Source organism: Misgurnus anguillicaudatus, chromosome 24 (assembly GCF_027580225.2).
Source record: "Misgurnus anguillicaudatus chromosome 24, ASM2758022v2, whole genome shotgun sequence".
In the NCBI taxonomy this organism is placed as follows: domain Eukaryota; kingdom Metazoa; phylum Chordata; class Actinopteri; order Cypriniformes; family Cobitidae; genus Misgurnus; species Misgurnus anguillicaudatus.
The window spans coordinates 12,843,541-12,914,372 of record NC_073360.2 but is presented as its reverse complement, the minus strand read 5'-3'; the positions used below and the strand labels follow the sequence as shown (position 1 = coordinate 12,914,372).

Sequence of the window (70,832 nt, the reverse complement as noted above, 5' to 3'; positions counted from 1 at the left end):
CTTTGCGGGTAATCGATGCAAATTTGTAAAAAAAATATTACGACTTTTACAACTATTACAAAATGTAGAAATTGTAATGTATAAACTTGATTCGTTAACAACGCCTTCTTGGACATGCTATTCACATGAGTGTTTTAGCGTAGTGAACTTTAGCGTAGTGAACGTTCAGTGCCATGTGTACGTTGAGCAGTGACATTACCAGAAGCTAGTTATTATAGTTTTTAAAGTTAAAGATATGGATATTTTTCTTACATAATCGCATCGATTACCCGTAAAAGACCTTTATTAGCTCATTCCCTGCCAGCCTTTTTTTTAAGTTGCCCGCCAGCATTTTTTGTGATTTTCACAAAAGTTTCACAAAATGCAGCTTCTCCAGGCTACTAAGGATAGAACGAATAGATTCTTCACAGCTAGACGATCCCAAGATTTATTGCGTGCCTGTAACAACTGGATATAACGGCTGGATATTTTATAATAAACATTTCAAATCTTTATTAAATAAAACCGTGTATTTTGCATAGACTGTAAAAAAGATGGACGTAGTGTCTATGACGTCACCCATAGGTTTCTGAAGATCGTTTTTAAAGCTTAAAGAAGGCGGGCCTGCCATCGCCATCTTGCCCGCGCGTCACCGCGTATCACTCACGGATATCCGAAAATGGGTAAAGAGGCGGAAGTTGGGTGAAGCTGAGGTAGTTGGTTTCTAAAACCACGCCCCCTAGCTCGACTATAGTGACAGCATTGGCAGTTCACCTGTCACTCAAGTGACCACGGCCTTAATTATGCAGAACTTTAGGGCTTAATATAATTTAAACAGATATGAATGAAGGGCAAAATTAGCTATACAGACCAAAAACACTTTTTGTACCAGGCTGAAAACATATTATTTTCTACTGTAAAGGGCATTTTAACATGGAGGTCTATGGGAATTGGCTCACTTTGGAATCCAGCCTCTAGTGGCCAGTCGATGAATTGCAGTTTAAATCAGTTCCGTATTGGCTTCATCAGAGAGATCGGAAAGTTGCCCCTCGGTATTTTGCAGAGAAAGTTATTATGTTTTGTATTAATATTATTCTTTGTATGTTGCGTATATTTCTAAGAATTATTTATTTGATATACTGATGATTAGTTTCTACATTAGCACGTCATATTTTCTAAAATAAAAATAATATATTTCTGGTTTATTTTAACATATTTATGGGTGGGAACAACACGTGACGCAACTATTGATATGCCGCTGGCTAAACCATTGTCAGTTCAAAGTTATAGAGGGAAAAGGTATAGATTTTAGCTTTAATTCTTAACAGTACGCTAGCCTATTAGACTTCATCTATAGTTTTACGATTTTAAACCTAACAATCGATGTCACTTTAATAAATAGCATATACTACAAAGCTTTAAGCCAATATAGCTTTCTTTGAAACGTGGGTGAGCATATGCATACGTGAGACAAAAAAAATCCCCAGAGTTTCCTCTTCTGCCTTAGTTCCATGAAAGGAGAACTGATATTTCAGCCTTTACTGTCACTGAGGCATCAGAATCCAAAGGCCTTGACTTTATTCCTTTTTTTAATACTGAGACTTGCATTTCATACTTTTAGTTTTGATGAAACTAGTTTTATGTGACTCACCAGAACAGCGGGCATTTTACCAGGACGCTTCAGGAAGAAACAGACTGCCAACATGAAGACTGAGATGGGTCCAACTACACCGACAGTTACCATATAGATCACCATTGAAATATCTATTAAACAAGAGGATGCAATGGTTTAGATTTTGCTCACAAAGATATTATTTTTGTAATAGAAACATTCCTATTTTTAACAGGTTCTACACAGTGGTGGAAATTTCTAAGATTTACTTAGGGACTTTTGATGTATTTTGGGACATTTTTTAATTATATTTTTATTATGTATTACAAATTGAAGTCTATAATATTGATAAAAAGATAGCAGTACTCAGACAATACAATTTGAAAATAATGACCCCCCAAAATAGTAATGTGACACGACACGAAGCAGAAGTGCATTATGTAAGGAATAATTGACGACTGGCCGTCGAATTATTCAAAAATAATGCACACCCAAGTGCGTAATGTGGCACAATGTAAAGCGAACCAGTACTGTTACAACACGGCTTTGCATTATTTTGAAATAATTCAAAGGACCGGAGTCAATTATAACACTTCTACCATGGCTACCACCGACATTGCTCTTGTGGTTATTTTAAGAGAGGACATATGCTTCGTTCAACAGGTTGTTGAATGCTTTATTGTGATTGGTTGAGACATTTTGATAAACACACACCTAACCTGTCAAATAATAATAATAATGCGTTTTATTTATATTGCGCCTTTCCATGCCTCAAGGCCGCTTAACATTATCCATAATAAGTATTAAAGAGATACGTTTTAAGTTGGGTCTTGAAGGTAGACAAAGTTGGTATATTACCAAGTGAAAAGGGTAGCAAATTCCATAATTTAGGAACATTGACACTAAAGGACCTACCATTTACGGTGGACAGCCGAAAATGTCTTAAATTACCTACCAGAGTAATGTCTTAGCAATGTATGTGGTAACCGTGGTATAAGTGTAATAATTGACTCAGGTCCTTTAAATTATTTTAAATTATACCACGCGCCTGTTGAATGCTTTATTCTGATTGGCTGCGAAATCTTCCATGGGTGTTGATTATTTTTCTGTAAACTGCACATCTAACTTGTTTTAAATGTCTTAAAAATAGGCACTAGAGCCTATGCTTGTTGTAACCGTGGTATAAGTATGTGGTATTTGGTATATATCAAATCAACATATTTTTTGTTACTTTAACTTGAGTTAAACAAATTGAACTTCATTTAAGTTAAGTCAACTTATCACATGTCAATTCAAGCTATATCAGTAAAAACCAAGTTGTTTTAACTTCATGTTAAAAAAAATTCAGTGAAGAGATGAAAATAAATTTAAATATAAACTGTGTGTGTGTGTGCGTGCGTGCGTGCGTGTGTGTGTGTGCGTATATATATATATACCTTCAGATGGATATATGCAGCACTGTGATGAGGTGTTTCTACTATTGTCAGATTTCATCTCCACTGTCACGTTGATACAATACTCCTGAAATAACTGTAAGGAACCAAACTCCACCTCACCATCTTCATCATCATCTTTATTCTGGCTTATAATCTAAATCAGAGAAAACATAAATTTCATAGTGAAAATATACTCCTCATTCACATTGTGTTACTGATGAGCAGCTGTACGATCATGAAACTTAAATGCATTTGAGACATCTAATGACTTAACAGGAACCCTGCAAAATCTGTGTGTTCACCAGAAACCCTCTTAATTTTTTTTAATAGCAATATTTCAGAAACATATTTTTTGTTGTTGGCCAAGGGTAATAGTAAAATCCATTCCCAATCCAATAATGTTGCAAACCGATCAACCAAGAAGATGAAGTGACCAAGTTTCCTGTAAATTGTGACTATGAAAACCTACCTGATCATCTCCTTTCAGTCGCAGGGTGACGGTGTAAAGTGGGCCATAGGGGAATAGCTTTTTCGAGAACTGCTTCCTGAAGATCTTCACCTTCACTGTTTTCGGGGTGGAGAACAGGTGGAAATCTGGAGCTAACAATTTGCCTAAAACATGAAAAGTCCCATTAGAGCCACTTGTAATGTACACTACAACTGTAAAATGATGAAACTTAAACTACTTACTCTCTGATAAATGAACTCTTTTTACAAATGACCAAGCTAAGCTGACATTGCCTTGAAACAGTCCAACCTTTACTTTGATTGGATCTTGGTCTATAATGTTTCCAATATTACATGTTGTTTCTTTAATCATGTTACACTTTGGCACAACATGCCAATCATGTGTTCCATATCTAACAAAAAAATGAGAAGACAAATATATGAGCTTAAGTATCCAGACAACACATAAATTAATATAATCAAAATATGGATGTATTATATTGGGTGATATAAAAGGTTTTTTGCTTACATAGCCTGGCTGACTTGATAAAGGGCATTCAGAGGGGCTCCGTCAGGGGGACTCCAGAGCACAGTTACATTTCCCTCCCATATGTCAAACGTCATATTTATTTTCTTTCCTTCACCTGTTAGGAAGACAGTAGTGACAAGAATTATATTCAAACTTTCCCAGACTTTATATCAGCGCAGCTGTTATTTCAATAGAGCAATGGATTGTTACTTCTGTATTTACAGTTCTGTGAACCTGTCTGTAATAATAAAGAAATCAATCAATGATTTTACATTGATTTCAGTCTTTAACATGATCAATATTATATTTTCACAGAATGCTGTTTACATGATCATTTTAAGTCACAAAAAAGACCTTAGCTTAGGGGTTTTCACATGTTAAGGATGACTTTATCGGATTACTCTATTAAAGCTAACATTAAAGGGTTAAGTTGAAGCAGAAATAACATTAGCCACAGCAAGATAAACAACCTTGTGGTTTTTTTATACATACACTTACAGTCTATATTGTTAAGTCAAATTTGGGGTTGTATGATGACATAGGGGACCTCCGATGTGAAACATGGAATTTACATCAATTGCGTACAGTTGTAACAGAAACTGTGGGCTGTGATTACAACGAAACTCCCATTTACTTACTTCAATGAATTAAACACCTACTACTCTTATAATAAATTATAAAAATACTAAAATCTTTAAAAGTAAATCGTGTACCAACTGAAATGAATTCGGCTCTTCAAAAAGGCTCTGAGCGTCAATGTATGCTCGGCGCTTGTTGGCCTTTACGATAAATCCAAATGAGCCATTAAAGGGATATTTTTATTTTAACATTTATAATCATGTAAGGAACAACTTAAACAACACATTAAAAAACCTATTTTTAAGTGAGATTCATTTCACTAACAAATAAATGTGACACTGGACAACAAAACCAGTTATTAGGGAAAATATTTTTAAATTGAGATTTATACATCATCTGAATGCTTGACAATAGGACAATATTTGGCCGAGATACAACTACAGTATTTTAAAATCTGGAATTGGCAAAAAAATATATATATATATTGAAGAAACTTGTTTTTAAAGTTGTCCAAATGAAGTCCTTAGCAACACATATTACTTATTAATTATTATTATTACTTTACAAATACATATACATATACATATACATATACATATACACACACACACTAGAATGTATTGTTGGCCATTGCTACAAATATATCCATGCTACTTATGACTGATTTTGTGTTCCAGGGTCACAAAGAGACTGTTTAAAATCACATACAACTTTACAACAACAATCTTCTCTTACCTGCTACATAAAGCGGAGTGTGTATCAATAGGACCAGCGCAGACATCCATAAGGACCAATCCATTTTTATATCAATTTATGAACAGCATATCCCTCAACAAATCCAAAGTCCTCTTCGACACACATAAATGATCACCTGAATGTTCGTTGTAACACAGTCTTTAGTTACTCTGTTAATATGTCAGCCTGCCTCTCTCTCTCTCTCTCTCGCTCTCTCGCTCTCGCTCTCTCGGTCTCTTGTGTGAATGTGAGGTTAAGTCTTTGACTCACTCTATGTATTTGCACAGTAACTTCCCCTTTTATTCTTCATGTCCTCGTCATGGCAGATATCTCCCCCTCTCACAGATAGCGATGTTGTTTTTTTTCTTTTGCGGTTATATACGTACCATCAAAGCATGCAGACCGGCTGTGTGCGCGTAGAGAGTGTAAACATAGATCATAGTAGAAAAATCTGCCACGTAAAAGCATAAACCCATTATCATGATTGATTCATTCTGAGTATAGCTGGAAATTATTAAATGCACATATTAATAAGAAAAAGTACCACGATAAACATATAGTATTGCTATAACATAATCACAATAAAATAGCTTATACATGATAAAAGAGCTCACATACTGTGTATGATATTTAAATTACTACTCAATACTGTACTGCAGGTGGCATATTTGCATATCTGTGTGCAGATGTCCAGTATGACTTCTCAGTGTTAACTAAGAATGTGCTAATTTATTCAAAACTTTGATCTGATAAACTTCACACTTGACTCCAAAAGGTTTATCTTCAACGCATATATAGTTGTCTAATTTCCCCAAACAGAAAAACCAGCGGTGTAAATATGCGATTCTTAGAATAACCGAGAACACGATACTAAAATACTTTACAGGGTTTTTTTTTTGATAGCTTAAATACTAGAATTATAAATACCTCACAGTTAATGAAACCTGATACTCAATAAGCAAAACCTCAGCCCAGATCTGCACATCTATAAGCGCATTCTTAACCTCACAGAAACTTATCTACTTTGAACACAAATCTAACATGATGCCACTTCTTTGTCATTTCTGCTTTCCAAGAATATTACACATATGAACCAACTGATGGCACAGGCAAATGTATGATGCTTAAAGGGATAGTTCACCCACTAATGAAAAATCAGTCATTGTTGTGTAATGTGTAGTCTAATAGAAGAGCTAAGGAGAGGGATCTGAAAGCAGATAACTTTAATAGAAACAATAATTGAAACATGAATGCACGATACGAAACATGACAATAACTGAAAAATGGCAAACACAAGTGCTACGTCTGAAACCGCCTACTTCCATACTATAGGCGAAAAGCAGTAGGCGAGGCGAGTAGTATGTCCGAATACGTAGTATTCCAAAAACAGTATGCGAAAAGTACTCGGATGACCTACTACTTCCGGTTAGATTTCGAAGCGTGCATACGATGGACACTTCGTTATCCCATGATGATGCCCCAGGAGCAGAGTTATGCAACGAAGAAGAAAGGAGAAAGCAGCGATGTGGCCATTTTCACGCCGGTATGACATGACGTGATGATGACGTATGTATCAACATGGCGGATGTAGTATGTCCGAATCGCATTCATACTACTAGGATTCATACTATATTGTACATACTGTTTTAACAGTCAGTAAGTACTTCATCTCATTCAGTAGTATGCAGTTTGGGACGCAGCCAAGGGTATTTATACACACTCCAATCAAAGGTAACAAGGAACACCTGGAGACAATTATGACGAGATATGTGACAAGACTACAATGATCATGACTAAGAACTACAAAAAAAAAAAAAATCACAAGACAGATACATGACAAAACCCTTACACACAATCTGGGTTATTTTTAAGCCATATTGGGTAAATATTGGACAGAACACACAGCTGGGTTAAAATTGACCTAATGCTGGGTTGTTTAACCCAACTGCTGGGTTAAAGGCGAGGTGCATGATCTCTGAAAGCCAATGTTGGCATTTGAAATCAGCTAAACCAATACACCCCAATAGACCATTTTACTGTCCAAGTTATCAAATAGCCGGCGCGCGCATTTTGGCAATGCAACTTCCCAGGGCCTTTAATTTTTCCCCCCAGATTCACAAACTTTCAAGGACCCGTGGGAACCCTGTATGTTGCTTCACTGCTGATTCTTGCCATACTTCTGTTGCCAAACTGCGCGCGCATACGTTGCCACGTCATCATTGTGTACAAACAGTAAAAGGGTCTATAGAATCCAGACCTTCTTTTGATAGACCCGTCCCACACATACGCAACCCAGGCAATGATATCGGTTTGTAGACAAGTCCCTTACTGCTAAATGTCTAATTGTCTTTTCCAAAGCGTTTTTCAAAAATCATGCACCCTGCCTTTAACCCATGCTTGCATGATAACAACCCAACATCGGGTCATTTTAACTCGTGTGTTCTGTCCAACAGCATTATGGGTTAAAAATAACCCAGACATTTTACAGTGAACTTTGTTCTTACCATCATTTACTATACCATCAAATACTTAAAGGAATATTCCATTTTCTTAAAAGAAAAATCCAGATAATTTACTCACCACCATGTCATCCAAAATGTTGATGTCTTTCTTTGTTCAGTCGAGAAGAAGTTGTGTTTTTTGGGGGGAACATTGAGGGATTTTTCTCATTTTAATGGACTTTAATAGAGCCCAACAATTAACACTTAACTCAACACGTAACAGTTTTTTTCAACTGAGTATCAAAGGACTATAAACAATCCCAAATGAGGCATAAGGGTCTTATCTAGCAAAACGATTGTCATTTTTGACAATAAAAATAACAAATATACACTTTTAAAGCACAACTTTTCGTCAAGGTCCAGTACAGCGCGACCTAACGTAAATGCGTAGTGACGTAAGGAGGTCACGTGTTACATATATAAAACGCACATTTGCGGACCATTGTAAACAATAAACTGACACAAAGACATTAATTAGTATCAGTTAACATACAACAACGTAGGAACGGTCCTCGTTCTCAACACTTGTAAACACTGGGGCGGAGTTTTGCGTTCGTCCTCTGTGACCTCTTGACGTCATGACGTATTGCGTGGGGTCACGTTTGCGCATCACGACCGGATTTAAACGAGAAGTTGTGCTTTAAAAGTGTATATTTGTTATTTTTATTGTCAAAAATGACAATCGTTTTGCTAGATAAGACCCTTATGCCTCGTTTGGGATCGTTTATAGTCTTTTGAAACTCCGTTGAAAAAAAATGTTACGTGTTGAGTTAAGTGTTAATTGTTGGGCTCTATTAAAGTATATTAAAATGAGAAAAATCCTGCAATGTTTTCCTCAAAAAGCATAATTTCTTCTCGACTGAACAAAGAAAGACATCAACATTTTGGATGACATGGTGGTGAGTAAATTATCTGGATTTTTCTTTTAAGAAAATGGAATATTCCTTTAATTTTGTGTTGCAGTAAACTGTATAAAGTAACTCAGGTTTACTCAGTAACTAATACAACTAAAATAAAAAATCTGTAATAATCTTTTTATTTATTAAGACCAAATGTACGTTTATTGTATTCATCACCAAGAGACCAAAATCAACAGCATTAACTTTTATTCATATATGTTTGCGTGCGTTTCAAACGCGTACGTTTTTGGTAAAGAGGATGTGATTGTAAAAGAAAACTGAAAAGTGGTTGACATTTAATGCACTCTGTGTGCATGTGACTGTTTATGTCTGCATTTCTCACTTTCCCATTTGCTGAAGAACCGAAAGTTTTTTTTCCAACTCATAATGGCAGGCATAAGCAGACCTAGAAACCCAATTGTAGTAAAACGTATGCCAGGATCAGTTCCCCACGACCACATAAACCTGTTTATCACTTTATAAAAGGCGAATGTTTGTCCTAGATTAGCAGCCTTACAAAAATTTCAAACACCTGGGCTGATGTCACACAAATGTTTGACTCTTAATGAAACTCATGAAACTCTCAGTGCCTCTGCCTTTCGTACTGCGTGGGAAAGTTAGAAGTATGACGCTTTCTGTAGTTTCCTGAAGCTTTCCTACAGCACTTATAGAGCAATGGTTTGACTCTCAAAGGCAATCATTTAAATTCAATGCAATGTGCTTTAAATTAAAATGTAAATAATATGACCTAAAAGGTGCAAAATGATACATAGCCTACTGTATAAATTACTTTTTAGTGACAACTTTAGTACCTTTTTCTGAGATCAAAATGCTTTTTTCTTTGACTTGCAAATTCAGATGTATTGATGATCAGTGATGAGTATATACGAGAGTGCATGTGGTTGTATGTGAGAAGTATGTTATTTTCGACAAAGAGACGACTATGACGACAGAGGGGGAGTAGCTGTAATAACTCTCGCATGCTCAGCCTCCTCTATCAAACCACATTCATGCGTGCATTCAACTGTTTTTGCAGCTATGTTTCTGTGCAAGGATATGCAAATCGCTAACACTTGTGAGTGAGCTTTATATTGACACTAAGTTCAGCATTGGAAAACTAAACAAAACAAACCATCAAAAGTTATAGACTGCTTTAATGTGACCTGAGAACGTAAATAGGGCAAACATCTTAAGATGAATCATACAGTTCAGTAAACTGCAGATAAACATCAAAGTAAATATATGTAGGGCAAGGGTATTTTTAGACGCAAAATGCATACAATACAGCTACAGTACAGCTCGAACTGAGATCATTACCTTGCTTGTCCCTGCGATAACCAAGGAAGCAGTGCCAAAAAATATTTAATCTGTTTGCTTAGGGAGCTTAACTGCTGGACTTTGACTCAACCAGTGGTTTAATTTTCGGACAAAAGAAAGTGTTTATCTGACCAATGGTTGAGAGACGTAGAGCAATACTTTAGGTGGTGTAGTTGTACATGTAAGCTGTATTTTAACATTACCTACCTAATAATTGATTAAAGAAGTGCAAATGTGTATGAAAGTGCAAAGTTTTTTTTCTAAATTACCAAGTAAATGTTAAAGTAGTACAACCATGTTTGTACTTATTGGGATTTATATGTCATGATGTCAAAATAAGTTTTGATTTTCCAATATTGTGCTGAACAAGCAAGTCTGGGGCTTTCATGGTTTCATTCTGATTGTTTTCTGTAGTTTCGGGGGCTTTTTGTTTCACTGATAATATGTAACAGTTTGTCTTACCATATTTGAGCTGCCGGCTCAATGCAGTTTAATGGGGCCGCAATATACAGAAGAGGCTTTCTCTTTCCGAGTTGGCTGAAGTGCAATTTATACTTTTTGCATTACATGTTACAGTACCGAGGCAAAAAGCTGAAGAAGAAGTGGATTGTGCACGTTTTGGAAAAGCATCAGCAGTTAGAGAGCTCCGCAACTTGCGACATCATTGTTTTTAAAGGATTGTTTTTGAGGAAATGCGACAAAAGGCTGTGCCATACAATCAACACAGAAGTATAAAACCAACTTAATTCGGATGCATGAAGTGAATCATACAAAAACATAGAATTTTGATTTAAAAAAATAACGATACCCCCATCATCACGGGGCAAAAGCAAATCATACAAAAACGTGGTTGTAGAAATTAATATGAATACGTACAAATTGCTATTAAATAGCATTGGCTTTCAACAACAGAAAACATTTTAAACCAATTTTTGCAACTTTTACCTTACTAGACATCTCAGCTTTTTAGATTTTAATGAAACTGAAAATTTAAATCCACTTTTTTACATTTTTCTATCCCTTGAGGCCATGAGAGTTCAGCACTCATGAAATTCCAAAAGAAAAAAATAAAACCAGTATCCAGGGGCGGGGACATTCTTTAAATATTAAGTGATATTGGTATCAAAAATGTTAAATTATACAACACCTGAGCACATTTTTTCCGCCATTGTTGTCATTATAGATGTCTTTTGTGGTCCGCATTTGTTACAGGCTTTACAAGCTAAATGGGGTTTAGACTAACTACAAACAGTGGCGGCCCGTGACTTCTTTTTTTTTAGGGCGCTCGATGCGAAGTTCGTCACAGCATGTATGTAGCCCGTCATGTTTGTGGTTCCTTATTTCAAAATATGTGTTCTGCGCATTAAGAGATCCTACTGTATGTGCGTAGCGTGTCTTGTCGAAATAGGTGCCTGCTGCAGATGCATCTAAAGGGTTTATGTTGAAAGAGACGCTCGCGTTTGCCAGATACTCACATAATCTCATGCGTAATCAAAGTTTACTGTTAAGTGAGTTTCTTGTCTGTATTTTATGAACGTGGGCGTCTCTTTTATCATCAACCGTTTTGACGCGTGTGCAGCAGGCACCTATTTTGACAAAACACGTGATGCGCATGGTTAACATAACGCAACAAACACATATTTTGAAAATGCGAGCAACACACATGACACTCCCAACACTTGTTTTGAATTTGCGCCCCTCGGATGAGCAGTCACGAGCCGCCACTGTTTACAAACGTTTTCACAATTCATTATATCATATCAAAATAATCATGAATCATGGCATATGGAGATACCACAGTGACCTTAATCTTGGTTGCAGTGGACTTTTTCTTCTGAAATGGCATGGGTCCACAGAACTTGGTGGTTGTAGACTATGGAGTGGCTTCCCGCACAGGGATTAGCTTAAGCCAGTACTAGGCCTTAGTTTAATTAGGAAATATAACTAGTTTTAACAAACATGCCTAACTAAAAACATTACTGGTGTGCATTTTGATGCAAAACAAAGGGCACTGATGTATTTTAAATTGACACTCTACTTTTTTTTGAAAATATGCACTTTTAGCATAGCTTAGCATAAACCATTGAATCTGATTAGACCATTAGCATTGCGCTTAAAATAACCAAAGAGTAACGATATTTTTCCTCTTCTGTAGTTACATCGTGTACTAAGACCGATGTAAAATTAAAAGTTATAATTTTCTAGGCAGATTTGGCTAGGAACTATACTCTCATTCTGGCGCAATAATCAAGGACTTTGCTGCCGTAACATGGCTGCAGCAGGCGTAGTGATATTACACAGTGCCCGAAAATATAGTCCCCTGCTATTGTAAGTTACCAAGGGGACTATTTTCGGTTGCTGTATAATATCATTTCACCTGCTGCAGCCATCTTACTGCAGCAAAGTCGTTGATTATTGCGCCATTATGATGGAATGAGAGTATAGTTCCTAGTCATATCTGCCCAGAAAATCGCAACTTTCTGTCGGTCTTAGTACACGATGTAACTACAGAAGAGTAAAGTTTAAATAGGAAAAAAATTGAAAGTCATTGGTTATTTTTAGCGCAATGCTAATGGTCTAATCAGATTCAATGGATTATGCTAAGCTATGCTAAAAGTGCTAGCGACAGACCCGGAGAACGGCTAAATGGATTCCAAAACGGTAAATGTTTAACTCTAGGGGAGCGGGAAAATTAGTATATTTTCAAAAAAAAGTGGAGTGTCTCTTTAAGATATGTCCGTGCAAGTTGTTTGAACAGCTCTCTTTATTTTTGTCTAGGACTAGTTTAATCCCTGTCCGGGAAACCACCCCTAGATGTTGTTAGACTGTGACACCAACTGGTCAAAAGAAATGTTAATTTCAAAACATTGCTCTGTAAAATGTGCTCATTTATTAGATTACTGTATATTATCTAATAATTGTCTTAATAAAACATATAGGTAAGTCTGGACCATAAAACCAATCATAAGTTGCAAGGATTAATTTGTATCAATAGCCAACAATGCATTGTAATTTCAACAGTTGTCTGTCTCTCTCTCTCTCTCTCGTATCTGTTTGTTAAGCAAGAGTTATTTTATGTGATGCTGCATCCACACTGTAGGTGTCAGTACAATACCACTATATCAGTCAGCACAACATTAAATGACTCATCTTTATGATGACACTTGTTACGCTGTGTTTTGCCGATATTAGCTTTTAAGCATGTAGTGTCACATAATAATAAGTAATAAGTAAAACAAAGTAACCGCTTCTGTCCTCAAAACCCTTTCTGCTTGTCTTCTCTGTGAATGTTTGTAAATTGTGACATGGTGTAGTGATGTTGTATTTCAAAGTAATGGTTGTATAATGGTTAATAAAACACATGTCAGATTGTGATAAAGAGGACATAAAAGTGTAGAGGATAAATTTGCTGGTGAGTGTTATTGACAGAGAAGTCCGCAATAAAAGAGCGTTACAGTGATGCTGCCTGGATGAATTGCAGTGACCCCAGGGATGTGGGTGATAAAAAGACGAGTCCCAATAACATAGTATGGCCATTCTGTGCCAAGAAGGTTTTAAGTTAAGGTTAATATAGTATTTTTAAGTCCCATGTGGCTCAAATTTTGTATAAGGTAGCTGAAATTATTCAAATACAACTACTTCCCAAAAAGTGGGAGTATCTTATACATTAAAGGGTCTGTAATAGGGTCTTCACTATGCAACCCAGTCTCACGAGTTATACGAAAATTTTGATTATTCGTGTTTGGGGGATTCTCACGAAACCATTGAAACACCACGGCACTAATGATTTTAGCTATAAAATGTGTAATATAGTAATATTAAAAAGCATCAGAATTAACACAATACTGTGTTCTACCTTTCACAATGTGTGATTTCAACATAAGAATTTGTAATTTGTCAATTTAATCTCATTTTCTGCTGAAATTCTCATTACCGCAATGTGTCCGGCTGTGTTTGAACATGCGTTATGTTGTAATTTAATCAAATTAACACAAAAATATTTAGGAAAAAATAAATGGATGTTTTGCTAGACTACTTTAGATGACAGAAAAAATATTTACTGAATATTCATGTATAATAATAATGAAGAAAAATTAGGAAAATGATGTGTCCATGCCTGATGTTCTCATCCTCCGCAACACTTTTTGAGAACAGTTTAAGCACACATACAGAATTTTAATAAAGTTTGATTTTGAGTGACCAAGCACATGGACCAGTTACTTCAAGATGGCTACCAGGTAAGATCATTTTTTTACAGTTAATTTGAAATATTGTCTTGTCAGTATGCTTACACGACATTTTGATTATCATTACCGCAACAGATGCTTATTAAATGTTAATTTAATTAATAGAAGCATAATACTTTGATTTTAAATGCATGTGCAGAATCTCCAAATTATGTTCTTTCAGGTTTGTCATGTCATTTTGAAAATATGTCAGTGTTGATGTTTTCTGACTGTTGCGGTAATGAGATTTTTAAGGACTCATTTTTTAAATTATGTTACAAAAAGTGTTAAATGATAAGTACGAGTTTTTAAATTAATGTTCCCATTTACTCCAGACTTTGTTTTTCAATGTCTGGTGGGAAAAAAAGTAAATTTAAGCAATTTTTACATTTTCATGCTTGACATTTTTAAAAGTTTTCGTGAGAATCACCCATTTGCTGGCAAAGGTTTTCGCTGTTTTTCGGGTCTCTGGAGACGGGTGTCTTTTTCCTCCTTCCCAGCACAAATTTCTATCGGTGGCTTTTCGTGTCTGTGCCATGACTTTCTTTGTCGTGTCATTTTGTATTTTTATTTTGTCTTCTCATCGTTGTTTTCTATTTTTTGACCGTTGTCGCTTGGGGTTCAGGTTAGAATCACTTTCTGCAACTTCCTAACCCAACCCCAACTCTAACCCCAACTAGGAGAGAATAGTTTTAAAAGCCCCTGCTGAAAAAAACAGCATCAAACCAGCATGGGAATTATGCTGGTTTGACCAGCATGGGATGCTGGTTCTTATGCTGGTTTAGCTGGTGCTAATGCTGGTGTTCACTAACAAATCAGCACCAAAACACAACATATGCTGGTCTTGCGGGTATGCTGGTTTTTTCAGCAGGGGCGGACTAAAAACATGAAGAAACCAATGCAGAAAATGACATCCCATCGCAAACCCCGTATCTAACCTTAACCCCAATCGACAATGATTTAAAAATAGGAAAGAACGATGAGAAAAAATATAAAATGACACGAAAATGAAGAAACTCATGGCACAGATACGCAAAGCCATAAATATAAATTTGTGCTGGGAACGACGAAAAATACATTCGTCTCCAGAGACACGAAAAACAGCAGAAATTCGTGTCAGCAAATAATAAATGAAAAATGTAATCAAATTTTCGTTACTATAACACGACTTGCCGTGAGACTGGGTTGCACTGTAAGGCATTGTTTCATATAACAAATACCTGTAATATATGCACATGAATGATTAATGTGTAATTAGTTCAATGGAATATTTATTTTGTTAATTCCTCACAAAAAGAGGGGTTGAGGGGCAAATAAACAACAAACAAAAAAATTATAAATTACAAAAATAATAAAATGTAAATTAAAATACAATAAAGGATAAATCACGAAAAAGAATAAACGATACACTGTAAAAAATCAATACAGAGTAATAAAAAGCAGTATGCAATTAAAAAAAACTAACAAAAAGAACTGTAACATGCATATTGGGACATTCAACATGTGATGTCACTCATTAATAACAGTAAATATCTTATGTAATGATTACAGCAACAAACTGTAAATGGTAAGTACTGTAACTGTAAATAATGGACACAATTGTTTCTGAGAACCGTGTGAGTTTCTATGAACACTACATGATTCTTTAATGCTTGAAGGTGAATGATAAGATAAACATTGACTGGAGGTCAGGGTGTTGGTTAAAGTAAAATCTTCATTCTGTACTGTTTGTTAGATGTAGCTAATAAATGTCTAATTGACTTCTGTCCTGACTGACAAAAAATAGCAAGTTAATAGCAACTACTGAGTAATATTGTGTTTCGTTTTAGTTGCTGGTCACATGCCTTTATGACAACACATTGTGTCATCTGTGTGTAGCCCTAGTATCAACTAGTGTTGCATGTATATACAAGTTGGTGTGACAGAGTCAAATTTTCCATTGATGTCATGTGAATCTATTTTTAGGTTTGTTTTTGTTACTTTTTTTGTTACTTTTGTTGTTTAAATTAAAACACTGCTCTAGTCAATTAAGTCAAGACTATACCATCCCAGACCCAAACAACGCACAGGCGCCCATGCCAACCCTTTACTGTTTTAACTTTACTGTTGTGTATTTTAGAGTCCCAGCAACCCCAAGAATGTGTAAAAAGTGGTAATCTTACTAGAGTTATCTTACTAGAATTTTCTTTTTCCAGTACATTATGCATAAATTATTAAAGCTATATCTCTCCTTGAACACAAAATACAGCATGATCTCACGGCAAGTCATGTTATAGTCACGGACAATTTGATTAATTTATCCGTGTCCATTGCACGAAATTCAGCTTTTTTCGTGCCTTGAGCACGAATGTCTTTTTCGTGTCACTCAGAACAAATTTCTATAAATAGTTTTTCGTGTCCATGTCACAACTTTCTTTTTCGTGTCATTTTATGTAATGTTTTCTAATTTTTTCCCCTATTTTTAAATCATTGTCGCTTGGGGTTAAGGTTAGATTTGGGGTTTGGGTTAGGACGTACTTTTACGTATTGATTTATACATGGGGTTTTTTTCCCGCTTTTAAAACTATTCTCACCTGGAGTTGGGGTTAGAGTTGGGTTAGGATGTCTAAAAATGTAACAGAAAGTGATTCTAACCCCAACCCCAAGTGACAATGGTAAGAAAATAGGAAAAAAACTATGCGTAAACAATACATAAAATTAAAGGAAAAAGAAAGTCATGCCACGGACACAAAAAACTATTTTTAGAAATTCGTAAAAAATTTTGAGTGACACGAAAAAGACATTCATGCTCAAGGCATGAAAAAAGCTGAATTTCAAGCCATGGACACAAATAATTTAATCAAATTTTTTGTGACTATAACACGACTTTCTGTGAGACCAGTCTGACAAAATAAGTATGCACTTTCAAGAAATGTGATCGGTATCTTTTTTACAATCTCGGAAATAAAGGTACAAAAGCTGTCATTGAGGTTGGAAACTTTCAAAAAGTATACCTTTTACCTAAAAAGGTGCATATCAGTACAGTGTATTGGTACCAAATGTATACTTACTGTATCTATACCTAAATGGTACTTATTGGGACCTTAAAGGGGGTCGCACACCGTGCGTGCAGGTCAGCCCCGCGCAGCACTGTGCCGCTCAAAAAAATAAAAAAAATTGAACACATTGTTTTCTATGAGTATACGCACACCGCCGCCGCCAGGTGGCGCCTGTCCGCGACCCCCAGCTACGACTCAGAAAGTTGCTCAAATCCCTGTCGCACCACAAAGCACCACTTGCATAGTTTAACATTAAATAACATCATATTTGTCCCAAATCATTACTGATTAACATTGGCTGCTAACGTATTATTATTTTGAAGTAGACGCTATCTGACGAAGCTCACGCAATTTAATGTGCACTTCCCGTTTACAATACCTGCGAGTTGTCCTAGACACGACTTGACGCGGCCTGGCGCTGAGCTGCGCGTCCGGTGTGCGACTCCTTTAAGGGTACCGTCCCAGTGACAGCTTACCTTTATTTCTGAGAGTGTACTACTTTTTACAGTCAGTTTAAATTTAGAAAGTGTATGCCATAAGCTCATTAAATTTTTTTCATTTTTTATATCTGGTGTCTCTGAACAACCCATATACATGGTAACATGCTAATTAAAGACTTTAACCAAACATTCAGCGTGTAAATACGACTGTATAGCCTCATGCTCAGTTAAAATAATTAAAGAAACTATTAACCTGTTATTTTAAATTGTATTGATTTTTAAGCCTGTAGTTGAGATGTTTTTTATGAAAGAAAAAAATACAGTTCCCATGTACTTTCTTTGACATGAGATTTGCTTTCTTTGTCTAGGAGCTATGTGACATTCAATAGTTTAATAGTGCTAGCTCATGTCAGGTTAGTACTACATTGTCTGCCTTGTCATCTTCTCTTTGTAAATGGTCAGCAAAGCATCTCAATCAGCTGCATTGGCGTCATACAGCTATCACTTCCTTGATGGCTGTGTTGTGTAACCATCAATGATGGGACTTTAAGATAACCTGCTCTCCTGTTTGGAGCATTCTGCACAGAGGGCCAGACGTCTTACTTTTAACTTTAGTAAATCATGTTTTAACTTTAATTTACTTACCTTAAAGCAGTGGTCTCAAACTCACGGCCCGCGGGCCATTTGTGGCCCGCCCTCCCCTTCTCTGCGGCCCGCGTCAACTTTCAAAAATATAAAATAATCTGGCCCGCAGAAAGATTTTTATTCACTTTTTTTATTTTCGTTTGATTTTTGATTTAAACGTTCAAGTGTTCGTTCACATGTCGCGTCTAACAACGCATTAGAATGAGTCAAAGCATTACTTTCCAACGTGCTCGAGAACGGAAGTTGCGTCAATCATACCATTGTCACCATGCAATCAGTTAATCTGGTCGGGACTTGGTAATGTTTGTCTAGAGAAGATTTGTTACTTCCGGGTGGATATCAGCTGTTACTCAGAGAAGATCGAGCTGCGGTGGGCTTAGTTCACCTCACGTCACAGCATCTAATGGAAACACCGCATATGGAGGCAGAGCGGTAGATGTAATGCAACACATTTTAAACTAGAGATAAGAAAAGAGCCATCAAAGTGCCCAGGTTAAGAAAAGAGAAAAGACGAGGAGAAATGTAAAGAAGATAAAAGTATGTCTACTGCTATATATAATGAAGTATAATATATTATTATGTAGCTTATTCAATTACACATAGAGCAGTACTATTATTTTTTCTGTCCAAAATATCTTATATAACATGGACTACTTCAAAAGTTATGGGATCACTTTCAATTATTAATATTTTCCCACATATAATAGAAAATTTATGAAAACTGAAATAATAAAGAACATAATGAAGTCAATACTATGACTGAAAACAATCCAAAATAAATCAACAGAAACACTTACTGGTGGTAATTTTTTTTATAATAGTTTATAAATGTATACAGGAATTAAATTTGTTAATTTAGTGCAAGGTTTTAATTGGTCTTAGTTAAGATAAGATTAAGAAAAGATTTACTTAGGCTACTTTTATAAAATAATGTATATTAAAAAGATAAAACCAATGCTTATATATTTTCAAGTATTATTATACATTAAATAATAGAAACTAAACATGACATTTACAGAAGCATTGTACTTTTTTGAACGTTAAATAGCTCTGCGGAACTGTCTGTTTAAACATGGCCCCAAGCCAGTTTGAGTTTGAGACCCCTGCCTTAAAGTCTTTGCTGCAAAAATGTACAATATGTGTACTTGAGTACTGAAGTTTAAAATACTATTCACATTACATCATGTAGTCCAAACTAGACTTTAAATGTCACTCAAAATTGTTGTAAAATGTATATTTAAAACAATATTTTGTTGTATATATTTTTGGATAGTTTTTTCACAGCAAGAATCTTAAATAATGCTTCCGGTTAAATATATGGGACCATTAAAAAAATTGTTATACAATAATTGTTGCCAATTACTGATTTTCTGTGTTTAAATAATAAAAAAATACACATATGTGACATACTATTCAATGTTTGGTAGGGTACACAGAAATACGGCCCTTGTAAATGCATACGTATATATGCATTTATAAAATTCAGTTGTTTTATGCAACATTCAGGGAAGTCTATTTTCAGCTCATGTTTTTATGTAAGCCTGAGAGGAGATGAGGGTGAAGCACGCAGTCCCTTAGTCATGTGAAACTGGTCTGACAGGTAAATATGACACTGGCATTCTTCAAGAACGTAACAAATGGTTAGAGCTAGAAGGATGAAAGGCAGTCCTAAAGGTCTCTTGTGGTAAGGAACAGACTCAGTTTCCCTTTGGGACAGTTGAGACAGGTCGAATCCCACCCACTAATACATATTTTGGATTTAACCGTGGTCCTTACTTTTGTGTCTAATGGCAGACAATGACACGGTAAGTCCTTTAATAACAAAATCTTTGCTCCAAATTATGCTTTATTATTATTTTTTATTTTGTTGCAACTATATGTGCTTGTGTATGGATGTTGAGTGATGTTTCTGGTATACATTTTCGCATTTGGCAGACATTTTTTTTTTCAAAGGAAATTGAATCTATGCATTTACAAGTTCAAACCATGCATGGCACTTGCTTCGCAAACTGATTAATAAAGTCTACCAATTTACTACAGTCAAGAACCTGATACTTTTATTTATGTTTTAAAGATGTTAAAGATTTCATAGGCTTTATTTTAGGATTCTTTACATCAGTGGTCTGTTTAAAGGTACAGTGTGTTGCACATGAATGGTTTGGATGTACTGGTGTGCTGCACATCAGAGGTTCCCAACCAGATCTACTTGTTACCAAATTTGAGTTTTGTATAGGGACAAAGTAAAAACAGTAAAAAAAAACTCATATATTGTGATATACAACTAGAGTTTTACAGAAGTACACTTTACGAAATGATACCAAAACCAAAGTTTACTGAATATTGTATGTGGAGGAAGTTGGGAAACATTTGGGTCTCTGTCTTACACACGGCGCAATGCAACGCAATGCTGCGCAATGCGCGACACAAGTGTCTTTTGCTAGTTTCCACCCTGTGCAATTATAATTTTCACGTTTAGCGCTGCGTTGTTTAAATAGCAAATGCATTTGCGCCCCCTTTTGTGCCCATGGGCGTTCTGGTCTGAAAACGAGGTGTGTTCAGACGCATTGTTGGCACGTTGCTATTTTGAGGCAACTAAAATAGACTACGCCATTGACCAACAAAAACCTGGTCTAAAGTCTAAAGTCAATGGCGCAATATGTTTTTTTGTTATTTAAAGAGCGCATTAGTAATAAGCGCCTAAACGGGACGACAACGCGGGTTTGCTTAACACATACATGAATGCGCAGCAGCACAAAAACGCTTTTAAATATTTTAAGTAATGCTTTAAAAAATCTTGTGACGCTGTCCATGTTCTGAAAGGAGAGCCGTTTGTAAATTCTTTATCTCCTGTTTGATACAACTAAAGTATTTTTACAGTACAAACCTTTTCTTACATACTTGTAAATTATTTTTTGATGATATTGGATAGCCATACATTTAAAGCAACTAAAAGCCTGCTTTTTTACTTCCATGACCAAAAGAAACGGGTTTTAAAGGTTTTAATCCAAAAAATAACAATTTCAATACAAGTTAAAACAACACAATTATTTAACATTAATCTTAAAAACGGGGGATCTTCTTCCTCCGCTTAGTTTTTCAGTTTACAAAGTCCGTCATCTAAATAGGGATTAGACATAGCACCAGCGCAACAGGCTTTTAAAGGGGATGAGAGCTGAGACTCTCATTGGTTTATTGCGCCCGAAATACTCCCATTTCTCATTTAAAAAATTGTACCAACCTTTTTCGACCATGCGCTCGGCGCACAAACAATTTTTCCCGTCGTTAAATTAGCAAAAGTGGATTCGGACACACCCATTTAGACGTTGTGCTGTGCGCTTTAGACAATGCGCTTAGATCGTTAAAATAGGGCCCTTGGACTGCACAAGGCTCTTTTGTCCTCCAACATTGCCCAAGTTTGAAACTTTTAGGCTTGCAGTATCATCAGTATTGAAGCAATATTTACTAAGCTACAGTATGAATTGGAGATAAAGTTTTGTCCACTTCAGCTACACTTTCCAAAAAAAGGTACAAAAGTAGTTTTTTTAACAGGTGCCTTATAGAAAGGTCCTAATATGTACCATTAAGGTATATCTTAGAGGTACCAATATGTACTTTTTAAAAAGGTACAGGCCCGGTGACAACTTTATGTACCTATTTTTTTTTAAAAGAGGGTGACAGGTTTAACAAACCAGTTTGCCCATATGATGAAACTAAATAATTTGCATTCTTTCTCAGCACTTGTGACCAAATGAAAAGTGAGCTCTTTACAGCTCAACATATAAACAGCGTCTCCATTATCAGCTTCGGGAAACTCAGAGGGTCATTGTTTAAGAATTAGCATGAAAGACAAGCTTTTTATTTACTATCAGAGGCTTTCTCACTTACCCAAGGCTTAGAAAGAGAATCTGGTTCATTGAATAACACTATAATTACACAACATGTCAAACAGAAACCCACTGTTCATTTGTGTTTAACTACTAGAAGTGAGTACTTGTAGAAACAGGAACAGGATGAAAACAGAAATGTAGAAACTTTAATAATAGAATTTACTAGTATGCAATAATGCTATATATACATATACTTTATATATACCAAGGGCCTGTTGAATGCTTTACTCTGATTGGTTGAGAAATGTTTCACGGGAATGCATTATTTTTCTTAATGAGCAATGCCAGTGGTAACCATGATATAAGCTGAATAATTGGCTCCGGTCCTTCAAATTATTTGAAAATAATGCACACTCGCGGTGAAATGTAATGCATTACCACCTTAGGTGTGCATTATTTTTGAATAATTCAACAGCCCGTTATCAATTATTCCTGACATATATAAACAGTAAACACTACAATTGACCAATCAAAATCACGTGTTTTAGAATTACATATACTCTCTGAAATGAAGAAGAGGAACAACTTCTAAAAATAAAACAAAGAAGGAATTCAATAAGATATGTTTTAGGTAAACTGTGGCCTACACAATACAATACATGACATGACAGAGGACAAAGCATCTGGTTCAACTGCATAGTTTCCAGAGGTACATTGAAAAGAAATAAATACCGCTCTTTACTTGAGCCTTTGCCGTCATACTCAAGGAAGGATAAATATAGCACCTGTCCCATCAAATGAGACAATTAAAATAAAAAAGTTCCTGTAATGATAGACATTGAATAGCTCGACAAAGGTAATCTTTTCTTCAAAGTTTGGTGACATGGATCAAATGGACTGTTTCCTTCTGATCAAAACAGATCAGCATGTCACATATGACACATCTTTGCTTCGTTTTATTTCTCAGAAGACAGATTTGCACACTACGGGTAACTCCTGTGGTTCATCCTTCTTTATCAAGGATGAATTAAATTGGGTAGCTTGGACCAAAAAAATTATTGTGAAAATGAGACACGGAAATAGACTAAACATCCCACATGAACACAACCAAGCAACACAGTTTGCTACAAATGGCCTTCCAAACAAATGGTTAAATATGGCCTAGGCCCTAGATTGGGGGTCTCCAACCGTTTTGTGAGCAGGGGCTACCACAATGGATAAAACAATCTGGAGGGCTACTTTTTTATATTTTCTACTCAAAACCTTGTTGATTTTATTTTATTTTACTTGTTTTATCATTGTTTAAAATGTTAACATAAAAGAAGCCAAGCTAATGTTAGTAATTAATAAATATTACAATTAAAGCTATTAGTATAGTGTGGCGGGGAACTCACAGATTCCTTGCGGCCAATTGTTGGAGAGACCACTGCCCTAGATTATCTGCTTATGGGTTATACTATGGAAGTTTAGTTTTTTTCCGCTAATTTTAAATAAATTAATGATAAAAATGAAAACCAGATTTGCCATTAGATTATGGAAAACTGTACGCAAAATATGTCCCAAAATTAAAGGAAATTATTCAGGGTGATAATAGGTTAAAAAGGAAAAGTGTAAAAATATAAGAATAAAAGAAACTGCAAATACATTTTTAAAGGTTTTTCGTTAATCCTCACGCAATAATAGTGACTAAAATCTACTTAAATTGTACAGTTCACTTATGTTCTCTTTAATTAAAAGTCAAGTCAACTTGTTTGCAAATTCCATGTTAATCAGTGGGTGGGGATTAATTGCTCACATAATGGAAAGTGAAAGGCAGTGTTGCCACCGTCATTGCTAGATTTAGTGACTTTTAGACGCCTTAATTGAGCTTTTCACGAAAAATAGCGACTAACGTCAAATTTAGCAACTAGTTTGGATGAATCTTCACAACTGTACACATTCTGGTTCCTGGTAAAACGTCTCTCGCAATGTCAGTTCCCAGAAGCTAATTGTTTCACGCTTTAATTGCATTACTTCAATGCACGACTGTATTTTTGCATCTCATTTGAGGTTGATCATTTATTTTATTTAATAGCAAACATAGGTAAAGTAGACATAGATATGATATTTTAGGATATTTATTCTGCATTAATATATTTAAAATATCTATTTTTCTAGAGTTTGCTTAACCTCCTAAGATCCAAGCTTTGGTTTGGTTTGCATTTTTGTATAGCAATAAATATAATAATAAAAAATTGAACATGATTCAGTGTAATTGTCCATGTTTGTGTACAACAGGTTTCAGTTACACAAAATGAAGTATTATGGTGCAAGCAACAAAAAAATGTGATGTCCACGTACACGGACACACCAGGTCTTATTAAACATAAAAGGGTTGTTTCCCGGACGAGATTAGCTTAAGCCAGGACTAGGCCTTAGTTTAATTAGAAAATACAACTAGTTTTAACAAACATGCCTTACTAAAAACAAAGGGCACTGATGTATTTTAAGATATGTCAGTGCAAATTGGTTCAGTTTGGACAGCTCTTACATTTATTTTAGTTTAGGACTAGTCTAATCCCTGTTCGGGAAACTGCCCCAAAAACATTTAATAAAACACTGTCTTATCTATAACAAATGAAAAGTTGTTCTTAACCATGCTTGAAAAAATGTAGACTAGAAATACTGGTATACTGACATGGCTGTTGTCTGTATGGTTTTCTGCATTTGAATGGAACCTAAAATGCCTGTAATTCTTTTTCAGAGTATTTGAAATACTTTAATCAAGTGACACAACCTACTCTCGCTAAAACCCGTGTTGTTTAACTTTATTTTAGAAAGACCCCCCTCCTCCATACAGCTCTCTGGAACCACAGCCCCCTCTTATGACCTACGAACAGGTGATTCATGACATCAACAATGACGTCACCCATAAAACTGTGCCATACTATGTTGAAAAGGAGCCTGTGAAACTAGAAGCCATCATTGTTACGCAGCACACTGTGTGTAAGTATTGAATCTCTTTGGTTAATATGAATCTGGTGAAACTTTCACATACTATATACTGTATATATATAATATATTGTATACAGTCCATCCATGTTTATTTTTAACTCTTTTTTTTAAGATACAAACAGGAAATATGTACACAACATTAAAAACAAAACAGTTTTCAGAACTAAATGTCTTCTTCAGGCATCAGTCAGTATTTAGTGTGACCTCTCTTGGCTTGAAACGCATCTTGAGCTTTTTTGAGGAGACTGAAGTCTTGAAGTCATTCGATTTGAATTAGAAATTAGGATTTAATTTCATTTAGGTTTAAGAGATCCTGCAGCTGCCTGCTACTGCTCAAGTGGAAGTGTAGTTTAACCTAAATGCTTGACACTTCAGCTTATACTTTTATACTGTTTTAATACTACATACAAATTTCCCGTATTTTCTGGTTGTATTGTAATAAAGAGACTGAGACATAATTATATATGACCACTATACTATTACAAAAACAACAAATCCAATGGTAGCATGGAGCCCTAAGACTTTTGCACAGTATTGAATATATATATAGGGATTAACCCAGAAAAATGTTGATGTATGGGGTGAAAGCAGTGGCAAGACCAGGAATGTTCAAGTGGGTGGGCCTTTACTGTATAAAACTGGGTGGGCAAAGCATAGAATGTACATAAACTGTACGTCAAGTTATGTTGATGCCATGCAGCACAATGTTTCAAAAAGGGAAAATGATAAGACAACTTATAAATAACCAGCTGTCTACAGTATATGGGTAGGTGGGGCACTGGCCCACCCGGGCCCACCTGTAGCTTCGCCACTGGTTTAAAGTATAGTCTCAGCCTCAGATGTCACGCCCAAGGCCCGAGACGTCTGTGTCACATTTTTTAACTGTCCGCTTGGAAACAACACAAGGCCATCTGATCAAAGAAGATAGCAGTCATGTTTACATAGGTGGCAATGCTTCATAAATAGTACAGATTTGGACCCCCTTATGTCTTCAGAACTACCTTGATTCTTTGTGGCAGAGAATCAACCAGGTGTTGGAAACATCCCTCAGAGATTTGGTCCATATTGACAGCATCAAGCAGTTGCTGCAGATTTGTCAGCTGTACGTCAATGCAAGTCTCTCGTTTCACCGTATCCCAAAGGTGCTCTTTTGGATTGAGATCTGGTGACCGTGGAGGCCATTAGAGTACAATGAACTCATTGTCATGTTTAAAAAATCAATTAGAGATTATTTGAGCTTTGTGACACGGTGCCTTATTGTGCTGGAAGTAGACATCAGAAGATGGGTACACTGTGGTCATAAAGGGATGGGCATGGTCATATAACGATGCCCAATTGGTACTTAGGGGCCAGTTATTGCAAGGCATGATGGATCAATACTTTCATGTTGTTTACACCAAATTCTGTCACTACTATCTGAATGTCACAGCTGAAATCGAGACTCATCAGACCAGGCAACATTTTTCCAATCTTCTATTGTCCAAGTAATCTCCTCCATGTCTAGATGCTGAAATGCATTAATTGTTGCCATGTGATTTGCATTAACGTCATTGCCTTAATGAAGTACATTTATATTTTTCCATCAGTGCAAGGCAAGAACAAGAGTCAGGGGGGCTGCAGCCAGAAAACCAAGTGTTTAGTTGGATGGTTAGTTGCACTTTTGTTGCTTTTTGGCATTGGATTGGCCATTGGGCTTGGAGGTAAGACAACAAACCTTCTGTGATTTCACAACCGCTGTATGGCAGTACAAACCACAAATGACCTGTTCGTAATCCCCACCCTCTCTCACTCTTAGTGCATTATGGATCCAAACAGAACTCAGGCCATCAAAGTGAATGCAATGGAAACGATTGCTCTAATGGCAATTATAACGATCAAAATAATGGTGCCGATGACAACTATGGTGACAATCACAGTGGTGACAGCAATCAAAACGATGACGACGATCATGAAGACAAGAATCATATTCCTGATATCTGCTCTAACTCCAATCTGAAATGTGACGGCATCAAAAACTGCCAACAGCCCAGTGATGAGACCGACTGTGGTGAGCATTCACACATCAAAGACACAGGCTGAAATATATATGGAAAATGATGACTAATTTATAGACCTTTTTGGCTTTTTTATTGATTTTTTATTTTATTTTGGTTGCTTTAAAGTGCAACAGTAAGTTTAATGTCTTAATAGAGAAACTGGATTAAAATTAACCATAAACAGTTTGTGATAGGCATTTACACAGTATTATGTTAAAAAAAAAAAAATTGCCATGTTTGATTGTTTAATTTATTCTGTGTTCTCAGTAAGATTTGGTGAAGGGGGAGTTCTGCAGGTCAAAACTGCTCAGGAAGGACAATTCCTCCCTGTGTGTTATCAGGGTTTGGATAAAAGTTACGCTGATCAGATCTGTGCCCAGCTGGGTTTCAGAAGGTGAACAGCTTTATCTGTGACTTAAAGGGGATAGTTCACCCAAAAACAAATATTCTGCACCTTTTCTCTTCAGGCAAGGTCAAAATATTACATTTTCTTTTGATGAATGAAGACAAGGCAAAAAGCAAGTGGCTGTGATGCTTCAATATATAAATAAATAAACAAACAAATACTGAGTTATAAAGGAACTTGCACTGCACTGCACCATATATCCCAAATCCTCTGAGTTTTTAACAATACTTCACAAGAATGAGTATATTATGGGAATGTTTTCATTTTTGGGTGGATTTTCAGTCTTATATAGCTTTAATTTGTGTCTTTTTGTGGTAAAACATCTGTACTTGTTATCGAGCAACTACAGAAAAAGTCAAATGGCTCTATCTTACACCCGACGCAATGCAGCGCAATGCGCGACGCAAGTGTCTTTTGCTAGTTTCCACCCTGCGTAATTATAATTTTCACGTTTAGCGCCGCGTTTAAATAGCAAATGCATTTGCGCCCCCTTTTGCGCTCATGGCCGTTCTGGTCTGAAAACGAGGTGTGTTCAGGCGCATTGTTGGCGCGTTGCTATTATGAGGCAACTAAAATAGACTACGCCATTAACCAACAAAAACCTGGTCTAAAGTCTAAAGAGCAATGGCGCAATATGTTTTTTGTTATTTAAAGAGCGCATTAGTAATATGCGCCTTAAACGGGAGGACAATGCGGGTTTGCTTATCACACACATGAATGCGCAGCAGCACAAAAACGTTATTAAATATGAAAGATTAAAGGATTGAATGTAAAAGATTATTATTGAGTCTCTTGGACATAAATGAGGACTAATTATGAGACTATCTATTTTTAAATTTTTTTAAATGGTACCTCACGGATTTATTGTATATGATGACTCTGTACCTGTGGAGATGAGAAACATTTTTACTTCCATGACTAAAAGAAAACGGGTTTTAAAGGTTTTAATGAAAAAATAAAAATTTCAATACAAGTGAAAAACAGCACAATCATTTAACATTTAACATTAATCTTAAACTGGGGATCTTCTTCCTCCGCTTAGTTTTTCAGTTTACAAAGTCCGTCATCTAAATAGGGATTAGACATAGCGCCAGCGCAACTTGCTTTTAAAGGGGATGAGAGCTGAGACTCTCATTGGTTTATTGCACGTTACGCCCAAAAATACTCAAATTAATCATTAAAAAAATAGAACCAACCCTTTTTGCACAAACCATTTTTCCCGTCGTTAAATTAGCAAAAGTGGATTCGGACACACCCATTTAGATGTTGCGCTGTGCGCTTTAGATAATGCGCTTAGATCGTTAAAATAGGGCCCAAAGTGTTCAAAACTGTGTCTCCTGACCTTAATCGTATTCTTAGTGGTTCAGTAGGCTTTTAATAATGATTTGAACTGTCAACATTTGACTCCAACCATTAAAAATAATAATAGTTCTGCAAGTAACTTTATGTAACTGAATGTTCAAATCTGGGCCACGACTATAAATAAATAGCCAAATGAAGAAATGCATATGCTTACATAATAATTTGAATAAATAATGATTGCTGTTACCATTAACTATTACAATTTATCTAAAATGCAATTGTAGACAAGCTGTCAAATTAATGAAATATCTCAGTTAAAATGTGAAATATAAGTTGAATAATGAAAATGTCTCAGTTTAAAAACAAATTCATACTTCGAATAAGTTATTGGCACCTGTGAAAATCCTTTCTCTTTGCAGAACAAACATTAAATTCCACGTAAAATCTAATAATAAATGTTGTCTCAGTTTGTGACACCACAGAAAAATGTGATATTAACCACCTAGCCAAATTTGATGACAAATAAGTTTTCAAAATTTTGGAAAATTGGATGCTCATCGAGCTACCGTTTTAGCCTCGCATAAAAAAACCTGAATATATTTATGAACATTTATGCAGTGTTTAGAAAAAAACTTTACACAACTTTACATTTTTTAGACAATGAATATTTTAACATTTCATGCCTTGTGTTTCTATTTCCTTAGCTCCTATTCATCCAGTCCAGTGCAAGGTTACACTTCTGCAGGTCTAACTTTAGAACCAATAGCAGACAAGCTTATACAGGGTCTGGTCAATGTCAGGTAAGAAAACAAAGGATCATAGCAGAGCAATAATGAAGATTGCTAACAACGATAACAACTTTATCTACAGCTCAAGTTTTATTTACATCCTTGCTATTGTTTGTGTTGTTTAGCTCAAGCTGTCCGGATGAGAAAGCTGTCTCGCTCCAGTGCACCGGTAGGCATTTACATTTATCTTTTTATCCTACTTTTATCCAAAGCAACTTACAAAGATTAGGAAAGAATAAAGGCGTAATGATAAACCATTGATTCATTTCTGGTCTCAGTTTATTTGATTAAAATGATTAGTCAAATATGAGCAGTGTGAAATAACCAAGGATTACATTTAGATGGAAGTGGGTTTTAATATCTGAATGGCAAGTTACTATTCATAATTTTTAATGAGTGACATTTTGTATGGATATTTAATTGACGAGCAATTGTATATCAAGTTGGAATTGTGCAAGTAAATGTGACTTTTTCCTTCAGATTGTGGCAAGCAGCAGATTGCCTCCAGGATTATAGGGGGCAGTATCTCTAATCCTGGCCAGTGGCCTTGGCAGGTCAGCCTGCATTTCGAAGGTCAACATGTTTGTGGTGGAACCCTCATCTCTCCAGACTTTGTGGTGTCAGCTGCCCATTGCTTCAAAGGGTTCGTATTAAGGCAACATTACATTTTAAGCTATTTTTGTTGTTGCACCTTGATGAAAAAGCAAATGAAAACTAGTGATGAAGTTATGATGTTTAATTTGTTTAATTATAGCGCAATGAAAAATGCTGTAAGCTGGCTTGTATATCCCGGAGCTATTTCCCAGCTTAACCTTCCGACCGCCTACCTGGTGAAGACGATTACAGTGCATGAGAGTTACAATAGTGATACTAATGACTATGATATTGCATTACTGAAACTCACCAGGCCTGTGGACTTCTCCAGTGAGTCTAAGAGAATAATTCATTGTCTATATGTGTGCATTTATCGTGTATATGCTTGTGCAGTGTGTATACATTTGTTAATCAGAGTTTTCATTTTCTCCACTACTGTGCAGCCAATTTGTCTTCCTACATTTGACCAGATCTTTTCTGGAAATCAAGAGTGCTGGACATCTGGCTTTGGCACAACAACACAAGGGGCAGGTACATGAGAATAAATGGGTTCAAAGAAATATTATTCCAGAAAGTTGAGATGATTGAAAGTTTTTGAAAATGTGTATGTTGTTATATAATTATAATTATAATTATAATTATAATTATAATTATAATTATAATTATAATTATAATTATTATTATTATTATTATTATTATTATTATTATTATTATTATTGATTATTATTATTATTATTTATTAATATTTATTATTATTATTATTATTATTATTTATACAACAATAATCAACAACAATAATCAATAATAATAATCAATAATAATAATAATAATAATAATAATAATAATAACAATAATACTTATTATTATTATTATTATTATTATTATTATTATTATTGTTATTATTATTATTAAGTATTATTATTATTATTATTATTTGTTGTTGTTTCTTTGGAGATATATTTTACCAATATATTTTATGGTTTGAAAACTGACTTATAAGCTGACCAGGACCTCTGACTGTTTTTTCCCCATCAGATCATGCCTCTTCAAGTCTCATGGGTGTGAAGGTGAATATCATTGACACGAATTTGTGCAACAGCACCAAAGTCTATGGAGGGGCCATCTCCAACAACATGATATGTGCTGGTGATCTGAATGGGGGTCGGGACTCCTGTCAGGTGAGACGGCCTCAGCATATCATTGTGTCTGTCCACCAAGTGTCCTTATACAAGCTACATTATTCACTAGTCAGGCCTTCCCCAATGTGTCTTTGTCTATATATTCTGGGGTCTAGGCAAGCATTGTATTTTATAGCCTACAGTACATGCTGTTTGGCAATATGTTACTGGTAAATATACCTATCCTCACACCTCTCTGTGGGGATGATCAAATCTCCCAATGATGCCCTGCGAAGTGGACTTCACTTGGAATTTGGCCATATTTAGTGAGACTACAAATGAGGAAGGACATATGCTCACACTCAAAAAAATGGCTGGGTTATTTTAAACACATAATGGATAAATATTGGACAGAACACTCAGCTGGGTTAAAATTGATGGCTGGGTCACTATAACCCATGGTTGCATAACAACAACCCAACATTGGGTCATTTATAACCCAACGTGTGTTCGGTTCAATATTTAACCAGCATTGGGTTTAAAATAACCCAGCAGAATTTAAAGTGCAATTATTGACATTAATATCAATTTTAGTTAATGCAACTTTTTTACATTTATATTAATATTTGAAATGTCTTTGATACAATAATCTCACCTTCCATTTTTTTATTGTTGTTGTCTCTGGTTTTAGGGGGACAGTGGAGGTCCATTGGTGTGCAAGGCACAAAATCAGCAATGGTATCTGTCAGGGATTACGAGTTGGGGAGCAGGCTGTGGAGAAAAGAATAGACCAGGAGTATATAGCAGATTGACCAGCCTTCAATCCTGGATCTATAGCACCATGCAGGTGAGCTTGATATAGGAATAGTGCATCTTGATTTAAACCTAATCTACTGAAGTGTATGCCTTCATAATGTAGTTGTTCACATCTCACTTAACCTTTCTTTGAATATTTTTTTATTAGGAAGAGAAACCCTAATGCCTCTCTTGTGCATCATGCGTCCTCTTTGAGCCTTTGAAAAATGGGAGTGGACACACAGAATTACAACTTTTAAGCTACACGGTGGATTGAAGAATATACTAATGCACTTTGACTTGGGACAGTAGTGCAATACTGTAGCCATAATCGATGCCAACAATTGTCGTAAAAATGTTGAAAAACAAGTAACCTGAGATGTCAAAGCTGCAGGCGAAGATAGACCTGTGGCTATTTCTTTCCATAAACTACCTTTTCTTTGTATTTATATGGCAAATTTACTATGCATACAGTCGAATCTGAGCCTTCACTCTTTAAATGAACAGGATACTTGCACTGATTTTTTTTACAACATGTGTTTATTGGGGTGCTTTCCCGGGCATGGACTAGCTTAAGCCAGGACTAGGCCTTAGATTAATTAGGAAATCGAACTAGTTTTAACAAACATGCCTTAGCCATTTTGAGGCAAGACAACGGTCACTGATGTATTTTAAGATATGCCAGTTCAAAATGTTTTCAGTTTGGACAGCTCTTACATTTATTTTAGTCTAGGACTAGTCTAATCCCTGTCCGGGAAACCGCCCCAAAAAAGTATTGTTTCTGAATCTAATGCACTCTTCTACAAATCTGTATTTAATAACCGAAGGGGTGTTCATTTTATTTGTAAACTGGTGTCTATAAACTACAATGAAATGTAAATGAATTTATGTGAAGAATCTTAAAGGGATAGTTCACCAAAAAAAAGAAAAGAAAAAATGTCATTATTTACTCACATTCATGTAATTTGAACCCCAAATATATTTCTTTGTTATTCATAACAAATTCTGTTTAGTAAAACATGTTTCCACTCTTTGTAAACCCTACTGAAAAATCCAGCTAAGACCAGCATACGCTGGTAACTGGTTTTAGCTGGTTTAATGTGGTTTACGCTGGTCCTCCCATTCCAACCTGACAAAGCTGGTCATGCTGGTGGGCCAGCTGGTCTTCCAGCCTGACCAGCTTACCAGCTTAAAAAGTGACCAAAACACAGCTAGACCAGCTTGCTACACCGGCAAAACCAGCTTCCTACACCAGCAAAACCATGCTGGAGATCAGCTAAAACCAGCTCACCAGCTTATGCTGGTCTCAGCTGGATTTTTCAGTAGGGAATAATTTTTTGGGTGAACTATACCTTAACTTTAGTACAGTAAATACCTCCATCTTTGTATATCTTTTCATATTATAAATAATGCGACAAGCACATACAAGTTGATTTTTTATGTTTTGTATGTTTTTAAACTGTTTAAAAATACGAATTACATGTATATATTAAAATGTTTAGTAAACAAGTAAACGAAATACTTTATCACACTGGCTAGGTAAAAATATGATTTTTTTTCTTTGTATTTTTGCCAGCTAAATTGAGAAATCAATTCATCTTAAAGTATGAAATTTAAACCTCATGTCAGCTATATTGAAAACCTGTGAATGTTTTTCCACCAACAGCTTAATAAATCAAATAATCTTTACTTGTAAAAAATTTATATCTATACTTTTAAGCATACTAGACTTCTGCTAAATCTACTGAATTATGCCCATACCGTTATAAAGATAAACACGCGCAATATTGTCTCATTGTGCGCGTGGCGGGGCGGGGACCGACAGAGCGCCTGAAGAAACACGAGCGCGTGCGATGAGAGAAGGGGAGGATACTGGGACAAGCCAACAGTCAATATTTTTATAGCGAAAAAGAGGAGGTGAACCTTACAACATTAAACGTTTCATGCTCGAATTGTAACTTTTCATTACCTGTACGCCAAACAAATAACCCATTTAACAGAGAAAAGGGTGAGGAGCTCACAGTCGTGTGGATTTTGACAGCCTGTGCCCCACTTTTGCATCTACTTGTTTTACAACTAAACCCAAGGAGACGAGACAAGGTAACGTATGAAGTCACTTCTGTTTAAAGTGTTAAGTAACTAGCAGTAAGCTGTTAGTCTTTGTCACATAAACCGTTGTTTCATAAGTGCATACATTTGACGTGCATCCAATGACATCATCATTTATCATTTCACAAAGCGAGTCTAAGTAATGCAAATAAATATATGGGCTAACCTATGTAAATTATACCAAAATATATAAATATATACAATATATTTTACATTGTTGATACAATTTACGCATAGTCAAGGTTGTGAGTGCGGAATTCGTTAAATAACCAATTGTATAAATATGTAATGGTGTATAAAAAAAGATACATTGATGTTTTCGTTTCAGGAGGGTGTGTCTGAATTGCTCTGTGTGGTCGTGAAAGTGCATTATAGTGTCTTAATAAAGCATTGGCACCACATACATGACCCATATACCATCATGTATGTTATTATCTATGTAAGCAGTGTAATGAAATGGTGGCGTCCGTCCGTGTATAAGAGAGTATATTACCTTAATAATAACGAAAAACGTGAATATGTCTGAGATGCGCAAAATTATGGCGCGTGCGGATGGAGTTCAGCTTCTGAGTGCGTAAAGAAAAGTGTGGGAAAATGGGATTTTAGTATGCATGCTCAAGGAAGTCCACGGGTTGGGAGGGGTCTTGTGATGACCACCATGCACAACAGGTAGCTCCTAATCTTCTGCAGCCTATTATGTATCTAAATGCAGTGCGTATGCATGTTTCTAACTATCATAAACAATGACAGCCGTCCATTCATTTCATTTTTTCATGCTACCGTCATTATTATCTCGTACAAAACTACAGCCAGCTTTCATCACCTAACGGCAACGGTTGCCATAGCAATATTTTTGCAGCCTGGTAGAGGCGCGTCTGGCAGCGCGCCAATGAAAGCTTTGTTGTCATGGATGCAATTTACCCTCGTTGAGGTTGTGATGAACGGCTTAAGGGTCTCACTCCGGGTCTCGATGACCTATTACTCACAGTCAGATATTGTTCAATGATATTACTAGGTCTGTCATGGAAAAAAGGGAATGTTTTCCACTGAAATAGGGCAGGGAGGAGTTTGGATAACTCACATACAGCAGCTGGTGTAAACAAAAGGCAGATATTCAATACACCTACATTATTATATTATACAACATAAGTCGTATGTATGCTTTCATTTCTGTCACCAACACCCCCTCTTATATTTCAGCATCACTTTGATGCCTACATCTCTTTTTATAAATGAAAGCTCATCAGAATGAAATCAGATATTTTGTATATGTTGTAACATTTCTTGCAATTGAATGCATTTGGCAGATGCTATCATTCAGAGCACCTTACCAGGCATTTAAGCCATATAGGATCAAACCAATGAACCTTGAATTGCTAACAATGCTCTACTACATGACCACCACATATTTAAGATATTACATATATTATAAAATTAAAGAAAATATATTTTTTTCAAATATGCTTAGTATATAAGCTGCAGCACATTACGTGCTTAAAATAAAGTCAAAAAGTAAGAAATGCAGTGCTCCACTGAACATATTTTTCAAAGCAACACTTCATGGTAATGTTTAAATAGGCCAAAAAGTGTGCGATAAAGAGAGATAATTAGATGGAGAGAGAGACACTGTATAATTCTGTCAGAATGAGCCAATGTAAACACTTAAGTGCTTCTCTTACACCTAGTCACAAGAGCTCTCAGACAGTGCCAGGATCTGTTGATGATAATATTCGCTTTCATTCATACTGTAAAGCGAATCATCAATGAGGTCATGTTTTCTCAGCTTCACACATATGGTCTAGGATAAACTCCGTATGCTCATCCTCTTATCCTCCGGGAAGCACAGGAAATATCTGTTTCTGACAAGTCACAATTGACTTTTCGGGCAAATTACACGGGTCAGCAAATGGCTAGGGAGACTTTTACATGGAAGGAGAAATTAATTGGCTGTGTCTAACAGCGACTCTCTCCCGATATGTCTGCTGAGATCACAGAGGCTGTGTTTGATAATTAAAGACATGCAAGAGTTGTCCCCAGGCATCCGTGAGTTCACAAAGTGATCGGTCACTAAAATGTATAGACCATTACCAGGTGCTTGATAACTTTAACATAAACTTCTTTATATTCTATGCACAACAGGGAAGCATTTCTGAATGATTTTTCAAGTATGACCAATTATAAACATCTGCACTGGAACAACATACGTTTTAAAAATAGTCCTTTTAAAATAGCCCTACGCCCTACGTTTAACCCTTACCTTCCCATGAATTCAAGGTGAAGCCATAACCGATCTCACCATAGCCATTAAATCTGATTTTGAAAATGGCAAACAAAGGTGTTCTTGGAAAAATAATGTGAATTTTAGACTTCAAGTGAAAGAAATTAAGGACGTCATTTTAGATTTACATCCTGTGCCTTTAGTGTAATTATACACTGTCAAAAAGGTCCAAAAATGGTCAGAACCAGTGGCGGCTCGTGACTGCTCTTCCGAGGTTCGCAAATTCACAACATGTGTTCGGAGTGTCATGTGTGTTGCTTGTGTCTTCAAAATATGTGCTTGTTGCGTCATGTGAACCATGTGCATCACGTGTCTCGTCAAAATAGGAGCTACCTGTTGTGCACGCGTCAAAACGATAATGATAAAATAAGATTTATGATAAAAGAGACCCTCAAGTTCACAATATACACGCAAGACACTCCCCTAACAGTAAACTCTGATTACGCATGAGATTATCCGAGTATCTGGCAAACGTGAGGGGCTCTTTTATCATAAATCCTTATATATATATAATATTATAATACAATGTTTTAAATTATAAATTATATATATATACATATATATTATATATGTGGGTAGGTTCACATGGGTAGTCCCGTAAGATCACACAAGACATGCAACTGTACTCATGCACTTGGTGCATTTATCAAGTCATTTTTCTTGCCTTGTTCACACAGGACATGTTAATGTAATGTTTCGGCTATGTAAAGGTCCCCATTCCGGGAGCAATCCCAGAAACAATTCCAGGACATGCTTGCGTTCACACAGAAGGCACCTTTATGGCAATTTTCTGGGATTGACACACTATAGGCCTTTGTAAAACAGATCATGGAAAAATTGCTTGATTTTTGGAATCGTTTAAATCGCTCGAGAAACAACGCACGTGCATTTTAGTTTATATGACAAGCTCATAAGGAGCATGTTATGTGGTGTTTTGTTATGCTGGTAAATGATCTCAGATTCAGCGCGGATAGTGACAAGCTCCCTGTTCTCTGCTTCAGTCCCGTTTGCTGACATTTCTCATCATTAATATTGATCTGCGTTTAAATCACTGTGTCAAATAACTGAACCATAATTTCTGGTTGCGATGACATGTGCGTCCTCACTACGGCATGCCCCCTAACGGCATTGTTTCTGCATCTTGTTCACACAGAATGCTTTCTTTGAATGCTACGGCAATGTTACTTATGGGAGCGATCCCAGAGCATTTATGGGATGTGTTTGTGTCACAGACGCCTCTGAATTTCTAGTACCAAAGTGCTGTATGAATGGGGAAAATGGTGAAAGTGGTACTTTAGAAGAAATCATAACAACGTCACAAACTGAGCACAGATTTGACAAGTCTACAATCAAATTATTGAACATTTCTTACCAAATTGATCCAAATCCAGATTTTAACATTCTACATTTTAAAGGGGCGGTGAATTTGTCGATTTTATTGTTTTATACTGTTGTCTGATGTCTACTTATGATGCGTGGTACATTCAAAAACATCAAAAGCAATAAGTAATAGGCTATTTTGTAACATGGATTAGTGGCTGTCTGGAGAAATGGTTCGTTTGAAGGGGCGGACCGCACTGAAGAACTGGACGTAAACGCCTACTGCTATGATTGGACAGCTTCATTCCCCGTCATTACATGTGGGCAAATGTTTTAAAAACATTAATGTGTAAAAATAGCAATCGAACACATATGTGTTTGAGTCACAAGGGGTTCTGGGTGCTAGAGATGATACACAAAAATGACAATGCATATGGTGAAGTAGCAACAAATCTTTAAACCCGAAGTGACAAAATTACCGTATACAACACAGTAAGCGCGCATCAGAATCTAAACTGCGGCTAATAAATCCTTATCAATAACTTTGTATATTTGTATTGTGCTTGTGAGGTTGCTTTGACATACACGTAACATTACATACCACAGTTATATGATAAAAAGCTTTGTTGGGTGTTGGACCTTTCAAGCGCAACTCGCCTAAATTACCGTATACAACACAGTAAGCGGGCATCAGAATCTAAACTGCGGCTGATAAATCCTTCTTTATCAATAACTTTGTATATTTCTACCGTTAAATTACAGTCGTGTTGTTAAGTGTTGTACCTTTATTAATCGTTTAATGTTTTTAGTACATTAAAACAGTCAAACATACGTGTTTCGACACGGATGTTACAACAGACATATCAAGCGATCTCTTCTAACAAAGCAATAGTGAAATGCAGTAACTTAACTTACTGTGCATACTGCTGTGTCAATTTTTGTCAGATCCAATATTAGTGGTGTTTTTAATCACAGTCTCTCTGCAAATCCAGCATCGACTTCTTTACAAATTAATCCGTGTACACAAAGTAAACAAACGCGAGCTGGAACTTCTTCAAAAGCAAACTTTATCCACGCATTCCTAATGTTGAGCCTCCGTTATCCAGCGTCTGTGTTCTTCCCATAGACCGTTCTTCCACAACCAAAAATGCGTTTCCATGGTTACTTCAGATCACTGTGTCAAAATAAAAGTCTCTCAGAAAAAATGTATTTAAAAGTAATTTTGGTTACATTTGGCAATCTTTAAAGACATGTTTACTTATTGTTGAGACACACATGTGTCACGCGAAGCTGTGGGAGGGGCTACAAAAGTGGTCCTTGTATTTGGCTATGGGGATTCTACTTTGACATCATATTTTTTCGAATTCCACACTCGGTTGTAATACTGGCTTGGTGCCAAAAACTGTTATATTTCAGTAGCACGGACGTTTTCAGTTCTGAAATTTGCAGGATGTTCATTTAAGTATGATGACCTCTTATATAACAAATTATCAAGTTAAAATTGAGTATTTGATTCACCGCTCCTTTAAAGCTTCATACTCATAATTCATTTTAACAATTGTTTCTTTGTTTCTATTTTCATTTCTCCTAAGCATTTTTTGGAGAAACATTTGCGACTAAGTTGATACTTAAATAAAAATCACAACTGAGAACTCCATCAAATCTCCTGAGCTATGAAAGAGCAATCAAATGTTTTGGGGGGATCTATGTTACCTCCCATTGGCCTGGTCCTCATTCCATATAGTCTTGCTTCTCCTTTATTTCCCCTCCATTAAGTTGTTATGTGTATTAGCAGCACAGCAGTGACTTTAAGATGGGCAACACGTTGATAAGCCTGAAGCTCCGTACCTAGATAAGAGAGGTATTCGCCAAGATAAACCATGTTAACATTATCTCAAACAAGCTTGTCGTAGCTAAAGCAATGTGGCTGTCCTGATAGGGGCTGAGTGTAATGGGAGAAAACACATGAGGTTATCCAAGCCGATGCTTTGTCCCAAGGCTGACTGGAGTCAGAGCTATTACAGGAAGACGTGATAAGATTTCCTAGATTTATCTAATTTCCTTTTGTGCATATCCTTAGATACTGTAACCATAGAAGTTGTGCTAATAGCAGAACACTGGAATGGCATTCAAATTTATAAGAATTATTTTGACTGTAAAAATGGCATGATATTTTAATTTGAACTAAGGGTGTTTTCACATATACACTGTTTAGGTCGGCCCAAATGACGTGTCGCTCCGAGTACGGTGCGTTTGGGTCAGTGTGAACACAACAGCCGCACTCGGGTGCGCACTAAACGGCCGCTCCGAGACCGCTCTAAACAGGTGGTCTCGGAGCGGCTGTTGCCGAACTCTGGGGCGACCCACCTGTGGTGTGAACACTGCCGGACCTCGGGCCGAACCAAATACAGGAAGTTCTCCACATGTTTGAGCCTCTGGGCTTCCGTTGTGACGTGAGCCGGGTGTTATATTGTGGGTTAACAACAAACAAGCCAATCCTGGTCAGTTGCATAGAGATTCACTGTCTCCTTTACGTTTGAGCTGATGATTTTATAAATGCATAGCTGTCCTCCACACACAAATAGTGACATTAGGGGCTTTTTAGCAAACGGCTCCGTGAGAAAGGCTTTAATAGAACAGCTACGCAATTTCGCGTTAAAGCAAAGAAACTTCGCAAAGACGTGCATCGTTTATCTCCACATCTTGATAGCTGCGCTCTACCTGTCAGGCTGGTTGTCGTGGAAACGTGGGGGTGGTCATGAGACGGTAAGAGCTGTCAAAGACCAATGACAGCACTGACAGTTGTCACATGGTGTACGGTGCGGCATTTCGAGTACAGCAAAAAAATATATATGTGAACACGGACCGCACTAACTGAAAAATGATACAATGTATATTGGTGCGGTCCGAGGCCGCACCACGGAGCGCACCAACATATGTGAAAACAGCCTAAAAGAATAAAATTTACGTGGATAAGGCATAAAATGTGCCGTTTGTGATAGGGATGTCCCGATCCGATCACGTGGTCGGAAATCGGCCCCGATCACGTGTTTTCAGACTCGATCGGAATCGGACGTTACCTCCCGATCAGGACTCGGATACATATGCAGGATTTAAAATCCATTAAGGTCTCGCTCTGCTCCGCGCCAGTGTACGCGCTGCGCTGGTGCGTGTGAACTGATGAGAAGAGAATAGGCTTGCTCGACTTCACGCAGCGCCGCAACAACCGGCAGCCGGATGACGTCCAAGCTCCGCGAGAGCGATTTAAAAGCAAACTCCTCCGTATGATTTCGCGGATCACTCTCGCGGTAGTTTGACGCCACCCGGCTGTCGATTGTTGCGGCGCCGCATGAAGTCGAACAAGCCTATTGACGTGCTTTCAAATTTATTCATAGGCTTCACACTCATGCGTGCAAGAAACCCACGACAAAACCGGGTTTTTACCGCTCATTTAAACGACGCGTTGATCGTTTTTGTCACCATGTGCTCAGACGCAGCTCCGCGTCTCACTCAGAACCTCAAGAACACGCATTCGCGCAGGATAATTTGACATTACTGGAGAGATGAGAGATAGAGAGGTAAGAATGGTGCCCACGTCGAGAAAACTTAATAGATGTCTAGAAACAAAGTATTAAAGTATGTCTAGCCATGTCACTCATCTCATTACAATATGTTAACTAGATAACTGGATACAACTGATTGTATAGTTTAATAAAATAATATATTTTGATTATACAGATTAATTACGACCTAACTATAGGTATTTTATAACTAACTGCTGACCATCTTAGGGAATCTCTATGGCCAGGCTAATTTATAAGATATATTGCTGAATCAGTATGTTGTTTTTCTTGTTAATTGAGTCTTTTTGGGTAGCCTATCTTATGCCTAGAATTAGTCAAGGAGGTTGATTCTTATAACTTCCTTCAAAGTTTGATCAATTGTGCATAATGACATGTGCAACAAATGCATATAGGGTGTCAGACTCATAGATTTGCATAATTTAAAGTTCAGGTTTTAAAGTTTGGGTCAACATGTGGCACAGCTTTATACTGAAACTTATAAAATCCTATCAGAGGTCCAAAATGTCATTGAAACACACCAGTGGCTTTGCTGTCATCAGGATTAAACATTTTACCCCTCAAACCCTCCCTCCCAACAGAGCATCCCCACAAAACAAATCCCAATTTAACCCCTGTACATATACTATATATATTCTCATTATTTTTTAACACATCAATAGTTATGCGCTGGCACAGAGTTAGACTCTTTTGACTCCACACAGAAACAGCAATGCGTGCGGCATGACATTAGGAACATCCTGGTTCTGTTTTTTTTCGCTCTTATTTATTCTTTTTTTATATATTATAGAAGTATCGGATCGGGACTCGGTATCGGCAGATACTCAAAATCAAATGAATCGGACTCGGACTCGAAAGCAAAAAAACCTGATCGGGACATCCCTAGTTTGTGAGAACGACCCTGTATCTTTTATGGGTAGACCATAACACTATTTAGGGATGTGGGTGCCCTATTTAAAGGGGACAGAGAATGAAAAACCATTTTTACCTTGTCTTTGTTGAATAATGGTAGTCTACCCACATTCACAAACATACAAAAAGTGCTAAACATGCTAAACATCTCAGTCTCATAGAAATTCCTCTTTTAGAAATGTCAGTCAGAAAACTGATGCTTATGACATCACAGGCATCTAACTGCCCCTCCACTTTAAAATAATTGGCTACATTTTTGAGTGGCAGCAAAGTCAGCCAATCGGTAATGAGATTGGAAGTTAAGCCAGTAGGGGGAGCCAAATAGGTGCAAAACCACTTGTTTAAAATCCCCCACCCTAATAGAGCAATCTGAGAGAGGTTTTTAGGAAGCTTCTAAGGCATTACAGACCCAAACAAAAAAAAAAATTGTCTACATGTCACATCACAGAACAAGGATAAATTCTCCGTTCAATCATTCTATGTCATTTTTAACAATTTTTTGGTGATGACACCTTTTGCTTTAAAGGGGTGAGAAGCAGTAGGTTTGAACTTGACATTTGTTGTCATTTTGATCCCCATGAAGCCTTCAATATATTAATGAATAGGTACATTAACATTTATGTCAGAATCTTCAAAATGCACTTTTGGGATCTGCTTTCAAGTGGTCTAAAATTAGGACTTCTCTAAGTAAAGTGCATTTCAGATCACAGATGCATTTGTCAACATTTTAATGTGCAATATCTGTATAGTTTGTGAACATCAATCCCTTCTGCAGTTCGACTGAGGTTAAGCTTGTTTTGTAGAGAAACTTTTTTTAGTATGTGTGCTCCCTGGGATCAAACATGTGACCCTTTGTGCTGCTAATGCAGTTGAGCTACAGGCTTAAAGGCTGTCATGATTGGTAAATTAAATAAAATCTTAAAGTAGCGCTTCTATGACACAATCCATTTCTTGAAAAATGATAGGATAAATATCCTGCCTTTGATCACAGGCACTTCTAGCAAATGGCACCAGACTGACCCGGTCCCTAAAAGCTGTTCCAAGGATTGTGGACCCGCAGGACTGGTTGTCATCTCTTTCCTCTTTTAACAAATGTTAGAACAGACTTAAACTGTCAAAAGCTGAAGCAACATGGAAAAAATCCAAGAGATTTTGAAGCCTTTGTAGGGCTTTATGGATGAATGATTTAATATAGCAGGCAATGTGACAGATGTCGAACAGGTGGTTAAAAATGAGGCATGCCACCATTTGCTACCTGCACCAGCTGGTGTAAAATGAAAAGAGCTCAGAAACAAATGTCATTTGATAAACAAAATGTAATTGCCTTTGTTTACTCACAGTGTGAGTCTTAAATAAGCACTGCAAAAGGTCATGGGATTGAACCCAGGGAACAAACACGCTCATAAAAAATGCATACTTTGTAATGCACTGTAAGTCGCTTTGGATAAAAACGTCTGCCTAAATGCAGTGCCATTACGTTGTTTTAAAACAAATGGTGGGGACAAAGACCGCCCGCCCCCATACTTAAAAAGCATGGGATTATTGTGCTTTCATGGACGTGCATCTGGCGCATTTACAGTACAAGTTTGTTGTGCTTTCACCTATGCTTTTATTTGCATGAATGCTAATTGGATGATTACTGCGACCGAGTTGGATGATGTGTCATTTCACTTTATTTATTATAACTCAACTTGCATACTTAAATGTTCTAATTTCTTTGTATGAATTTAATATTTGGCTTGATGGCTACATCTGGTGGAAATTCACTTAGAAATCCCCTTACTGATAAAAATGCTTACTGTATGTGTCAAATACTTATTTTCTCTGCTGTATGTGGTAGCGGGGAGACTTAATTTAGCTTCATGTTTTCAAACTGTTTACCAAATTTTGGCAGGTACAACGGCGATATCTCAGATTCAAATGCGATCGTGAGATCTTTGTAGTTTTATGTAGTCGGTAGGCATGTAACCCACTAACACCAATTTTCACTCTATTTACTATCTCTTGCTTTCTCCCCATTGCAGTTGCCATGGAAACTGTTCTGGCCTGCCTTTTTTCCCTCCTAGTCTATGTGACGGGTAAGTGCCCCCTAACATTGGTCTCCATGCTCTTTGTGTCCACTGGGATTGAAAAGAACTGGAAAAAGTCATAACATGAAACATTACTTCTGTCCATGAGTTCCTAACTGGGAATTTGATCAGTGACCTCTTCTGATCTGAGATCAGTGTCTTTGTGTTCTCTACAGCTCTTTAACTCTCTGTTTTTGTACTGTATGCATGCTTGTACATGTCAGTGGCTGTGCATTGTTGTCCTGTTTTTGCCAAACAAAATTCATCTGTAGAATAAGACCATCCATTTAAATGCATTCCCATCCATCTCAGTCTTCAGAGAGGCTCCGCCCCACCTGCAATTAGGCCACATGAAACTGGCAGCACATGTGCACTAGATTCATGCTCTCTAAAAAATCTCTGTCAACAAACAAACCAGTTATTTTTCACATTGCCACCACAGAATCTGTAAGAATAATTGTCCATTTCTAAATGATTATAAACCAGTTCAAGAGATGTAAACAACACTGGTCCAGAAGCACTTCCTGTTTCCGTTTTTTAACACTAGATAAACGTTGGGATAAAATAAACCAACAGAACATATAAACCTGAATTAACTGAAGTTAAACAAACATCTTAAAGATAATAATATATGTAAAATAAAAAAATAACTGTCACAAACTGTAACAGGAAGTGTTTTTGGACCAGCGTTGTTTACATCATTTGAACTGGTCTATATTATTAAAAAAAATCTATATTTAAAGCTTTATAAATTTTCATAATAACTTCTGGTAACGGTCAACAATAAACTAACATGAACGATTGTATTTGCATTAACATAACAACAAAAATTAAGAAATGCTTAAAAACTATTTGATAGTTTATGTTAGCCAAATAATGTTAATGCATGTTAGCAACCTTGTTGTCAATAATGCTTTCAAAATAAGAGCAGATTATGTCCATCCTATGAATACTTAAAATGTCCAAATCACTTACTGTACATTAAAACCTATAAAATGTCTTGTCTCGTTAAAAAGGAATTAAGGCTAAAAATTTTCATTAGCTTAGCTGTACCAGCAAAATTATATAAAAGTCTCCTCATAGTTGATGATTTAACTCATCTTTGAGCAAAAAAACGCATATGTTAAAGTTTTTCATGCGACAGTATTTCTACATGCTTAGCTTTAATGTATACGCAGATCTATGAATATGCAAATTAGTCTCCGTGTCTACTGAATAGCACAGCTCAGACCATAGATATGAATATGCAAATTAGCCTCCGCATCCACCGTTTCGTAAGCGTAAATAGATGCTAATTTCGGTTGTTTCGACACAAAACTGCCAAGTTTGGTTTCACATATACATGAACAGCACGTTTGCAGCACTAATTGTTTTTTAGCTCTGATGTTAACAGGTTAGACTATTATACACTGCATGTGAGTTCAGCACGTGTGAGTTTAAATACGATGATGTAATTGGTTACATGTGTGTAACAATTATAGATCAAATACTCAGCAATGTTGATGAATTTGCACATGGTTTGTTTTAAAGCATATTAAAAACACTACATAGACATGTTGACAGCAATAAAAACTTGATTTTCAGCACAGTGGGACTTTAAATGGCCCACCACTTGATTTTCTACTATTACAGTCTGCATACGGTATAGACAAATAAGTACAATGCTATGCTTTGGAAGTTTCTCACAGCCATTGATTTCTTGGGATTTGATCGTACAAACAAATGACATTGATCCTGTCAAAACAACTCTGCTATTGTGACTGAATCATACTTTTTGCCCATTTTCTGTTACGTAGTGCTCTGTCATGGATCTGTCTAAAACAGAAAATAACCATCAAGCTGCATAATGAAATGATGCATTAATGTACAGCACTTTAATTTCACTTACTATAACTGATGCTACCACACTAATTATGTCTTTCTTATTCTACATTTGTTGTTTTAGCTTTGTCTGACATCGATGCCAAAGGTAAGTGTGGACATTTGTATTGGGTTTTTACCACACACACACACGCACGCAAGCAAGCAAGCACACACACACACACACACACACACACACACACACACACACACACACACACACACACACACACACACACACACACACACACACACACACACACACACACACACACACACACACCACAAGTAAACACAAGTAAAAACCCAGCTAAAGTCATGTTTTTAGTGTTTTACTGTTTTCTTTATTTAAAAAAAAAATCTAAAGGACATTCTGCAAAAATATAGCCATGCTGTCTTTAATATTGACTAAGGCCACGTTAAAGATTAAAATCAATGTAAAATCAATGATTGAAATCAAACTTTGATGCTTCTTATCTCATAATTATCCACAGTTTTGTTTTTTGATTTTATGAAACACTTGACAAGAGCCTTTTTAATGTTCAGATTAAAATGCTGATCAAAATATTACTTTTAACATTGTTGTTTCCCTTTTGTCACCATTAGATGAAAAAGAAAAGGTGTTGGACGCGTTTAAATACGGTAAATATCACTGCTTGCAATATTTTCTCACTCATAAACAGGATTATGTTATTTTATATGGAGCATATATCTACAATGGCAGGCAGTCAAAGGCAGGATAATATAACTGCTAACTATTAACTGTAAGCTTAGTTAACACCTCTTCTTAGTACCTCATAAGACACACGCTGGACGTGAGATACTGTACCTAACTGATCCCTGAGAGGATATTTAGGAGATATTTAAGTTGAGCTGGTGCTTATACTTAGCACCTTTATCAAGCACCAACATTAATGGGCAGGTTTCCTCCTGGACAGGGTTTAGATTAATCTAGGACTTGGCCTTTACAAACATACCTTACCAAAGACAACAACAGTGTGCATCTTGAGACCAAAACAATGGCACTGATATATGTTTAGATACATCAGTGCAAGATGTCTTTTTAAGTAAGGCAGCGCAAACATGCCTTTTAGTCTGGGACTAGGATAAGCCCTATCTGGGAAACTGTCCCTTTGTTATTTATTTAAAGGAACACACTCACATTTTGGGAATTTACCTTATTCCCCGGATCTCCCAGAGTTCATAAGTCCATAAATACCTTTCTCACCTCCGTGCGTGCTGTAACTCTGTCTGACGCAGCCCCGCTAGCTTAGCTTAGCACAAAGACTGAAAGCGAACGGCTCCAGCCAGCACACTGCCCACAACAAGCGACAAAATAATGCCAACATCTTCCCATCTATGTGTTGTGATTTGTATAGTCACAGCGTGTACAAATAACAAGGTCATATGAGACACAGCCATCTTTTAACAGTATACATACTGTGAACTTCTCAGAAGGCGAAGCACTGATACTTGGGCGGAGTGATTTGCACAACTCTGACCGAACTCTCTGCTCCTCATCAGGGGCTTCTCGGGTGCTAAATTCCCAAAATGTGGGCATGTTCCTTTCAGTGTTTAAACATCATATTGAATGAATGCTTTATAGGGATGTTCAAATCTGTATAAACTTGAGTTTTTTTATATTACTCAAAATGTTTAACCCTTTATTTCCAAACAGACTATGAGACTTTAAGGATTGGAGGTTTGGCATTTGCGGTGGTCTTGTTTGCCCTGGGAGTGCTTCTTATTCTCAGTAAGAAAAGTGTTTTTACTTTACTTACTGATTCTTAATCTCTTCATTCATTACTTACAGATGCATTCACACACACTTTAAATGTGAATAATCCGTTCAATAATGTAAATGAATATGCCAGATTTTGTGCGAAAAATACCATGCAAAAGTGAAGCAGGACACCAGTCATGTCGTCTCATAGATCGTCTTCATTTAAAAGCTGAATGACGCATGAATTGCTACACAACAAAGGAGAATCAGAGCACAATGCCTCAGACTGAACTCCCTCGCAAGAGTTATCAATTACACAGCAGTATTTTCATTCAGAGCAGATACAATTTCAATCATGAAGATCTACACATGAGTACGTAAATCTCAGTGACAACTAGGGTTTGGTATCGAGCAAAGGCGGAGCTTGCAGGGGGGGAATCCCTCCATTGGCTAAAAGGATTTTTATAAAATAAATAATATTCCTGAACAAATTTACATATTAATTAGGGTTCTTATTTAAAACATTACCTTGTAAAACAACTGTTAATCTGGAATCGATTATTATCAAAGATGGTAAATATTATCTGTAATTCGCTTCTTGCTATGATTAGTTTTTGATATGTATGATTTAGTGAATCAAGTGCTAATAAACAAGGCTACACGTGCAAGTAAACAAGGCCAGTCATCATTCACAGTGACTCCCGCTAGGGTCTTTTGTTAGGACCTTAACTAGCAATGAACGTGTTGATATCACAATATGGTCGCATTCTCTGTAACTGCTTATTTTCTCCCTGCAGGCCGCAGATGCCGCTGCGGTGTCAACCAAAAGCCCAGGTCAGTCATTTCTAAGCAGATTTAGCATGACTAATACTGTGTAGTAGTGTGTAAAATAAACTCTTCATTCTCTTTACAGGACCCCAGGAGATGAAGAAGCTCAAGCAGAGAACATCATGGTCTCCAAAGGTAATATTGCAGTACTACCTTTTGTAAAGTTAGTTTACATATTCAGTATACTTGACAATTTCTTAGGGTAATATATAATAGTCATACTAATGACATATAATGTATCACTCATTTAAAAAAAACTATTTATAATGACAAGCTAAAAAGACTTATCCGCCCGAAGGTGCAACATAGTGGCCCACTGCTTTTTCTCTCTTAACAGTTCAACTATCAAAATAAACCACAAAACATGTAGATTGAAGCAGTAGCGGAGTGGCCATCGGGAGAGTCGGGACATTTCCAGGGGGGGCCGGTAGTGTTTTGAGGCTGCGAGGGCCGGTCTGATAATGGATAGGCTAATAGTTATACATTGCAAGTTATAGCAACCCCATCTGGCGGCCTGATGTGCGGCCGCTTCCCTCTGGTCAAACTGTGCAGCCTCTTTGCTCAACACAGTAGGCTATATAAAAGTGCTCAACCTGTTCAGCAGGTCCAACCATGTTTATATATAGGGGGATTATTGATCGGCCCCTCTCCAAATTGCATAGCCTGTCGGCCTTTGATGTGAAAAGCCGCGTCGCCGAATGCCTGTTTATTTCAGTACATATGCGGTCGGATTGATCCATCAAGCGGAGACTATCGATAGAAAGTGTGGATTAAGGATGTTTAAAATCTCTAGCCTGGTGGTGAGTACTTGAATGGATAAAATCAGCACATTTGCAAAGGTTTATCTCCATATGGCTATATATCATAAATAAAATTTAGAAGGGTAACTTTGCAGTATCACATTTTATATTTCCTACTATTAGATTTCTATTAGATTTCCATATTAATAGACGAGAGTATTCAACTTGAATATATAAATATCCTCACAACATTATTATTTCTCAAAACTTTGACAAAAATTATTTTCAAATGAACTGTATTCTTACAGTTATTCAAAGATGCACACATTATTCCGGATATGATTTGAATATTAGAGGAGATAATATAACGGCAATGAACGTCTCATATGCCATTAAATATCCACATATAAATTAACATTACAGCATAATGAAATTAATAAAAAGACAAAGAAGCAGGATTGGCATGTAAATTGTATTATTATTAGCGGGAAAAAAGCAATATTACTGAAATAAACTCTGAGGCAAATGCGCCAAACACGTTAAAATAAATAAGCAATAACCGTGGAAAAAACATTAATATCTCTCAAAACTTTATATGACAAAAATTATATTTAAAGGAAATATTCTTACAGTTATTCAAAGATGCACAAATTATTCCATATTACTCCGTTTATGAGCACATTCATCTCTGGCCTCGCTCGGTTATGTAATAGCTGATTGACAAGTGCGCAACTCCGTCTTTCAAACAGGTATAATTTTGTATAGTTACTCATTTAGGAAAATTAGCCATGATTTAATGATTTTATTAATATTATGAAAATGTTTTTTTTGTTGTTGGGCAAATTGATTATGATTTGTATTACCCTAGTTTTACTACAAATAGGCTACGAGACATTTTTTTTTACCACGGAGGGCCGGTGGTATACAAACTTTTCCGGTAGATTTTTTGGTCCCACTCCCCCCCCCTGGATTGAAGGTGTATCAATGCACACCTCCCCCCAGTCCTGTGCAGACTATGGCACGCAAAGATTTTTTTATAAAAAGTTATAATAAGATCGCAGAGTACATGACGCTGCCCTACAAAACAAAAGGCAGTAATTTTTTTGTTAGAAATTAGTTATTGATATTGTTGGGACATCAAGACTCCTTCATCATGTGTACAAGTATCTTGAGTCAATTTAATTGTTTTTTCAGAAAAAAATAACTCTAAACTAAAAAGTCATTTTCTCAGTTCTACACTGAAAAATATTATTAATTCAATTTATTCAATTTTTGAGGTAAGTGGTTGCAATACATCTATTTAAGCTACATTTAAACAAAAAGAAATTTGAAATACAAAACAAAACAAAAGTTTTGTTTAAATGCAGCTTAAATAAATTGATTGCAACTACTTACCTTAAAAAAATGCATATTTGAATGAGTTTTTTTCAGTGTATTCAACATTACGAGTCGAGTAGCTGCTCACTTTTATGATAAACATGATGGCCTCAATCTGATGAATCCTGATGATACCAGTGCCCTAAACAATGTTATAATGGACTATTTCACATCTAGAGATGAAGGCAGATGATAGAGACATTTCTGCATGTGAGGGTACCATAGTCATGCTATTGACATGCTGATATTGGGGCAACCTGCGCTGTGCTTGCTACTCCAAATTTAGGGTACAATTCAATTTATTTATATAGTGCTTTTCACAAGTGTTAATTGTTGCAAAGCAGCTTTACATGAGAAGATGTAGAGGAGAACACAGAAAATCAATAGATAATATAAGAAATAGAGATAGCGACTAAGGTTAAACCGTACAAGCGAGCATATTAATAATGTAACGTATACAGTAAAGTTGACTGAGTCTCCCTGGGACGAAAAACCCCATAGGAAAAAAACCCAATGGGAAAAAACTCCTAGAAGGACAAAAACCCTTGGGAGGAATTAATATATATATATATATATATATATATATATCTATATATATATATATATATATATATATATATATATATATATATATATATATATATATATATATATATATATATATATATATATATATAGATACGGTAGGGATAGGAGGCGGGTAAGCGGATTAAACTGGTTTAGCCGGTGGTCGTTGGTCGGGCATCGGCTGGTCATCACGTTGAAGGACAGGCTGTAGATCAGTGGTGCAATGACCTTAACAGGAACTGGGTCTGTTTGTCTAATAGTCCTCGGGGTCGAGGACAAGACAGGGAGACAAAAACAGAGTTCTATTAGCGTAGGGGCCATTCGCATGTAATGCAAGTGTCACATTATAGTGGTTTAAGTCAACAAAGTAAAATAGTTTTGCCATCTAAACATACAAAGGGTGATCAAAAGTTCAGAGACTATGTCCATGATAAACAACATAACACTTCACTAAAAGTAACAATAAGAATAAATGTGAATAGATGCAGTTCAGATAATAGAATAACATAATAATGTTCAAGTGTTGTGCGTTGCTTGGGGTCAAAGTGACCATTTTGTATATTTAACAACACGTATAGTGACTTAAATAGCTCTTTAGGTCTTTTGCCACAGTAAACAGCCAACAGTAACTTTTAATCGTAATACTTCACTGTTGTGCTTTTATTTTAATTGCCTCTCTTAAATCCATTTTTCTCAAAATTCAGTTTCGGAAAATCACACCTATCAGCCGACTTCATAAAACCATGACTTTTGGTTATGAAGATATGAAACAAACAAAAACAGATTTGAAAAGGGCTTGAAACCTGCTTTCATATGGTATCAAAACCAGAAACATGTACAAATTTAACCATGTGATGGGTTTTCCCAGATCGCATCACTTTTCTTAGTGCCACTGTTTATTCAAGAGGCACACAAGTCACATTTATTAAAGGTACTTAAATGTTTTTATTTAACTAAGGCCTAAGCCTTGTTTTTGAATCTTGGCCTATATGAAAACAATTTACATAATACATTCTGACCCACAAATGTATATAATGTAAAACAACAGAAAAATATGAACTATTGAATTTACACCATCAGAAAAATGGTCAAATATGGGCCCTAGCTGTCATTGGGGCAAAACTCTTGCTCATGGGTGTCGAAAACATTATATGTGGGTGGGACAGGACCAGTGATATTGGATCCATTCACTTTTACCGTCATTTTCAATTCCCCGCATTTAATTCCGCGCTGTTCACTTGTCAGAGCACCATCAGTCATATCCATTGGGACCTTTTTAAAGGGTACCGCCCCAGTGACAACTTGGGAGCATTTTCTCTGACAGTGTATAATTTCATATATAATATGAAAAACAGATCAAAGACATTCTGTATTTCAGATTAAATATAGACAAACAAATTGTGCAGACAGTTATTTTTGATCCATGTATGCATTAACTAAATGATCTGACTGCTTTCTCTCTGTTGATCTGTTCCCTGTAAAGCTAAGGAGACCCCTGCAGCAGAGAACTGAGAGCATCCAGGTAATTAGTACGAGTGATGTTTAGATTCAGAGATGAAATTAGTCCAGCAGTTTGCTGTATCACGTAATGTCTGCTTCGCTTCCTCTCAGTGATGAAGAACACATAGCTGTGGCTGAACCACTTCACTGATGTTAAAGATGATGAAGCTGATCCAGACCACTGCTATGGGAGGAACGTGAAAAGATGAAGATTTGGGGGGGAGGAGACTATCACTCGGGGTTATTATTGGGCCAGTGTCTTGTTCGTAGACCTCTAGTCCTGTCACGTGACCAGTAACCGTATCCGTCTATCCGTCCGTGCCCTTTTGCGACAGTTTGTCTTGAGTAAGTTGTTTAAGTAAAACTAGCCACTTGCTGCAGATCATTCCTAAACTTATCGAATCCTCCCCAGCAAAACTATAGTTTAAAGGGACAGTTCACCCAAAAATGACAAATCGCTCATGTTTATTTTTTTAAGCATTTTCCATACAGCAGTATACTGTAGTGACCATGACATCGTCAAGCTTTGGTCAGTAATGTCAACACAGCATTTTTTATCTGGATAAAAAGAAACACTTCAGTGGAGGTAAAAATACTTAAATATTATGTAATATACAGCATTAACGTAGCCTCTTTTATTTTACGATCAGGATACTTTGATGATTTGTACTTATTCTTTATAGGGCTTGGTAGACATGGTCACCGTCAATAAATGAGAGAAGGTCACATAAAGGTAGTTTGGAATGACACAAGTCAAAAAATATTTGTTTTCGGGTGATCTATCCCTTTAATAATTTCGTGTCTTTAACAGCAAATAACTGTTACTGTTATCGGTGGTTACCTCTTGTATCGTCATTTGTGTCCCACCTGCTGTTTTTTCTCTTGTAGATTGTATAAATTATCTGCAGGCATTTAAAAACACATACGCATTTAATATACTGTAAGTATTGATGCAGAATATATATACATAATATATATATACAGCGTATGCATGTTGTGTGCGTGTGGACAGGGGTTGTCTGAACGCGTGTGTGGGAATGAGTGAGCCCACATTCACACGAGTCAGTGAGTACGTTTACATGCACAGAATAAGCGAATAACTAGCTTATTATAAAAACCTGTTTTCATGCTTTTACATGCAAATCAATAAACCGGCTATGCAGACAACTGCGTTTACATGGGACTTGGAGATTTGTCAGGTTTCTCGCAGGTAGTGACGTCATCGCCTATAGTACATAATAGTCATTCAAAAAGCCGAAGGCATATCTGTCTTAAGCTATATTGTTTGACCTCTTTTCGTGTCTCCAGAACCTGTAAATATAACTTCAGTTTTTATTTTCGCGCTTTCTCTGCCAACTGCTTTAGTAAAGCAGAGACTTTTATGCGTTACTTCCGCATCTGACGTTTATCTGTCACACGTGGAGACATGCGCACATGGACAAAACCGTGAGAAAGCCGGTTAGGGGAATAGTCTACTCATTTTCAATGTTGGAGTGTGTTGTTACCTTGGCTGGGAATTGTTGATGCATCCCTCTGTCATCTGTGTGCGTGCGCGTGGGCGCTGGAGCGCGCTGCGACGCTTCGATGGCGTTTGGCTTGGCCCCATTCATTCAATGGTGCCATTTGGAGGTGGGGTTGGAGGTGGCCGGGCACATCAACGTTTTTCCTGTTTGGGACGAGTAGTTGTGCGAGCGGGTTTGGTGGTACAAAATAAAACGTATCGCTTTCTAAGCGGATTTGGGGGAGGAACTATATTTTGTGGCGTGGTGGCACTTTTGGGAGTACTTTGACTCGCCTGAAAAGTCCGCTCCGCTTCTCACTCTCATAATGGGAGAGGGAGGGTGTTCCTGCGCCGAGTCGAAGTGCTCCCAAAAGTGCTGTTACGCCGTGAAATGTGGTTCCTCTTTTAAATCCGTTTTGTTTTGTTCCACCAAACTTGCTCGTGTGGCTACTCGTCTTGAGTGGGAGGAGCGTTGATGTGTTTGGTCACTTCTGGCTTTGTCTCTGATTGGTGCCATTGAATGAATGGGGCTAGGCTGGGTGCTGTCGAGGCGTCGCGGCGCGCTCCGGCGCTTGCGTGCGCGCGCACGGATGATGGAGGGATGTGTCAGCAATTCTTGGTTGAGGTAATAACATATTTTAATATTGAAAATGAGTAGACTATTCCTTTAAGGTTTTTACGTGCCACGCAAAATCGGGGTAATGAGCAAAAAACTACCTGTGCCGATCGGTTTTTGCTTACGCCGTTTATGGACTTTCCCCAATAAAAGAAAACCATTTTACGCGTTTACATGACCCCACGTGTTATCAGTTTATTAAGCATAATCTGTGTAATGTAAACGCACTCAGCGTGTATGGGCATTTTCTTCCTGACAATCTTTAAACCACTGTACCTAGACCAAGCACAAAAACAGAACAGTACCACTACTGTACCACAGGGGGCGCCAAACTATTGTGCTCTATCAGCTACAACACTGCCGGCCTCTGTGCCCTCATTTGGACCCAATGCAGACTCAGATAGCATGACCGAAAGAGCAATTCACCTCACCATAGTGCCACTTACCTGTGTCCTTTACCTCTCATGGTTGCTTTAGATTATTCGTTTACCTTCTTAAGGAGACAGTTCACCCAAAAATGAACTATTAACCTCACATCAGTTCAAACTTTTTTTTGTCGAACACAAAGAGATATTCATTAATTTTGGGTAAACTATACCTTTAATATCAGTAATACAACCACTGTAATGGAATCAAAATCTCTAAGGAGACCAACATTTGCTTTTGTGTGTGTGTGTGTGTGTGTGTGTCTGTGTACGCGTGCGAATATGTGTCGTGCCACACATCGCTTGGTGTGCAAAACCCATGAGAGTTATAAAAATGTAGGTCAGTTTCTAAAGAAAGAAGTGTTTCACTGAATATTAATCACATTTTGTCGAGTCTAATGCTACAGATGCTTTACTATTACGGACGAATCTGGAACACGTTCGTCTTATCTCTGTGCAGCTGCTGTGTATTTCTGTGCTTCTGAATAAATAAAGTCTTTGTCTGACACAGGTGTCGGCATGTGGGTTCGGTTTTTCTTTTTTGATGCGCATGAACAGAGAAGCCAAGTGTCTCACCATTTCTCACCCAAAGGTCATATATCATCACCTGCCAAAAACTAAAGCTCTCTTCAGTATGTCTCGTAAACTTTTATTTCCAAGTAAAGACTCTGCTATCTGTCAGTTTGATCGATTTAGCAACGTCGTACCAACTATAAAGAGGTCGATTGGCGAAGAACGAAAGCTCTCAGAGGTCCTTCACTTATATTTCAAAGTCAAGACACAATATGGCCACCATCACTCCCAGACTAAAGCATTTTATACTGTGATGTAACCGGAGTTCCCTTGGGCGATGATTCCAAAGGTTGGGCTCAATGGTATTTTATCATAGGTTGAAGGCCGCTGTTTATAGGCTAATAAATGTGTTTCAAAGAATGGTTGAGCAGCCAGATTTACGAATGCTCTGGGAAGCGGGGAGGGGTGAAAGGATGAAATGCACCTGGGCACTAAAGACGCTCTCACATTAGCCCAGACCTCTGGAGGAACAGGAGCTTTACAATACAGGTGAGCCGAGATAAATGCTCTCTTGTTATGTTTTTCAGATGTTGTGGGTCTTGCAGAATGTTATATATATTTATGTTCAAATGTTTGAGAAGAACAAGGGTTTGGTTGGATCGTTGTTCATATAATGGTTCTGAATGTGACGTTTGTGATAAGTGGATTAACCCTATAATGTAAAATTACAGAAAAAGACTGTATTTTTTATTACAGAAAATTTCTGTAATTTATTGTGCTCGTTATTTTCCGGTATTTTTACGGCACCCCAGCTGCCGAAATTTTACCGTTTTTTTACGGATTTTGTTTTACAGTGTAATGTCTTGATAAAACTGTCTGGACATCTAAACTTAATGCTTCATGTGTTAAAAAAAATAAATTCTTGTCAAATTATTTATAAAAAAATCTTCTGACCTAAACCAAGTCAACACATAAAGCTTTTAAACTCTTTTTTTTTTTTTACTATGAAATATCCCACTGTAAAAAAATCCGTAGAAATTGCAGCTGGGTTGCCGGAAACTTACCGTAGATTTAAATTAATTTTTTTTCTGGCAACATTTTGTTCAAGGTTAAATGAACATGATTTGCAGGTCTTTGTCTTTACAGAGTAAAACAAAAAAAAACGGCATCGAGCTAAACATTCTGGGAAACAAAATCTGAAGCAAAAAACACAAAAAGGTTGATGACGATTTCTGGTTCCCAGAATGCTTTGCATGAGGCTGTTGTTGTATGGTTTTGTTCTGTAAAGATAAAGACTTGTTAATATTTAAAATGTATTTAACTTTGAACAAACTCTTGCCAGTAAATAACATAAATGTAAATCTGCTGTAAATTACCGGCAACCCAGCTGCAATAACATTGTAATTTCTACAGAATGTTTTACAGTGCACTTTTAGAAGGGTGGTACATCTCAGATTATAATGTTTTGGGACCAATGAGATCACAGAAAGAAAAAATACATGTGTTGAAAAATACAAAACAACAAATACAAATGGATGTGTTGCAAGATTCAACTACTAAAGTGTGAATCTTTGCATGCAAAATTAAATGTATTTATTATACATGGAACATTAAGGGCAATGTCATATTTGTATAAAACACAATGCTAATTTTAAATTTTGAGTAACACTAATATCCACATATAGCACATAAAATAATTATTAATTGTGGGGTGTTGTGGTTTAGGAAGAGTAAGGAACTTCGCTGGTTTGATCCAAGCAAGAAACATAGCTCAAGCTATTCCCTATTGTGCTTTGGATAAAGCTACTTTGTCCCAGGTTATACCGGGGGGTTGGTCTCTAAAATAAGTCAGATATTCAATACGCTTTGGACGAATGCATCTGTTAAATGACTACTTAATACTTTAATTATTATAATAAAATGGGTCATATCAAGCAGTAAAAATACAAAAAGGTCATTATGAGTATTACAGACATATGATATGTAAACAAATATTTATATTCAGTTTTCCAAAAGTAGGGAAGATGAGTAAGTACACTCACAGAAGAAAAGGTATAAAGTACAAAAGTTGTCACTGGGATGGTGCACGTTTGTACCTAAAAGGTACATATCTGTTCCAAAATGGTACACATTAGGACCTTTTTAAAAGGTACTATCCCAGTGACAACTTCTATTCTTTTTTTCTGAGAGTGGATACATACATTTAATTGTAAATGGTGTGTTTTGAGCTTTTCAAAGGGTCATTGGTTTCTCAATGCTCAAACAGAACATAAAAGTTAACATCATGAGCATGGCATGTTTCTTGGTCTGACAAGATCTTCATGGGTTGTTGAAAAGCTAACTGCCCCATCCGAGTCCCTATGAGTCACTTTCTCTTCAAAGCAACATGAGTTAATCATTACAGACAGAGATATGGATTGCAAAGTAAACATAGTTCATGATTATGAGCGTTGAAGAAAACGTGAAGGACATGAAACAAGAAAAATACCTTAGTTATTAAGTCTAAAATGGGTCTCTTCTTTTTTGGCTGTATATGGTTTGTAATTTGCAGAGTTCCTACTCCTTAGTTAACTTAAAATTCAGGGGCCTTTCCAGGTCCAATGCCCTTAGGTTTGGGGACTGAATGTGGGGACACATTTTAAGTGGGAGCGGGGTTGCGTTGTGTCACCTTTGGAGATGCATTGCTGCAGTTCCCTTTCGAGGGAACTCGCGCTGCGTCATTGCGGTGACACTTTGGGGACGCCTTCAGGGGTAAGTGCATCTGAATGTGTATATCAGATTCAACCAATGGTAAAGCTTAACGACAAAGACAGGGTGACGCGGGAGACAGGAAGTGTATCGCTATCTGAAATATTGCCAAAGACGGCGTTACATGGAAGCAGGAAGTATGGCAAGGGAGACGCAGCGCGAGTTCCCTCGGGGGGAAACTGTAGCAATGTATCTTTGGGGGTGACGCGTTGTGGCCTTGCTCTCGCTTGAAATGTGTCCCCACATTCAGGGCATGAATTTGAGGGTATTGGACCTGGAAAGGCCTTGAAAGGACACAGGGAATAATTTGGATTTTTTTTTTTCAGAAAATAGATTCAAGCACTTTTAATGACCTGTATCTATGTATGTATATTTTCAAAAACTTCCCAGGGCCTTACATTTTCCCCCCAGATTCACAAACTTTCAAGGATTTCAAGGACCTGTTGGAACCCTGAATTTGAGTTAAAGTTTTTTTGCTTTTTTCTGATGTTTTTTGGTTTCTTTAAGGCACCTGTAGATGGAATTCTCCAGATCTTGATAAAGAAAAACATTCTTGTGAAACAGTTTCCTTATCAAGCTATTCAACTTTTGGGTTTTTGTTAAATTCATTTATTCATGCATTAAGCAAATCTTTAGTCTCTGAGAAAAACTATTAAGACGGCTCTCTATAGCCTTCCTTTTTTATCCTTTCCACAGATAATTCTGTATGCTACACTTATGTCTAATATCTCTACCATGTAAAGGATGTGGACTAATGCTATAAACAATAATCAATTATTTATCTGTTTCCGATGCATAGAGTTAAACAGTAAGTGGACAGTTAGATTATAATGCCTACTTATGATTTTCATTGCCAGTTTTACTATTCTGCCCTGTGACCCACAGAGAGAGTAACAATGTCCTCAGGAGCTGGTAAGTAAATGTTAAATATATGCGTGTAATATATCAGTTTCTGTTAATATTATAGCTGGATGATTAATCTATCTGCTACATTTAATGTTATATGGAACCAAGACTACACACTGTATAAGCACAACAATAGGGGTTTATGGTAAATAATCACTTATGTTGAACTTTTGACTTGATATTCAATAATTATTTTATAAATAATATAACTATAAAAAGGGATTTGTTGTTTCAACTTAAAACAAAAACGAAGTGTTTATGCTGCCTTCAAATTTTGAATGAATTCAACTTAAAAATATTGGTTGACTTAAAATCAACTTATGTTTTTGGGTGGAATTAACTCAAAATTTTAAGGCACAATGAACACTTAGGGGCTGTTTCCCAGACAGGGCTTATCCTTTAATTAAAATGCAAGTTTGAGCTGCTTTAATTTAAAAACACCTTGTCCTGTTTAATTTTAGCATATAAGGTGACATTGTTTTGTTTTAAGATGCACACCTGTAGTGTTTTTTGTCAGGTATATTTGTAAAAACTTCTTAAATTACCTAATATATATATATATAAGGCCTAGTCCTGCGTTTATGTAAACCCTGTCCGGGTTGAAACAATAAATATTTTTTACCATGTATACAAAGTTTCGTTATATAGTCACGTATTTTTTGTTCTTTTTTCGTGTTATTATCACGAAATTTCGTGTTTTTTCGTGATCGTATAACGAATTCCTGTTTTCCTGTGATTATCACGTAGGTTACTCGACTGTTTTGTCCTATTTTCTTACCATTGTCGCTTCGGTTTAGGGTTGGATTTACATAAAATGACATCCCTAACCAAACCCAACTCTAACCCTAACGCCAGGTGACATATAAAAAATAAACCAGAAAAAATAGGATCAATAGCCTATAAAGTGACATTCTAATGCAAGCACCAAATCTGGCCCTAAGCCGAAGCGACAATGGTTTAGAGGTGGGACGGAGCAGTCGAGTGATCAATACGTGGTGGTCACACAAAGACAGGAATTCGTTGTGCGATCGCGAAAAAACACGAAATTTCGTGATAATAGCACAAAAAAAGAATAAAAAAAAGATACGTGACTATATCACGAAACTTTGTGAGACTGGGTAGATTTTTTTCTATTCTAGTAGTAGTATAAAAATAATTTCTTGCAAATTCATTACACCTTTTTTATCTTACTGGCAAATGCTGTTATGAAATGGATACACGTTGTCTCGTTAGCCTTAGTCTCGCGTAGCCAGACCTTCATACTGAAGGTCTGGTGTTTTTCGCTGCTTTTTCTGGACAAAGCCCACCCACAAGCTGTTTGACCGACATGTCAAACAACCAATCACAGTTTGTTTCGTCTAGCGTCACGTTTCGGACTCCTCACAATAACCAAACTTTTTGACTCCACTAACTGCCTCAAGCAAAACTCTTGGACGTCTTTTAGAGAGTCTATGCTGCGAACTTTGCATATTTTTGAGAGTCCAATGTTTAGCTGATCATGATAACTGCTCATTATTATCCACGTGGACATGACTGAATCGCCCTGTCCCAAATGGCACACTCCGGACTTGTGGTCCTCCTCAGAGTCCACACTTTGATGACATCACGTAGTCCAGACTTTAGGGACCCTTGATGCGAGTCCACGTGGGTGCATCGGAGTCGTATTTTGGGACAGACTCGAGCATCACACCGGAAATAGGTAGAGAAGTTGCCCGTCAGTGTGAACTCCTCCCTTCCGTCGTCTGATTGGTCTGATTGCCCTTTCGCAAGGACTTCTGGGTTGGCAAAGTGCGCGAAGCCTGCTGCAGTGCGGGCTTCGCTGAAGACCGCATCAAGGGGGCAAAGGAGGCGCTGATGAGCACACTTCAAAGCGTAAAAATGACAGATGGGACACCCTACGGACTCGTAGACTAAGCGAGAACGCGCAATTTAAGGCCACGAGACCGAAAGTCCACATGAAGTGCGCCATTTGGGACAGGGCCATTCTCTGCATCAATGGAACGCCAGAGCTTTGTTTTCCAGGGACCGAAACTAATCGCGACACTCGCGTCTCCTGGAAATCCGGTTTATTTCAACCAATCAAAAGACGACTTTAGACATTCTCACAGGATTTCCAGAAAAGTGTACGAAAAACATCAGACGTTCAGCCAACAGTTTGTGGGCGTGGCGTCTGAGGCTGAGACTACGTTAGCCTGCTGGCACCCAGGCTGCCACCACAATTGGAAAAACGGGAAGATCGATCAAATTCTGACTAGAATTGAGTATGACAACGTCAGGCTATTGTCTCGTGGGTTGTCATTAAAATAATTTTCTTCTGTTACTTTCTTTTTCCGACTTCTTGACTTACAAAGGCGTGATTTTCTGTAAAGCTGATCTGAAAACATTGAATAGACTTGAATAAATTTCACTTCTGCATGTTATTGTCGGTACTGTAGTCGAGTTGCTTTGGGCTGTAAATGTGTGGTATTGAATCTCTCTCTCTCTCTCTCTCTCTCTCTCTCTCTCTCTCTCTCTCTCTCTCTCTCTCTCTCTTCTGTAGGCCCTACCAAAGACCCCGATGCTGATTTTAACTATGGTAAGGCTTATCAACCCTGAATACTCACACCTCATTCACTGTCTTTGAATAACACCTGTGAAGTGAAGAATGATGTGTGAACGCTTCGCTTCACAGATTACGAGACTCTGCGCATTGGGGGTCTTGTTTTTGCCGGGGTAATTGTTGTGTTGTCTATCCTTCTGCTGACAGGTGAGCGTTTGTCCAGTGTTTGTTTGTGTGTGGTGTGAGTCATAGCAAATACAGATGTGTAATGAATGTCTGGTCTTTTAGGTAACCGCCTGCGTCGCTGCGGCAAGAGTAAGGTATGTACCCTTAATGCCTGCTGACATCTAGTGGTCAAAATACCGCATTACTCGAAATATACAGTTAAAAAATCTGAGATCTGGTATTAAACTCCAATTAAAAACTCATATAAGATTGAGCGTTAACGTCTAATCCAATAAAAATATGTGACATTGAAACATTGTGTGTTGTGTGTTTTAGGGAAAACCTGTGGATGAAGACTGAAGATTGTGAACAGTATACAGTATAACCTGCCAATATTACAGTTAACTTAAAAAATGCCTCCGTAAAACAGACAAAACTTTTGTGAATTTTTTCTATTTATAATCTTAACCTTGAATCCAAACTGAATAAACTGTTTGAGGTTTTGCTTTATGGTATTTCATTGTAAAGAAATGAATCTCAAGCTGCACAATAATGTTACTGTAATGGATTTCAGGTTTATGTGAAATATAAGGGTCTAAATTGTTGTTTCTTAATTAGGGGCCATTAATAAACTTTCAAGGGACCATAAAGATGACTTAAAATTATTTAAAATATGAGCATAAACATAAACTAAAACTGAAAAAATCAACATGTTAGATCTTTAGGCTATAACAAATTTCCATCTTTCGTTTAATGTTTTATTAAGTACATATTGTGACCAGAGGGAGCTTTAAATAATTTTATGCATTTTACATTTACGCATTTGACACTCTGTAAAAAATATTTGTTGCCTTACATTTTTTAGTTGAATCAACTCAGATTTACAAATCATGTCAACTCAGCATTGTTTATTTTGACAAGAGATAAGTTGCTACAACTTATACAATGAAGTTGACTTTATTTAACTGTATTTTATAAGATGTAATAACTGATTTTTGGTGAAGATGAATAGTAGTAAATTGACATGTGGTTCTGAGTTAATTCAACTAAAAAGGCAGCAAAGATTTTTTTTACAGTGCAGACACTTTTATCCAAAATGACTTACAGTGCATACACGGTATACATGTGTTTTCCCCGGGTTTAAACCTATGACCTTTTGCACTGCTAATGCATTGCCCTACCACTAAGCTATACAAGAGCTATTATGTTTAGACAATGAGGATGCTAAAAGCGCCCATACAGTATTATGACTGCTTTTCCACAAGTTTAATAGGTGTATGAGTTCCATAAAGCATGTTTCAAAAGTTGTTTGCTCGAAAACTGAAAACTCGAAAAAAATATCAGTCAAAAACTGATATCATTTGTGAAATCTGCTAAAGGTCATTTCAAAGATGAAACACTAGAGGGAAGCACATGCCTTGTAAAACTTTTACCTGTCACCATTTTTACAATAAACTGATATTTTTATGACACACAGCTAGAAAAAAATAAAATACAAAAAGGTACAAAACTGGGCTTTTTGTGTCCCTCTGGTGGTACCCTCAAAGGTTCATTTTTGTATCTTTATATTGTACCTTTATTTTTGTATACAACACATTGAAATATTGTACCTTTTGGAGTACAATATTATACCCTGAGGAACTATTGTGTACCTTAAGGAACAATTTTGTACCAATTTTAGAGGTACAAAACATTTAACTATAGGTACACATAACATTTTAAGGTACACAATAGATCTTAAGTCACAGTAATGTATCCCAAAGGGTACAACATTGTATGTTTAGTATTCCTGTAAAGGTACAAAATGGAACATTAGGGTACCACCCCAACGACAGAAAAGGTTGTGACCTTTTTTCTGACAGTACAGCAAATAATAATTGAGTTCATGAACAAATTGCCATTTTTTTGAGATTACACAGCAAAATCACTAGTGTTAAATGTGGTGTTTATATGAGTACCACCAGACCTGGTGATACCCACACTCACCAGCAGTGTACATCTAACACAGGTGATTTTGCTGCGTACTATTTTCTTGTCATGTAAGAGTGTAAGTGTGTAAGTTTGGTAGAAACCAAAATGTCTTAATTTAGTGAAAGCTAAATTACTTTACCATGCTACATTTATTTTACAATCAAGCATCGTAACATTTTTAATCATTCTTTAAATCTTCACTTTAACTCCGTTAGGTTTCCATTTATTTGCTTTTGAAGTCTAAAATGATGCTTTGCTTCAGTGGAGTTCCAGGAAACACATTAAGGTTTGTTTAAGCAAACACATATTTATACAGATTAGCATTTTTATTATTCCTGGAATGATCAAATGTCAAGATAACCCAGCCTCTGATATAGCCTTGATAAACTCAACTGTCCGCATCGAGGGAATGTTTAAATCATCAGATGTTCTGCCTATACTCACGTTTTTCCATATGGGACACGGGCTTCATCTCAAACTGTCATAGCAAGAAACAAAACAAAACAGAGTTAAAACTATTATACCTAATTATAATACAAGGTATCGCTCAGCCCAGTGTTTCTCAATCCTGGTCCCCGAGTGCAACCCTCCCAGAATGTTTTAGATGTCTCTTTATTTAAAGGTGCAGTGTGTAACTTTTTAAAGGATCCTTTGACAGAAATGCAATATAATCGACATAACTATATTATCAGTGGTGTATAAAGACCTTTCATTATGAACCATTATGTTTTTTTACCTTAAAATTAGTCGTTTATATATATATATATATATATATACACTGAGGGTCCCCTTACATGGAAGTCGCCATTTTGTGGCGGCATGATTCTACAGAAGTGCTTAACGGACAAACTTTGTTTACCAAGTTGTCTCTGACGATGATGTGTTTGTCCTGTGGTGGCTACCGTAGGTTCTCTATATGCGTTTTAAAAGCAAGGGATGAGCCTTGGACTGAGCCGTTGGTTGCAATTGGAAACCTCGCCACTAGATGCCGCTAAAATTTACACACTGCACCCTTAATAAACCTGATTTAACTCAGGTGTTTTAAATAATGAGACATCTAAAACATTTTGGGAGGGGGTACTCGAGGACCAGGATTGGGAAGCGCTGATTTAGCCTATAAGATTAAAATAAATCTTATTAAAAAAATAAAATAAAAGAATGTTTAAAGAAATGACTTGGAGCTTGTTTGTGTTTAAATTATTGTTCTTATTTGTTTTCTGGTAACACATTACAATAAGGTTACATTTCTTAACATTAGTTGAACTTAACAACAATTCTTCTAAAGCATTCATTGGTGCTTATTCGATAATCTTCACTTCTGAAGCATTCATTAAAATAAAAAATAAAAACTTTTAAAGTTTCTTACAAGGATATCTACAAATCAACAACAACAAATGAAGTGCTTTTAAAATAGCCTATAGTTTTATAATGTTCATCATTAGGTCATGAAGCGGTCATAAAACCCTAAAAACATTTTTGTAGATTACCACCATCCACATAACTGGAAACAATGATAACACGCATTATTTTTTTTATATTTACAGAAAAGTGATTTATTTTACAATTTCTAGCGACTTTATTTTGTTTTTAAATAATTAAATGTAACTGTGGTAAACTCGCTCACTGTTGAGCGCGTTAACGTCATGAAATTTGAACACGTCACCATATTTATAGATTATTCATGAGAAGGCGTGGCTTCAGGTTGTTTTGGTGGCAACATCGCAATTTCGCAAAGGATGCAGACACACGTGGGACGGACGTGGAAAGACAAGAAGGTAAGTTAGTTGACAGAGAAAAACGAAATAATATAACAGTCAACAGGTCTCCAGTCGCTCTCGTGGGAATTTTAAAGGGATACTTCACCGATTTAGCATTCAGCTTTGTATCTGTAGAAACCCGGCAGTATTACTGAATGACCATGTTTCCCTCCATCATTTCCCCCTGAGAGGAGAGATATCTGCATTTTGGTTCTGCAAAAAAGTCCTCCGATGATGCAAAAATCGTCATATTACATCATCGGAGGACTTTTTTGCAGAACCAAAATGCAGATATCTCTCCTCTCAGGGGGAAATGAGGGAGGGAAACATGGTCATTCAGTAATACTGCCGGGTTTCTACAGATACAAAGCTGAATGCTAAATCGGTGAAGTATCCCTTTAATGTCATCCTTGCGCACAGAAGCGCATAAACGTCGAACACACGCGCCTAATATTAATACAGAAGCGAGAATGTAAACTTTTCCTGTCAATATTGAATTACCCCTAATAAACATACTCATGGAGATAACCCTATTTATACAGTATATATCTGGTCAAAAACAACGTCATTTATACACATCATTTACAGTAACATTGAAAAAGTGTCTTTAATGAAGCCAAGTTATGTTGTTTTTTAGCTTTTGCCTGCAACGTTTCACTGTTTGTATATACTATGTTTGTATGTGCAAATTTCCCCATACTGCGCCTGGGGCCTCATCTTACCTAAAATCCAGACTGAAATCTCAATCTAATGATGAGATTAGGACTATCAAAGTATGATTTCAATCATTAATTATACTGATTTCAATCGTTGACATGACCTTACTCAATATTAAAGAATGTTATACATAATATGATTTTATGTAGAAACCGTAAATCACATAAGATTGACTGGGCAGGGCTACATATGACCTACATGTTTATCAACAAGTTCTGTTGTTGCCTTTAGAGAAGTGAAGAACTGCACGGTTAGACAAATATTAAAAAAACAAGGGACGGGAGAAGAGCTGGAGCTCAGAAAGTTTGAGATGTTGTTCTTGAAGATGACAAAGGACATTAAACACAGCTCCAGGCTTTCAGCTTAATTATGCTTGAATAAATAAGTCATTAAAGTCAGAGACGGGCCCCGTCAGCAGTGTTGGCGAGCAGTAGGATCATTTTTTTACTTCTTTCATCTTTATTTCTCATTAACGTGCGAGAAAATGTTGTTTTCTTTTACTTTATGATACTGAATGCAGTCAGATGTCGACGGCCACATACAGCTGTGCTCATACGTTTCCAGTTCCTGACAGAATTTATGCATTTTTCAGATAATACGTTATGGCTGGGGTTTCAAAAAAAACCCTAATTTTCCAACTTTAACTTAATTAAAGTTTGAACACTGCTGTTTGGCATTCTCAGTTCATTGGATGTCGTTTTATATCCCTTTCCTGTTTTATACAGTTCAGCTACATTTTCCGCAGATCCTTTGACAATCCTTCTGCTTTGAGTCAGAATCCAGAAACATCAGTGCAGCACTGGATGAATAGTAAGTCCAGAAACTCATTGACCTTTTATACATACATACACAATAATTACAAGCAAACAGATCACAGATACATTTAATAGACATTCAAACCCGTTTGTGTCAACTTGTGTGCATGTAGGCCAAAATCATCAGGGTGTGTAAACAGGGTGTAGTTTCATTATGATTTAAAAAGAGTAAACACAGTTGATTAATAATAAATGGCTTTAGCCAAACCACGAGGGAAAGAAAAGTTTTTGTGTTACCATTCATATTCTCTGAAAAATGGCCAAGAAAAACAATCATAAATAGGAAATTTTCACGCTGATACGCTTTCAGTGATCTTTGTGCACGTCCACTTCTGGTGAATGCCAAATAGGGATGCATAATGATTAATCGCGATTACGCTATAGCAGAATAAAAGTTTTTGTTTACATCATATATGTGTGCGAACTGTGTATAATAACGTTTAGCTGTATAGATATAATAACTGTATTGATAAATACACACACATGCATGTATATATTTAAGAAAAGAATAGTTTCGTTGCAAAATGAGATAAATACATTTTTTAACAATTTTATCAAAACATGTTTATTATTATGTTATCATGTTATTATTTTGTTTTATGGTGCTACTTAGCTGTATTTTTTTTAGTTATGAAGGTTTTAAATCAAAACAAACCAACTGCATTTGCATTGAAATTAATTGGAATGCACAACCAAAAAACGCAATTTCTGAACAATTAAAAAAACGGTGGATATCTCGTTTTGCAACGAAACTCTTCAAATGTTTCCGTGTGTATATACATTTGTATATTTATGTATAATTTATATTATATAAATATAAATACTTAATATATAAATATATATTCTTTCTTAAAATTATACATGCATGTGTGCATATTTATATATTCATAATTATTATTCACAGTTCACAAACAAAAACTTTTATTTTGCTATAGATTAATCGAGATTAATCGTTATGCATCCCTAATGCCAAGTATACGAAAAAGTGCTTGAGAAAGGTACGTAAAGGAACAATGGTGTTGTAGAAATGTAGTAAATTAAAAGTACAGATAATTTGTTGCAAAATGTAAGTCAAAAGTATGCACTATAGATTATACTTAAGTAAAGTACAAATAGGTGGAAAATACAGTAACAAAGTATTTGTACTTTGTTAATTTATTCCACCACTGCCTAACTGCGCCGAAAGTGGACATGCACAAAGTTGACTTTATATCTCTGGTTGGGATGAGCATTATAAAGACTGCTCTGTATATTTACTTTCTATTTTGCACATTGTTTTATCTTATTTTCATAGATAACTCTGTAAAAGTGCTGCAGTCAGTGTTAAAATGTGTGATAAAATCTCAATGAGCTTGCAGTGTCATGTGTAAACAGAGGTCTGCTTACAGGTGCACTTAATGTTGAGAGGGCCAGTGACTCTGAGTTCCCACGCACGGAGAAGTGTTGTTTAGACCATGGGATGTAAATGAGGGTGTACAACATTGGACTGGGGATCAGTCAGCATTTTAACACTTTTGCTTTGAGCTTAAGGATGTACTGGTTTAACTTGTTGCGGAAATAAATCTGCTTGTTTAGCATTGTTAATTTTGAGGGGGTTGATTGTAGCATGAGAAAAGAGATATAATCTAGACACACAGGCCTTGGATGGAAACTTTAAAAGGTCCAAACAGTATTTATGCACCTGAACTGAAGCCCACATGACCAATGAATATTAAAGCTTAGGGATTATAGTTTAGCGTTAGCCAAAAAGCACTTACTTATAGTAGAAAGTAAAAGGCCAGTCTGACAGACACGTAAGACAACCAATCACAGTGTGTTTTGTTTTTATGTGTTGTTTAGAGGCTGGTTTATCTGAAATAGAAAAAGAAAACTGAGTGTCATTTCAAGGATTTGATTCCACTCACCTGACAAATTCATTGATTATTTCATTCTCAAAAGGGCATGTACCATCAACCCCGTATCTTGTAAACATGATTTCCCCCCAGGCAGCTTGAATAAAGAAGTCGATGTATCTTGGTCAGGTGTAGTCACACGCTGGACTTAAGTGTGTGGCATTACTTACACTCTTAAATATAAAACTACTAAAAGGGTTAGATGTCAGAGAGGACCATTTTTGGTTCGCAAATAACCTTTCAGTCAAATGTTTTTAAAGATGCACTACTGTAGATGAATGTAGCGCTATATCAGACATGATATGTCAACATGTCACACTCCAGGGCATCTGTTTTTCAAATTATACATGACAAATAATAATGATACAAAAATCTTTTTTTTGTAAAAATCCCTACATTTTCAGATGTCCCACAAGGCTGGGACTTAAAAAATTGTTGAGCTAAGAAGTTAAAGGGATAGTTCAACAGTTAAACATTCGTTCCTTAAATGGAAATCGCACGAGCTAGTTATGTTGTTGTCTTTGTCATATTATCCTCATAAGACAAGAAGACACAAAAGCGAACAGCGATAATAAATCCAACTTTATTAATGAAACTGAACATCAGCACTGCCGTCTGGTCGGGCTAACAACTCAAAAGTAAAGTGACTAAAACTTGAAGAACTGAAACATAATTAATATAAATAGTATCAAATAAACGTAATTAATATAGGCTCACTAAAAAGTCATACAATGACACTAAATTGCTACAAAACTATAAATAGATTAAAGGCGGAGTGCACAATGTTTGAAAGCCAATGTTGATATTTGAAATCACCTAAAAAACACGCCCCAACCGCAATAGAATCTGGACTAGGGGTGTCCATGGTTAACCGATTAACCGTTAAAAATTGTTTAACCGAGTGAAACATTTTGCTCGGTTAAGTGGCATCAATGGCGTACATTTTTGCACCACCAGAGACCGCCAAAGCGCTCCCAGACATTTGTAATGTCCACAAGTAGTAGCAGTTTTCTAATATGAAGCGGGCAAAGAAAAGCACAGCGTGGGAGCACTTTAAAATCGAGAATGACATGGCAAAATGCAAGTATTGCAATGCAGTGCTTATATACTTCATGTACTTAGGGTTGCTGCGGTGACAGAATTTTCCCACAGGTTAATGC

General features: G+C 36.6%; 3 protein-coding genes across 4 annotated transcripts in view; 2 read left to right on the top strand and 1 right to left on the bottom strand.

The window, feature by feature from the left end:
• il10ra (interleukin 10 receptor, alpha) overlaps nt 1–5,750 on the bottom strand; it is a 7,525-nt gene extending 1,775 nt beyond the window's left edge. The window contains exons 1-6 of the mRNA XM_055196024.2: nt 5,318–5,750; nt 4,004–4,118; nt 3,718–3,887; nt 3,497–3,639; nt 3,028–3,181; nt 1,631–1,743 (exon numbers count right to left, since the gene is read on the bottom strand). Coding sequence (XP_055051999.2) covers nt 1,631–1,743; nt 3,028–3,181; nt 3,497–3,639; nt 3,718–3,887; nt 4,004–4,118; nt 5,318–5,381 — 759 coding nt within the window. The 5' untranslated portion in view covers nt 5,382–5,750. The remainder of the gene's footprint in view (nt 1–1,630; nt 1,744–3,027; nt 3,182–3,496; nt 3,640–3,717; nt 3,888–4,003; nt 4,119–5,317) is intronic.
• A 14,254-nt stretch (nt 5,751–20,004) lies between these two features.
• Nucleotides 20,005–33,349, top strand: tmprss13a (transmembrane serine protease 13a). Of its 2 annotated transcripts, XM_073862972.1 has the most exons (14): nt 20,005–20,188; nt 25,027–25,195; nt 26,791–26,904; nt 27,000–27,028; nt 27,068–27,251; nt 27,508–27,634; nt 29,653–29,748; nt 29,862–29,905; nt 30,217–30,379; nt 30,491–30,660; nt 30,763–30,861; nt 31,366–31,508; nt 32,140–32,295; nt 32,413–33,349. In XM_073862972.1, the coding sequence occupies exons 1-14, from the start codon at nt 20,171–20,173 to the stop codon at nt 32,425–32,427; spliced, it is 1,527 nt and encodes a 508-aa protein (XP_073719073.1). In that variant the 5' UTR covers nt 20,005–20,170; the 3' UTR covers nt 32,428–33,349. The 2 variants fall into 2 exon arrangements, with proteins under 2 accessions (XP_073719073.1, XP_055051998.2); XM_055196023.2 differs by having other exon boundaries at nt 27,000–27,251; nt 32,413–33,348.
• A 657-nt stretch (nt 33,350–34,006) lies between these two features.
• fxyd6 (FXYD domain containing ion transport regulator 6) lies at nt 34,007–56,161 on the top strand. Its single transcript, XM_055196022.2, has 10 exons — nt 34,007–34,160; nt 34,244–34,343; nt 44,468–44,521; nt 46,458–46,481; nt 46,979–47,014; nt 48,051–48,125; nt 48,893–48,929; nt 49,009–49,058; nt 53,091–53,129; nt 53,219–56,161. The coding sequence occupies exons 3-9, from the start codon at nt 44,473–44,475 to the stop codon at nt 53,117–53,119; spliced, it is 300 nt and encodes a 99-aa protein (XP_055051997.1). The 5' UTR covers nt 34,007–34,160; nt 34,244–34,343; nt 44,468–44,472; the 3' UTR covers nt 53,120–53,129; nt 53,219–56,161.
• Nucleotides 56,162–70,832: the final 14,671 nt, after the last annotated feature.

Excerpts from the sequence above, each read along its gene's own strand:
- fxyd6 (XM_055196022.2), top strand. The coding sequence starts at position 44,473 with ATGGAAACTGTTCTGGCCTGCCTTTTTTCCCTCCTAGTCTATGTGACG. Across the intron at positions 47,015-48,050 it reads GTTGGACGCGTTTAAATACG|ACTATGAGACTTTAAGGATT; the intron begins GTAAATATCACT and ends ATTTCCAAACAG. Across the intron at positions 48,930-49,008 it reads GGTGTCAACCAAAAGCCCAG|GACCCCAGGAGATGAAGAAG; the intron begins GTCAGTCATTTC and ends TTCTCTTTACAG.
- tmprss13a (XM_055196023.2), top strand. Across the intron at positions 25,196-26,790 it reads TGTTACGCAGCACACTGTGT|TGCAAGGCAAGAACAAGAGT; the intron begins GTAAGTATTGAA and ends TTTTTCCATCAG. Across the intron at positions 30,661-30,762 it reads CAGGCCTGTGGACTTCTCCA|CTACTGTGCAGCCAATTTGT; the intron begins GTGAGTCTAAGA and ends TCATTTTCTCCA.